This window comes from Drosophila suzukii, chromosome 3, assembly GCF_043229965.1.
Source record: "Drosophila suzukii chromosome 3, CBGP_Dsuzu_IsoJpt1.0, whole genome shotgun sequence".
Taxonomy (NCBI): Eukaryota; Metazoa; Arthropoda; class Insecta; order Diptera; family Drosophilidae; genus Drosophila; species Drosophila suzukii.
In genome coordinates this window covers 6,319,569-6,391,657 of record NC_092082.1, presented here as the reverse complement: position 1 = coordinate 6,391,657, position 72,089 = coordinate 6,319,569, and the positions used below count along the sequence as shown (strand labels likewise).

The 72,089-nt window shown below is 39.3% G+C and overlaps 4 protein-coding genes across 6 annotated transcripts; 1 reads left to right on the top strand and 3 right to left on the bottom strand.

Annotated features, from left to right (window-relative positions):
- Positions 1-9,782: 9,782 nt before the first annotated feature.
- On the bottom strand, positions 9,783-12,444 carry LOC108012783 (uncharacterized). The gene is made up of 2 exons (XM_017078217.4): positions 12,159-12,444; positions 9,783-10,053 (listed from the first exon to the last, which is right to left on the bottom strand). Exons 1-2 carry the CDS (start codon positions 12,368-12,370, stop codon positions 9,873-9,875), a joined length of 393 nt encoding a protein of 130 aa, XP_016933706.3. The 5' UTR covers positions 12,371-12,444; the 3' UTR covers positions 9,783-9,872.
- An 8,929-nt stretch (positions 12,445-21,373) lies between these two features.
- On the top strand, positions 21,374-66,090 carry DCX-EMAP (Doublecortin-domain-containing echinoderm-microtubule-associated protein). Of its 3 annotated transcripts, XM_036815884.3 has the most exons (12): positions 21,374-21,856; positions 23,853-24,983; positions 53,466-53,660; positions 60,986-61,102; positions 61,586-61,974; positions 62,032-62,181; positions 62,510-62,681; positions 62,743-62,838; positions 62,903-63,301; positions 63,804-64,221; positions 64,305-64,701; positions 65,179-66,090. In XM_036815884.3, the coding sequence occupies exons 2-12, from the start codon at positions 24,105-24,107 to the stop codon at positions 65,330-65,332; spliced, it is 3,366 nt and encodes a 1,121-aa protein (XP_036671779.3). In that variant the 5' UTR covers positions 21,374-21,856; positions 23,853-24,104; the 3' UTR covers positions 65,333-66,090. The 3 variants fall into 3 exon arrangements, with proteins under 3 accessions (XP_036671779.3, XP_070851738.1, XP_036671780.2); XM_070995637.1 differs by lacking the exons at positions 21,374-21,856; positions 23,853-24,983 and adding an exon at positions 43,231-43,248; XM_036815885.3 differs by lacking the exons at positions 21,374-21,856; positions 23,853-24,983 and adding an exon at positions 47,672-48,060.
- An 883-nt stretch (positions 66,091-66,973) lies between these two features.
- Positions 66,974-67,435, bottom strand: LOC108018325 (uncharacterized). The gene has a single exon (XM_017085866.4). The coding sequence runs from the start codon at positions 67,388-67,390 to the stop codon at positions 67,172-67,174; it is 219 nt and encodes a 72-aa protein (XP_016941355.4). The 5' UTR covers positions 67,391-67,435; the 3' UTR covers positions 66,974-67,171.
- Positions 67,436-68,895: 1,460 nt separating this feature from the next.
- Positions 68,896-69,521, bottom strand: LOC108012785 (uncharacterized). Its single transcript, XM_017078219.4, has one exon. The coding sequence runs from the start codon at positions 69,465-69,467 to the stop codon at positions 69,228-69,230; it is 240 nt and encodes a 79-aa protein (XP_016933708.4). The 5' UTR covers positions 69,468-69,521; the 3' UTR covers positions 68,896-69,227.
- Between the last annotated feature and the right edge of the window lie 2,568 nt (positions 69,522-72,089).

Here is a 72,089-nt window from a genome sequence, read left to right as displayed (position 1 = left end):
TATTAAATAATGGTTTAATGATTTTATTTGTTTATTTGTTTCCGGCATCCAAACAATTAACTCTAACGAACTGCAAACTACGCAAAATAAAAACGGGAAACGCAAACGAAAACAATAATGATCGTAAAAAATTCACAGACACGCTGCGTGTCAAAGTACAATGGGTGAGTGCCAGCGATATTAATTTTTTAATGCCCTTGTCCTACAAAATTTTATTGGGTTGGGGCTGGTTTCCGTTTCGGCATTATTCCCCGCTCGTTTTCTTTATGACTATGATTGCTTGATGTTCGCCTGGGTGGATGTGTAATTTTATGAATTTTTACAGCTTCCGAGGCAATCAGAAATCAGTTTACTTACACTTTCATTTCATTTTGCATATTTCTGTTGCCTACTTTCTGGGGTCGTGCGTTGCGAAGGCCTTCGAGTTTTAATTGCCAACGCGTGGACAGGCAGGTTGTCGCCTTCGTCCTGCCACAGGACTTGTGTGGAAATCGGCGACAGGAGCAGCACAAAATTTGGGTTTAATGGCATTGCGTGAGTTTAGCGCATTAGGGAAGAAATGCTGAACAGAACAGAAAAGAGCAGATCGCACACGTAAAAGTACTGCTCTAAAATTATACTTATATTTATGTCTGCCTGTTTGTTCGGCATTTTTTTTTTACACAACACAACACAAACACTATGGTACTTGTAATAACAATTAACAATTAACTTTTTATGGGGTCATGCATGTTGTTGGACATATAATAAATGTTTGTTAATGCCACCTATCGATTGTGTTATTTTTTATCCCACCGCCCCGCGTGCTAATTATATAATTTGCAGCCGCATATGGCTAGCGTTAATATTACTGTTGTAAATATGAGGCATTAATGTAAATAAATGTGGCAGTCATCAGTGGGTGGCCACTGACTTAAATCAGTCGCAAGGCATAAGCTCACATCCGCATTAATGTATGAATCGATGGGTCTGCCGTATGTGAATGCGGTAAGTATGCTTCAACATACAATACATTCTTGTTGATTTTATTGCCAGTGCTCCAGTAAATCCCGCTCATGTGTGAGAGTCTGTGGCCTCGGGGGATGCTTCACTTGGCCGGCGTTATGTTAATTGAGCCTGATTGACCCGTGCGCTCATCTGATGGAATCGTTAATCCGAAGTGTTCTGTAATGAAAGCGGAAGAATTTCCAGGAATTTAACCATATATTGTTCGGATAGCAATCATCTTTAGATTGCTATTGGAATTCATTTGATATCCCCAAGAGGCATCTAATAGATTTATCATTTTAAATGTAGAGGATATAAAATATTTATAATTTATAGCTCAGAAATAAACATTAAAAGTCCACTTTAATGAAATCTGCAGAACATGCCGGAACTTACACTTATCTTTTTGGATAAGAATCACTTTTAGATTGCTTTTTGAATTTATGAGATCTAATTAAAGATCTCTAATAGTAGATTACTCATAAACATACGTTTAAGTGTTCAATATTTTAGAAAACTCATTCCATCAACTTAGTAATTTATAGCAATTCCAAGAGTTGGCATTCAATCGTTTGATACCTAGAGGTTTTTGTTTATTTAATCACATTGCATTTCTATTAAACATATCAATTTCTGGTTATTTGTTTGAGCATTTCATAATTAAACCAAATTACAGAAAATTCCAGAAAATTCCGTAAGCAATTAAGAGCTGCCAAAGGAAATTCCTTAATTTAATGAAGACATTCTGACACACAATCGGAACAAAAACAGATGGCCAGACTAGGCCAGGAGACCATTTAAGCTCAACCACCTAATGAAAGACATCTGGCTGGTGACCACAAATGGCCCGGCTCGGCTCGGCCCAAGATGCATTAACCAAAGATGTGCCGAGGCATTTCCAAGCAAGCGCCACGCGGCGTATGCGTAATGTAACGCCCAACAGTCGGCAGATCTGAACATCTGCCTTTTACCCTTTTGGCAGTGCGATGTGTCAAAAGACAGAACGAGAACCGCAGGTGCGGTATTCCCTGCTCTCTGGTTTTTGTGTGTGAATGTTTTTGTGGATGGGGGTTGGGGGGTGGACGTGGATGGGGCTCAAGCGCTTTTGCATACTGTAACTGTACGAAGTAACAACATGCACACGGGGGCAAACATTTTTGTAAACACAGTTTACAGTGCGGTTAACAAATATTCATGGCGCACACGGCGTATGAGTGTTGCCCTCGTGGCACTTGATAAAACGCGAACACTTTGGTCCACGGGGAGGCGGTTCGCGGTGGAAAACAGCAAAAAGCCAACAGAGAGTTGGAGAGCAGATGTGGGGGTGGTGACCGGGCGATGAGACAAACAAAATATAAAAGAAAGCCCGAAACACTTCATTATACTTTCTAATTTTCCCTTTATCGTCGCTGCCTTGCCTCTTTCTGTCACATTTATGGACATCGTTGGAGTAAAAAATCCTTTACCTGCATCGTTAATATAAAAGTAGTAATAAAAAAAAATTTTTTTTAATCTAAGACATTTTTTAAAAAATGAATTGCTACCAAATATTCTAACTTTATTAGGTAAAATACAATTACAAAATTCGGTTGCTTTAAGAAATGAATAGAATTTAAAAATAGCCATATAATAATAATTAACTTTTATTAATTATATATATAAATACTGAAAAATTTTTGTTTAGTTTAGTTTAAGCACGTAAAAAAGTTAATACAAATATTTTAGTACTACAATAAAATTAAACATAAATAAAAAAGTTTACAAAGACAAAAATGCTACTATAGGAACTTTAAAATATTTCTTATTTTTATCAGCACTATTTAACAAAATATTTCGCCAGGATGACTATCAATGAGAAAAAGCCTCACTTAAGTAAATGATTTAACTCTACGAATCTGCATACCTTGACTGAAAATCCTTGACCACTTTCCGCAAAGCCAGGATACAGTGCCCACCGAAAATAATTGCAAAAGTGCGACTGTTGTGAAATTACTGAGAATTGTTAAACTTGCGTAAGCCGGGTAATGAGATATCATTCCGATGTCATGGGCAGGACTCTTTTTGGCCGGATTATATGCGAAAAGGACAGGGTTGAAATGCTTAAGCACGAGTGGAGCTTAACGCATTTTTACAACACACACACACGCAAATACGCTCGCACACAAACACAGACGCACACACACTCAACGAAAGGCAGGACATTCAGGCAGACAGTGAAAAATATGACACCCTATTTCCGTTTCCTGTACGCTGACAATAATGGCAGACAATATGGCGCAGCTTACGCTCAAAAGTGATTGCCACACCAGCCGACAGCTAACCAAAGTTTCGTTGAATGTAAAAACAAAAAAGCCGCTCTCTCGCACACACACACACACACACACACACACACTCTTACAGCGGCAGAAAAGCTGGCAAAAGATTATATGTCTGGGATTTTTGGGGTAATTTAAGCGGCTTTTTGCCAGGAACCAAAAAGGAAATCCCGAAAAAAATTATGTGTGTATATGTAAGGGCGACAGCCTAACCCTGTGCAAGTTTTAAATTAATTTTCATTAAATGTGGCGCACACGAAATTGTTTTAAAGTGATTATGGCCGTGGAAAATTATGCTCCTAATAGAGGAGCAGACGGGGGGATGAAAGTGGGGGGATTTCCGAGAGGATGGAGAGGCGCCTAAAAGCAGGCCACGGCTGTTGACAATGATGGCGCATTTAACGGTATTAGACAGGATGTCGCTGTGTGCGTGTATGTGAGCCCGGAAAACTGGGGAAAACCGAGAGAGAGTGTGCGGCAATATAGAGTGTCTCTGGTTTCCCCAATCAATATGCATTGCATTATTGTCATCCCTTTTTTAATAAATATCTTTTTAATTATGCATAAATTATAATTAACTACTCGGGGCAGCCACTACTGCCAGATCGGCAGCAGTCGAATCGCAGTCACTGCATAATAAATGCCTGGCGCACATAATTAGTGTTAATTATTGAATTAATGCACTCGCCATTGTAATTTCATATCCACGAGATGCACTCGGCCATCCCCTTTATCTCTGTTTTGTCGGCATATTTCAGTTTACTTTTTAAATTGCCTGTTATTAAATATAGCAAATATATAACACTCACACATTTCACATGTGAATATGTTTTAATTATGCCTTTAAGTGATTTACATTGATATTTTTCACCCAAGTGGGACCCGCGAGTGTACGCGAAAAATACCAAAGACTAATGAGCAGCACTTGAGGCTGAATGGGAATGTGCTAAATGAATTGATTATTCACGTGAGTACTTTAGTTGCATTAATTATTGGTAGAGCTTGTGAGCATAAATGTGAACATTTTATTGTGAGCTCAAATGAATGAGGAGCCATCTTTCTGGAGCTCTGTTTATTTGGACTTAAGCTAAGCATATCGATTATAATCTGACATGATGTTGTTTGTTCTGAAGTCATTAAAATGACAAACTCATTTGATGAAGCTAGTGGTTAAAATGTCTAAAATTGGTTTTGCTTGAAAGATAAACCAAGCTTTGATATACATTTCCGTTCGTGATTTATAAAATGAAAGACTATAATTGTGTATGCTTAGCATGTCCTGAATTTATGACACCTGTTTAAATATCTTGAGAAAATTTGCCTATCTTAAATTTCAGCAAATTTTAAACGAAGTATTGGTAAGCTTATAAATGTATTTTATCTTTTATAACAATCTAATTGTTTTATTATCTTTTATAACAATCTAATTATCTGAATTTCTTTAATATTATTAAATGGTTGCATAATTATTATTCAATATATGATCCTATAAATAGCTGTCCTATTAATCTGATGAGATATCGATTGAAAAATCAACAATGCCCATACGGAGCTCGACATATTCCCCGATTATTCAGCCAGAATGTCAATTCCAATTTTATTTCTTTCGAAATTACCTGCAGCAGCAATATAATAACCCCGACCATTAGAAGACAAACAAGTTCCCGAGCACCGCAATTGCCGGCGAGTGTCTGTCGCTGTCTGGGCTTGTTTGTGTTGACTGCTGTCGCCCCCGCACATCCGAGCAACCTTTCAACTTTATTTATTAAAAGTGCTTATTACTTTAACACTTGAGCGCGATTTAACACGATTTGCTCAAGTATTTTCGTACGACAACGAGGACACATTCCGGCTTTCCCGTTCGCCAAAGAGCAAGCGAGTGTCAAGGTATGTCTCTGTCTGGGCCAACTGTCTGTCTGTCTGGCTGACTGTGTCTCTGTGTCCCTGCTCGAGTGTCCTGTGCCGGGTCCTCGTCCACCCCCTTGGATCCTTGAGTATTTAGCTTACCTACCGAACACCAAAAGCAGTTTCATCTTTTTCATGTGCAGCGAGCAGCTCTGCCAAGATAGCAGCTTCATCATTTTTACTCTTTTTCCACTTGTACACTGAGAAAAATGTATCGGACCTAATAGACAATTCAATACAGCTTTGAAATCACTTTGTAATTTGATGTTTTCGGCGTCTAAAAGTATGCAACAATATATTTTAAACCTGAAATGCAATGAACTCATTTGGAAAGGGGAATATCCTTTATTCGCTGCATACTTTTAGGCATCTAAAATTACATTTAAGAGTTTTCTGTTGCAAGCCCTTTTATGTCTTATAAAACCTTTTGTATTTATACCTGCGAAATTCCCTAAAAGACATAGAAACAGTAATGCAAATAAAATTTACAGTTTTTAACTTAACAACCATATTAAAATGTTATTTCCTACGCCAATACACATGAATACAATTATTAAATTATAATTAAATTGAATTATTTATAAAAATATATATTTTTATAAGAAGAGTTATTAAACTTAAGAAATAATTAGGTATTTCATTCAAAAGCCAATATATATAATGCTTTGATTAATATAAATTTAACAAAAATGACTCATAACCTATGAAAGATGTGAAACTTAATGCAGTTTAAGAATATACGTATATATATATATGACCAATTGATGTAATATATTTCTCCGTGCACCCAGTTGTCCTTGGCTGCTGGCTCGGTGTGTGTGAGGTGGGTCCTTGCTTGCTCTTCAACGCCTGACTGTTGGCTGTAGATCGACTTGACTGCCTTTAGCTTCAGCTCCAGCCCCTGCCACGCCCCTTTCCCGGGGTGCTATCATTGCCAGCATTTTGCTGGGGTTTGCCAGGGGTTTTTCTGGGGTTCTGGGGCCTGCCCCTAATATTGCCCTTGACTGTTGTCAACATGTTCAGCGTATTTGTTGTTCGAGTTGTTCGTTGTCGTTGTCGTTGTTGGTGTTGTCGTTGTTGGTGTTGCTGTTGACTTTAAGTGTGTTGATTTCATACAATTAACTTTTTGTCTGTTTGTTTTGTGCGACTTCTGCTGGCGTTCGCTCTAATTTCCTGCTCAGCTTTCTGGGGGAAAGTCGGGAAAGTCACTGACATCGTTTGACAGCCACGTGAGCTTTAACAAGCTGGGGCAAAAACGGCATATCTAAATCCGACCGCAACGTGGCGTATACGCAACGTGAATTGTATTTTTATTCTTTTTTGGTTTTTTATTTTGCGGTGCTGCAGCCAAAGCAAGCTGGAAAATTTAATATTTATTTTTATGTTTTTGATTTAATTTTCCTCTTTTTCAACTTTACGATAACTGTGTGAGTGTGTTGTTCGCTCGGCCACAGTCATGAGGTTTTTGCCTTGTTGCTGCTTTGGGGATTTATGAAAAATTTAGTTTTCCTTGTTATTTTTACGGCCTTGAGGTGATTTTTATTTTTATTCTCATCGCGGTACGCGCGTTAAGTTCCCGTTTTATATTTTTATATTATTTCTCATTCGCGTTTTACGATTGTGTGTGACGCGAGTGACTGTGTGAAATGTCATTTGTTTTAATTTTCCAGACGTACGTGAAGCGGATTATTTTAATTTATTTTCCACCTATACACGTACGCACCTTTCATTCATCCTTCGGAAAATCTCCGCCCCAAGGTTATATTTAAATTAGCATTTTGACCAAGGCCCACAAATCTTTGCTAATTTATGGCACTTCCTTTATATATTTTGGGCCATAAAAAGCAGATATATAAACTGGCTGCTCGGTGATTAATGCGTCATAATTAGAATTGTTGGCTGGCTACATGCATAATTCCACGTGGCAACCCTATAAATCATGCCCCGGTGAGTGTGTGCCGTAATCTAGCCACCAAATTCGTTGTCTGTCTGTCAGAGACACTTAACTTTCGTGTTGGCAGGTTCATCGCCAAAGTGTCAGCACACACACAGATATCTACACAAGTCCATAACCCATAGACACCCACATCCCACCTGCACCCTCTCAGCCAAAATAAATGCGTTATGCGTGCGCTTAAGTGCTCATTAATTTGGAATGTCAAACTATGTTGACTAACGCAAACGTTCCACGTTTAATCGCTTTGAAGAGGGCCTCGTTGCGGTCTTGATGAGTTCCTGGCATGCTCTATTCTGCATCCCTGTCAAATTGATTTAGAAGAGCCCCATAAAAGCGGCCCGGTCAACATTTAGGCCCACGGACACACAACCACACCCGAAAATGGAGGCCGACATCAGGTGGAGGATTTCACGTAGCAAGGCATTTTCAATTGAGATATTTGCAAATGTTTCTGCTGCTTTTGGGGGCAGAGAAAGAAAACGGTTTACCAATTTTGAATATTTTTTAAAAGATATATTTTATAAGTAAAGAACCTGTCTATAAACTGTCTTAAGTTTGATATATCCCAAGGACAATTGTAATAATATTAATTTTTATTTAAGACTGTAATCTAAATATTATATCTCATTTATTAAGGACAAGACATATATATAGCTTTATATTAATATATAATTTCAATCCAATTTGTTTGTACATTTACCTATTTTATGTATATCAAATTTTGTATCATAATGGTACGAAAGACTATAACAGGCACAAATACAATCAATCTTCTGATATTTTCTCCAAGTGCTCCAGATTTCGAATCCGTCCATTGTTGCCCCGTGATCTCCTGACTGGAGTCTGGAAAAAATCCGTTTGGCCTAAAAGAGATGCGGGCCGACTGGCCAAAATGCAACTGGAGGCTGCCGACGTGCCTTCCTTGCGGTCAGTTGTTGCACGTTGCAGGGTCAGAAGTCATTCAGCCTCTATTAGGCTGCTAATTGAAATACCAGTACGAGGATTGGAGCAGCCAGGCCAAGGGTTAACTGCTGCCGGAGTGCTCGAATTTCGATGGGCAAGGCAAAGCGAGAGATACGGAAAGTATAAACTAATTAAGAGTTGCAAGCTCAAGCACAGCAAAGGTAATTGCAAGTTAATTAATTAAATAGTGCAGTGATTTGAGATACTCCGATTGATTTGCATTTTTTTAGGGATTTCTTTGATGGAGTTATTCAGTTGCAGTTTTTTCAGACTGTTAAAATGAAATGGTATACTAAGGAAATGAATTAAAGTTGTAGCTGAACAACTTTAACTTTCAAACATAATAAATAAGATATAATAATAAAGTCAGTTCAGCTAGCTTGAGTTAAAGCACAAGAAATTGTAAGCCCAATATGGATCACATCTTGCCATCCCATCTGCATAATTATCTCACGTTTATGAGGCAAACCTTTGGCTTCGCTGTTTTATTTTTACGCTTCTGTTTACGTGCTATGCAGTTGGGATTCCATCATTAGGAATTAAGCAAAAGTCAGTGGCGGAAGCCAAGTACTTGTCAAGTGATGATGATGCCGGAGTTCTTTGCAAGGCCAAAAGTTTTTAGAGTATGCGGGTTATTTCGCAACTCCCCGACCCCGGTGACTCCATTCAACTTGGGTTCGCTTCGCTTTTTTTTTCTTCTCATTTTTTATATTCATTCTTCTTCCTGCCGGTGCTGTTGCTACTGCTACTACTACTGCTACTGCCGCTGCATCCTTAAATATTTTCCCTTTAATTAAAATTTCAACAAGCCAGACTCCCGGGCGAAAGAGACAGGGATTGTGGGGGCAGAAAGAGAGAGAGAGAGAGAGTATGGCAGACATGCCCGCATAAATTAACTTTTGCGTAGGTGACTGTGCGCACGGTTTGTATGGAGTTACCCGGGTCTTTGGAATACGGAATACGAAATAGGGAGCGTGGTAAGCTGGGCGTAAGTGCCTTATCTTAATGCCCCGCCATATCTGGGTCCTAATGCATATAATAGGCCAGGCCTGCTATTTAAAGTCTAACAACCCTTTTTATATGCAAATTGTTGCGCCACACGTACACGCCCCAACGCCTACATCCGCCCTTTTTCCCCCCATTTTTTTTATTTTTTGTGACTTTACCAACCATCCATCCAGCCGGCAACTTGACATTTTTTTAGATACTCCACGGTGAGCCAGCCCCTGCAACCCCTTTTTAATTTCCCTCATTTAAACATTTTGTGAAAAGTCATATATACACTCGTACGGTTGGGTACGAGTGCTTCTTTTTGGTGGGCGGTATGCGTGAATTACGTTTCAACTTTTTACACGACTTCAGGTCGCCTGGTGTACGTGAGTGTGTGAAAAACGTTAAAATAATTTGCAATTTAAATAGTTTTAATTAACTTTCACTAATTTGCTGTCGCTCAACTTGCACAAGTTGGCAAACTAATTTTAAAGTGATTTATTATTTAAACAGCTTGATGATTGGCAGTGCCCCTCTCGAAAAAAAGAGCCAAGCTGCCAAAGGCCTAATTAGCTAAAGGTGAAAGGGGGACCCCCCTTTTTCATCTGTGTCGTCGACTCTTTGACAATGTAAAATTGGTGCAAATAACCTTTTGCCCTCGATCTAAAAAGGAACTTGGTGTACAGGTAACCCTTTATTAGCCACAATCAAACAAACATCAATGGGGTTGCACTCAAAAATAAAATGGATATAACTTAGGTCAGTATAATGCATTTCTCGTAGGTCCAAAGAAATGTTGACAAACAGCCGCCTGATCCGTAGACAAAGGTGTGATTATAATTTCTGGCCACTTTTAGTCCTAGTATAAGCAGCAGCAGGATCATCAGCAACAATATGATGGAGGCCACCTCTTGACAGCGAAAACTTTTACAGAAACTGTAAAAGATGTATTAGTTTTATTAACTGGGAGCTCAAAAGTAAAGTAAAATATTATATAATGTTAAAATTCTGTTTACGGTAAGTATTTGATTAACACATCTAAATTGGGATCTAATAACAAGTTATGGATTATAGAAGTTCAGTTTTGGGGCCCCAATCTGAAAGCCATTGGAAAAATGAAAAAATCGAATATGAAAATGGGTTAAAAATTGGACCCTCCTTTAAAGAATAATTTAAATGTAGATTATTCCAGATTTCTACCACAAACTCATAGAGGTATTCCACGTCTAAATCGGACATCAATAACTCAAGTTATGGAAACTTGAAGTGCAAATTTGGGGTCCTATTCTGAAAACCATTGGAAGCACGAAGAAATCAAACATGAAAATGGGTTAAAATTTCGAACCTCGCTAAGAAGAATAATTTAAATGCAGATTATTAGATAATTCAAACACAAATTCATAGAGGCATCCCACGTCTTAATCGGATTACAATAACTCAAGTTATGGAATCTTGAAGTGCAATTTTGGGGTGCCATTCTGAAAACCATTGGAAGTACGGAAAAATCGCACATGAACATGGGTTAAAATTTCGACCTTCGCTAAGAAAAATAATTTAAATGCAGATTATTAGATAATACAATCACAAATTCATAAAGGTATCCCACGTCTAAATCGGACTAGAAAAACTCAAGTTATGGAATCTTGAAGTGCTATTTTGGGGTCCCATTCTGAAAGCCATTGGAAATACGGAAAAATCGCAAATGAAAATGGGTTAAATTTTTGACCCTCGTTAAAAAGGATAATTTAAATGCAGATTTTTAGATAATTCAACCACAAACTCATAGAGGTATCCCACGTCTAAATCGGACTTCGATAACTCAAGTTATGGAATGCAGAAGTACAGTTTTAGGGTACCATTCTGAAAGCTATTGGAAATACGAAAAAATCGAACATAAAAATGGGTTAAAATTTCGACCCTCGCTGAGAAGAATAATTTAAAAGCAGATTATTAGATAATACAATTACAAATTCATAAAGGTATCCCACGTCTAAATCGGACTACAATAACTCAAGTTATGGAATCTTGAAGTGCAATTTTGGGGTCCCATTCTGAAAACGGTTGGAAATACGATAAAATCGAACATGAAAATGGGTTAAAATTTCAAACCTCGCCAAGGATAATAATTTAAATGCAGATTATTAGATAATACAATTACAAATTCATAAAGGTATCCCACGTCTAAATCGGACTACAATAACTTAAGTTATGGAATCTCGAAATGCAATTTTGGGGTCCCATTCTAAAAACGGTTGGAAATAAGATAAAATCGAACATGAAAATGGGTTCAAATTTCGACCCTCGCTAAGAAGAATAACTTAAATGCAGATTATAAGATAGTACAATTACAAATTCATAAAGGTATCCCACGTCTAAATCGGACTACAACAACTCAAGTTATGGAATATTGAATTGCAATTTTGGGGCCCCATTCTGAAAGCCATTGGAAATACGGAAAAATCGCACATGAAAATGGGTTAAATTTTCGACCCTCGCTAAGAAAAATAATTTAAATGCAGATTATTAGATAATACAATTACAAATTCATAAAGGTATCCCACGTCTAAATCGGACTACAACAACTCAAGTTATGGAATTTTGAATTGCAATTTTGGGGCCCCATTCTGAAAGCCATTGGAAATACGGAAAAATCGCACATGAAAATGGGTTAAAATTTCGACCAACGCTAAGAAAAATATTTTAAATGCAGATTATTAGATAATATAATCACAAATTCATAAAGGTATCCCACGTCTAAATCGGACTACAACAACTCAAGTTATGGAATCTTGAAGTGCAATTTTGGGGTCCCATTCTGAAAGCCATTGGAAATACGATAAAATCGGACATGAAAATGGGTCAAAATTTTGACCCTCGTTGAAAATAATAATTTAAATGCAGATTATTAGAGAATTAAATCACAAACTTATAGAGGTATCCCACGTGTAAGTCGGACTTCAAGAGCTCAAGTTACGGAATCTTGAAGTGAAGTTTTGGGGTTGCATTCTGGAAGCCATAGGAAATACGACAATATTACTTACCGGTATCCCTCAACTATGGATTGCGAACTAGTTTTCCTGATGAGACCAACGCGGTGACGGCTTCTGGCCCGCTGTACCGCCTGACGAGCCCCATCGCCCACTTTTCGGCGGTACTCACCAAAGATCTTAGATACACTTTCCCGGGTCCGTTCCATCATCACCTGAACAGATGTGGGATCCTTGAAGCAAACATCGCTAGATAGGGGAGGCATTTCTTTTCACTGGTGATTGTAGATGTAGTCAGCTACATAGGATATTTTCATTTTACATATGCAAGTTTCAATATATATTACCCAATTGTGACAAGGAATTCAAGACATAAAAATGTCAACGATCTATTCAAATAAAGACAGTGAATAAATTATAATATTTACCCTGTTCATGCTTTACAAAATTAATTAAATATAAGCTTTTCATTGAATCTTCAACAGATAAAGCACCAAGTAGGAAAATAAGTAAATTATGATTGTCTTTTTAGGTCGCAGCCTGCTTAACTTAAGCCATTCAAAGTCTGAGCCAAATTAATAACATTATGCAAATTTTAAAAGATCCCATAAATCAAGGCATTGATTGTGCCATGAAATAAATGTGCGCCCAAAAGGCAAATAATGGCAGAGTCATTAGATAAATTTATATCGAATTCCACACAAACAGTGGCAAATTGAAAAAAGACAACGATGGCAACAACAACGAGCTAAAAAAAGCAGATAAGGGGGAAATCGATAACAACGAGCAAATTGAAACCGAAAATTTACAGTAATCAGCATAATATAGAAAACCGCCATTAAAATCATTATGTACCAAGTTTAATGCCTATTTATGGCTGATTTCAATTTAAGTAGCAAACCATCCTCCCCCTCTTGACAAACAAATCGGAATACACACTGAAATACCGAAAACCTGCTGGCGTTAATTTCCAATAAAAAGCCGCTCTGCAAAAAGTAATTAACAACAAATTACGAAACCGTAGCAAACAAAAACGGCCTGAACAACCGCCGCAACCAACACACTTAAAGCTAATTAAATTTTACGCTGATTCCCCCCACAAAAACCCCCTTCCCCCCACGATCCATAACTGATTGTTGGCAATAACGACGACCGCAGAGAATCGAGAGCCACAACATCTGGCACGAGTAGAGCCAAAATAATAACACTATATGTATAAAATAAAAATGATCAAAAAGTTTTGGCATTCATTTAAAAGAAAGCCCGCCGGTCGCCCAATGAAATCAAATAAATTAAGCGCTGACCAGCAGCCAAACACAATTTGAAGCCACCTAATTGATTTGCCAATAAAGTTAAAATCAAAAAAAGAAAGGAAGGAAGGACTCGCCGCATGAAAGGCGAGACTCCATAGCCTGTAATTTGTAACCGGCCAACTGCAAGAGCCAAAGTAATTGACGCCCCACACACACACACGAACCCATACATATGTACATTAATTACCAGAAAGTAAAGGAAACCGAAAGGTGGAAGGACTCGGACTCTGGTCCAATGCCAACGGGGCTATGACGACACCGACGGCTGGCCAAAAACCATTTGGGCCCGGCCAAGCGAAACTAATGTCCAGCCGCCCAGTGGAAATGTCATTCGTGTGCAATTGTCGCCGCCGCTGTAATTTTCTTTGGCAATTCTTCTCTATTAAAGACAACGCATCTCCGGAAATGGGATGTATCTTTCAGGATAAGTGCATCCAGACAAATAAAAGAGATATTTGAGTTACTTTGGAGAACTTACTTATAAACATGGAAATGAAATCATGCCTATTTAAAAAGATGAAAAATATATAATAAGATACTAAAAGATCTGAGCAGGAGCCCCATTAGTAGTACATTATTATAATATCACACTTACTTCTACAAAAAATTAAAATTCCAAAAACAAAAAAAATAGTTTTCTTATAATATTTAAATCATATACCTGGCAGAAATGTTGTCATATTATTTTAATATTACAAACATTTTTATTTTTTAATTAATAAAATTATAATAAAATATAGCAAGAAATTATAAGATCTTAGTTTTTTCAAAATAAAAGGAAATATATGTGTATGTCTGTAGCTTAAAAACATTAAAATTCTATAATTTGCGAAGAGTTTAAACTAGTCCTGTTATTCTAAACTATTTTATAATATTGACAACACTTTATAGATGCATTTATACATCTTTTGATTCTATACTCTTTAAAAAGAGATAAGAGAGGTATCTTCTGAAGCTTTTCGGAAAAAATCATTTATTTGTAAAGGGGCCGCAAAAAAGGATGTACCGCCATGAGGCAACCACCAATGGTGCAATGCCGCGAAGTTGACCATCCAGCCATGTGAACGCGGTTTTGCCCCGCAGCGCGAATTGCAATCATATTAAAAGCAGAGCCCCAGTGCAAAACATTTGATGCCAGTGCAGAACAGCGCGAACATGTGGCATGTGGCGCGAAGGGGCGCAATGGCCGCGATCCTCCGACCTCCGACCTAAACTAATCATGGCTACCCATCAACTGAGCGGTGGCCAAAGCGAGAAAAAAATAGCCTCAGAAACCGTAACACTTTGGCCCGCCATTTGCATTTCCCCAGGAAAATGGTGGGGCATTGTGGGCAGACTGGCTCAAAGCGAATGCTGCCAAATGCTAATTTCCTGGCTGAAAACTTTTTGGTCATTTGCTTTATTAACGGCAAAAGATATAGAAAAAGGCAAGCCGTGCTTTAACCCATTTGAGGTAAGGTTTAAAATATTACTAAAAGATTTAAAATACCTTTCAAGTGCTCAGAGGTATATTTTCTTAACATTATGATATACATAAAAATATCAAGAAGAATCTAAATATTTTTAAAATGTTTATCTAGTATTTTTAGGCATGGTTTTTAGTTTGGCAATCCTAACGCTACTTTTGTATTGGTCATAATAATAAATAAGGTATTTTTTAAACAATTAGATTATCATTGAAGAATCACTTTTTAATGTTGATATAGAGGGTTAACTGCAGTGTCCAGGTTTGAATTAAATCTCTAAGATTTCCGGATGTGGCGCTAAGTGCACACCCGCATCCATTCGAGCTTTGCATAACTCATTAACGGCGAAAGTTTCTGGTGCTGACACTATCTGAGATGGAGATAAGGCCCCCGGCTGGCTGGCCGCAAAAGACAGGCCCCCAAATTCAGAATCCGAACGGAAAGAGCTGCAGATTTCTCCACTGGCACCGGGGTCAAGTGGGGCATTTATCAGGACAGGGATTGCACAATATGGCCGCATAAGGCATGGCCATCATCATCAGCATCTGCATCATCATTATCCCTACGATCACATGCTGCATGTACGCAACAAAAATTAATTGTGCCCACATGCAACAGGAAACGAGACCGAAACGGATCCAAGCCCTTGCCGCAAATGAGAAACTTGGACAATCGCATTCACACATTCTCGGCCAGAGACAATTGAAACTTTTTGTTCGAGGACGAGTACGAGTACGAGTAGGAGAATGAGAATGAGAATGAGGACGACTACAATTCTGGCTGCATTCACATTTGAGGACATAAGCTTTTCTTCTTGGCCGACCAGCTTGACATGCGTTGGCAGGAGCTCCGTTCCCACTTTTCAACTTCTCCACTCTCATGTGCCAAAGCATGTGTTTGGGCACTGCAAAAATGTGAACAATCAGAGCATTGCAATTAGTTGTCTGGCAAGAACTATGATAGGGTGCATTTTAACGAACTTGTATTGCTCTGTGATATATCAAATTATTAAAGATAAAGGGCTTTGAACACAAAAATGCAGTGTTACCAATATCAGTGTTAAAAAGATATTCATAAGAAAATTGTTTCTAATAATTCCTATTTATTTAATTGCTTTATCCCAATAAAATTCCTAGACTGGCTTACCATTTTCTCCGAGTGCCTGTGCGTACACATAAGTTGGCCAAGCTGTTGGCCTGCTTGTGGTCGGTTTGCCTTCCAGCCATATAGCCATCCATTCATTCAGTTTGACATGGCAGCTGCCTGGTCAGCCACCCGACTCCCCTCTATATAGCACCATCCACCAATCCCTCCTCGATTCCTTTCCTTTCCCATTCAAAGAACTCTTGTTATGCTCGCCCTGCTTGCGGTTTTGTCCATGGCCAAATGCAACAGCGTCTAAGGGAACACCGCGGTGGGTGGTATGTAGCTGACTGGCAAGACAAACCTCGAGCCGCAGTCTACACGGGGAGAAAATGTCGGCAAACTAGTTAATAAACATATAACTCTGTTGTTTTGAGTTCTGAACTATTAGCGCATCTTTAAACATTTTTTTTTTAAATATTTATTCTTTTTTAAAAATGTTTTTAAAAATTAAAACCATCTCAAGATATGTAGATCTTGTATTTGCCTCATAGTTTACAATAAATAACATTGGTTATAATTTAAAATTAAAAGGAAAAACTTTATTTTTCGTTGGAAATTAAAAATTTCATCTTAAATTTACTGTATTCTTTCATTATTTAGTAATTTTTTACTGAGTCCTCTGTAGAAAAATTGTAGGAACTCCAACTTTTCGTTGGCATACTATTTTTTTGACTATAGGAACATACTAAAGTATTGAAAATACCTGATAGCAACCGATTTTCAATTCTAGTATTGTTTTTTTTCCACTGCACAGTCATTGACGAAGTCTTGTGGCCGTACTAGTTGCCGGAGTCGCAATCGGAGTCAGTTGAGTGCCTTTGTTGCGGTTCATTCAGTTGTATATATGGCTCGCCGAATGTCCTTACCGTGGCTCTTTACTTGGCTTGCAGCTCTTGGCCTGCTCCCGGGCCCTCTGTTCTGTCGCCTCATCGGGGCTGTCGCATTCTTCAATGTCTCCTTTTAGTAGCGTCATGGGCTTCATACTTTGTATTGAAAAGTTTTCGCGCTCGACTGACAGCAGCTGAATGCGAAGACTGTCTTTTCTCTTCGCACATACATATAGACCTATACATTGACCGTCTTGGGAAACTTTAACTTGTGGCGGATATCCCAATGAGCCAGTTGATTGCAATCGGATGTTGCTAATTAGATCAGTATTTTGCGTTTAAAATATTAAGGAATACTTATAAGTAGAGGCGCAGTTTTAGATAATATCATTTTTCAAAGAAGATTTCTTGTCAAATTTGAGTTGTTAAGAAATGTTTTGATAAAATCTAAATAAGACATAAACCAAATCTAATTTTGGTTTGATAAAAAAAATTGATTGCCATTCAGGGATCGTTAAAAAAGGAACCGGAAAGAAAAGATTTCACAAGAAATCCGACTTCTATTTAAGAAACACTTTGAGAAAACAGATAGATCTTATTTTTCCTATATTTTTTAAGCTGAAAATATTTAAATTTTTAGCTTTTTAAAATTTTGCTTGTTGGGTAAACTTTTTGTTTCTGCCGTCCACTGCAGTCAATGTGTTTCTTTCCCCCTCCTCGGCCTGAATTTGTGTGTGTGTGCATTGTCCTCGTTGCCATTGTTTAATGGTCACATTAAAAATGCCTCATTGTTGGCTCTGTTGTCGTTGTCAACTTCTGACCGCGCCCTTTGCACAATATTTTCCACTGCATTTTCTCCAGCCCACCGCCCCTCCTACTACCCCCCACCCCCTCCCTTTTCCCATTTCCCAACCATTTTCTTTTTCTTTCGGCCACGGCGCAGCAAAGTATGCAATACAAAATGCATGCCGGCGGCATTGGACTTTTTAGTGGCTTGCATTGCACTTTCTGTTTACTCGTTCTCTGCATCGGTGTGTGTGTGAGATGTTCGTGTGTGTGTGTGTGGGTGTTTGCACGTGAGTACATTAGCTGGAAATTTAAGGTGGCCACGTGTATGTGCATGCTGCCTCTGCACAGTGGGCATTTACGGCAAACAAAACATCCTTTGTGGCCATCGACTTTTCGTGGATTCTGGCGCAGCTGCCGCAGCAGCAGAGTCCTTCATGTGAGCACAATGCCCAATGGCAACAAGGTGCTGCAGCCTGCACTTTTCCACCAACCCCACCACCTCCCCCATTTGACCCCCTCTCAGGGGCATTGAAAGAGCTTATTATGGCTGATGGCGCTCCACCCAGTGATGCTGGAAAACTAATTCAAAAGCAGGCCAAGATGTCTACGAAGAAATTAACAAAAACCCATCTGATGAATAGGATTATTCGCCTTTATAAACAATATCATTTTTGTTCATTAAAAGGTGTAACGAGATTCTAAAATAAAAGTATAAAATTTAGTGAAAAGTGATCTTTAAATTATTAAATAAATTAAAATGGTTTTTTTAGAGATGGCATTTTGGGATACTTGGTATATTTTATATACCTAACTAAAACTAATTTAAATAAAATTGAAACAACTATATATTGTTTTTAGGGTTTTATAAGATGCCAGAAATATTTATATATTTTTATTATTTTTTAAGGATTTCATAGTGGCATACCAAATATTTAAAAAACATTTGTTTTCTACTTTTAAAATCGAGCAGAAACTTAGTATTCTACAATGCATATATATATATATAGTTAGAATAACTAACTAACTAATAAAACTATTCGAGTTGCCATCACAGTTCTTAAGTACTCTAATGTTACGTACTTGGAGGGGTGGCTAAAAGGGGGCGGTGAAACGGAGTCGAATTGGCAACAGAAAGGAAGCTTATTTGAGTTGTTAACTGATGTGGGCGTGGCTCTGTTGGCTCCACTAATAGTTTGTTGTTTGCCAGCTTCTTCTTTGTGTGTGTGTGAGAACTTGGGTCCCTTGGGAGAAATTAGATAATTGAAAATGAAACTGGATATAATGGTGCTTCTGATCGAAGTTAAGTAAGCTTAAAAGCTTACCTCTGCGGGGCAGGAGAAAATTACTTCGAAATTGCCAATAAGAAAAAAATCCGATTTATCGAAGCAAAGATAATCCGCAGCAACTATGTGCTGATGATTCAATTGTGTGGCAATTTGAAAAGTTACTGAAATAATTATACCGAAATATGGATGAAAATCCACAAATCACGCAGCCAGCCGGAAATGGCATTAAAATAATACATTAACTACACCAAACGTTGCGTCGCCCCCACAAAAAATGTGATTAATTTAAAGGAATGCGAGGACGTTGTGGGTGGGAGGCCCACAAAGTTATTAACGTAGAGTTCCCGCCCCAATACCATTCACGAGTAATAGCATTGTAATAAAAACAAATTTCCACAAACGTTTGGCCTAATTGTACGATGGAAAAAAAGAGACGAAGAAAAGAATTACCCCCTCCTTAGCCCCGAGAATTTTTCCTGCGGTTTTTGGTGGGTGCGGACTATTTGCGGGGACTGTTGCTCGTGCGACCAGCGTGACACAGAAAATTTCACAGCACTGCCAAAAGCAGCGAAAATCCCCCACAAATTGTTTTGGCCAAGTAGTTGCATGTGAGTGGCGCATAAGCAGCCCCCTGAAGACCCCCCTTTTCCGACTCGATAGCACCTTCTCTATAAGGTGCTGCTGGATCGTGAGGTTGACGTTGACGTTGCTGACTAAGGCGACGACAAAACACACGAACATAAACCCCAAGTACACACAACGACGACAATATAAACACGATAAGCAAAAAACTGCGATTTCCCCTCAGAGGAACGGGCCCCCAACTAAGGATTTGAGAGCGAAGTGGTGGGGTTAATGGCGGCGGTGGGCGGCGGTGGGTTAAGGTACTGGTACTGTGGTGCAGTGTCTCGAAATTTAGAAAATATCACTATGAAGTTTGAATTACGTACCATAAATCCAGCTGCCATAAGCAGTCAAACGATTATGAAAGTTATTCGTAGGAAAAGGGTTTCAGCCAGCTGAAGGCTAAACAATAAAATACAAATAAGTTTGGGTACGTCAACATAGTTTCGAAAGCAATGGAGCTCTAAGTATGCATTTATAACTTTAGGACATTCTTTTTTAATGTATATATGTTATGTCGAATTTGAAGTCTCCGATTTAGGCTTAAGACCATTTTAAAGAGAAGATAACTTCCTATTTTAGTAATAAATTGTTAAGCAAAAAACATGTTTTTAATATTTTAACTTATCTTTATGTTTAACCTTGTGTTTTATAATTTTGAAAACAAAGTAACTTTTTAATAATTGATCAAAAGAAAAGTAAGTATATGGTCAATGATGGTAATATTTTATTTTATTTTAAATAATAAAATATGATAAAGTTTTTTTTGAGAATCCGACATATTAAAATTAAAGTTGATTATAGTTTGAGAAAATCATAAATGTAAATAAAGAAACGTTTATTTTTATGTAATTCCCTAAACTTTTGTATTTTTATAACTTCAAAATAAGAAACAAATTCAATAAGATTTTTAGAATATAAGTAACGATAAAATATTAAACATTTTTGTGACAGCTGCTTATAATTCTACCCTTAAAAGCTACAATTTTCCGTTACGTTTTGAGCACTAACAGTTTTACGTTTAGGGGAATACCCAAATTGCTTTGTTTCTCCTCAACCTTCCTTAACTTGAAATCTTCTTAGGGTTTTAGAAGTATCCAGCTGGCCTATTAAAGCCAGGAATGCCTGACCACAGTGCCATGGAGCGACTCAGCAGCAGGGGGTAAAGCTTCCTGTAGTCCTGTAGCTACAATGTCGTGGCAAACATTTCCTTGGCCCGAGGCTCTCACCTGGAAATCAGTTTAAAGACCAAAGCTACGCCGCGGGCCAAGACAAAATCCCACAATCAATCGGTCAAAGCCAGGAATGGGAATCTCTAGGATATTCCGGATCCCATGCGAACATAATAATTAGAGAGGATAAGGAATCCCCTGGCTACGCCACTGGTCGACAGGTAATAGTGCAATGAGAAAGGTGAAAAAGCCAAGCGGTTGAGAGAAAACCAGGCAAATGGCCCCCTGGATTTTCCCCCCTCCCCCTTTGTATGAGTGTGTGTTTGTATGTGCTTGCGGTTTTCCTAAGCAGGGCACAATTAGTGGTGGAGAAGGGGGGCGGGCAATTGGTGGGCAGTTAGCCCCATAAGTCAGTCACTCACACAGGCGAACGTGTAATTCGATTCGCGGTGAAAGCGGGAGAAAGAGAAAGGCACTCTCTAAGAAAATTGGCTGCGTCGCCGAGGAAATTTAGAGTGGACAAAAGGCGGCAGCAGCAGAGGCAGCAGCAGCAGCAGCAGCAGCAGCAGAGGCAAAAGGAAAACCAGCGGGAAAGCTCGAAGGCAGCGCAGCTCGAAACACAATTCAAAAACACTTTGACCGGCAAAGTTGCCACACGGAATTTCTTCTTGTGCATCGGTAAACGCCAGAAAGTAAGCAAAAGTTTCGCACTTTTGTTTTGGCCAACTTTGCAGCCAGCGAGAGATGTTTTAATAAACTCACCATCGGGTTCATTAAATTTGATTCAAGTAAATGTGTTTGTGCCTCAACTTCCCCCCTCGATAAGTGAGTGTTTTCCCCCCGATTTCCGACGATTCGCAAAGTGGAGACAATTGCGGCTGATTGATAGGCAATTAGTGGAAGTGGATGCTGCTGATGTTACTGATGTTGCAAGCGGAGAGCAACAACTGTTTGTGCATAAATAACCCAAAGCAACAACCGCCGGCCCAAGTGTCATTAACCTAATTGCCGCAAAAGAAGCCACCGCACCACTTTTGCCCAACCCGAAAAAAATCTACGGCCATAAATACAAGGAGCAAAGGAAGCAACGTGCAACGTGTTGCAATAAAAACAAATTTGCATAAAACAGGTAAAACCCAGGCCCAAAGCGGCCACCCCAAACCAAAAAAAAAGAAGGTGAAACCATAAAAAAAAGTAAAGGAAAAGGGCCCTACAGTGAAAATTCTCGCTTGGCCAACAAATATTTATTTTTTGTTGCAATTGTAAAATACACGAAATTCCAATGCAGTGAGAAGGACTTGGATCCCGGACTGTGTGTGTGTGTTTGTGTGTATCTGAATGGTTGTAAGTGAGCTGTGTGTGTGCCTGTGTAAGTGCGGAGTGGTCAAAGACACAAGAGACCGATGCCACTTAAGCCAGGAGTCGTCGGCTTGTTCCTGCCGTCTGCAATTTTTCGGTGCTTACCACTCGATGCACTGCGGGAAAAAGCTAGAAAATCAGAAATAATAAATTATATTATTCAACTGAAAATACTTGGTTATGTAAGTTAAGGAAAAATCAAAGTTAGTACTAAAATATTCTTCTTTTGCATGAAGTCACGTCTTCTTATAAATGGAGTTCCGATCCCCAATGATAATGTTTTGACCAACATTGTTTTTTAAAAAATCCCAAGGCGGTCAACTCAATCTTAAACCTTCAGTTTACTTTTCTTATGTTTCAAAACGAATTTAAAATTGAACGTATTTTTAATTTTCTTATCCAAAAATTTTTCTAGAAATTATTAGCCAAATTTGCTCTTCAAAATCCTAATCCTTAAATCCACATAGCTAAAAAGCCTTAGCCAAGATAAATTCAAACGTTACAAATACTATAATTATATAACCTTTATGTTCTTGTTCTTAATCTTGAACATTTTTCAATAATTAGTTGACCGAAAATGGTTTTTAAAAAATAATTGGATTCTAAACACCGTAAGACCCTTTTTTAAAAAAATGTCAAAACGAATTTTAAACTAAAATATTTATTATGGAAGTTGAGTGTCCTGTTGTAGTTGTTTTAGGACATTTTTTGTATTTCTTATTTTATTAAATGTTTTTCTTTTTGGTAAATATCTTTGTATCTTTTCTTATTTTCAGCCCTCTTCTTTTCCTTAGAGTGTATTTTTCGGTTCAATGTGTGAGGTGGCCGAATGCAAGGCAAGGCAGGGCAAATAATACGCGATATTTTCGGCCTCTCCAGTGGGCGAGGAGGAGCATTGTGAACTGTGACCCCTGAACCCTGTCCCCCGGCCCGCAGAAGTGTGAATGTTTGTAGTGCCCACGCCGAATGGTTGAGTGGGGCTCTTTGGTCTGTTTACTGGGACAAAGGCAGTGGGCAAGTGCTCGCCGTACAGCCCATTGAATCCTGTGGAGTCCTGTGCAGCGGGGGAGTTGGGTTCAGTTGGGTGGGACTCTCAAGAGCCCGAGGCAATGGGCGCATTGGACACATTGCATCGAGGACCCGTGGCATATCGATTGCACAGAGGGTGAGGACATGGTTAACAGTTGATATTTCTAAGTGCAGTCCTTGAGTGGAAACAAGGACCAGGACACATGTATGCTGTGCAGAAGGATTATGAATGAAGACTTTGGTTGGGAAATGTGCACACAAGGGGATGTCAGCAATATAATTAATTCGGTTATTATAATCAATTGGCATGTTAAATGTTATGGAAACTGTCCATTTGATTTCTTTTGTTTTCTAATTTCTATTGGGCAGTATTTAAAGGTTTAATAATATATATATTACACAATAATACGTTTACAATGGTGTAATTATTTACATATTTAGTTCCTTTCTTTCTTTTGTGCTCTGAAAACATTTAATAAAGGTGTTTATATCATTTTTGTTATTTTAATTTAGAATTGCTCACTTTTTTGCAGTTGAATTGCTAAGCTTTTCAGTTTAATCGCATTTGAATTTGAAAATAATTAATCAGAATTAACAAAAGAGGCTTTGAAAGGCTTTAAAAGTTGATTCGATTTCTTAGGCTCCTGTGAATAGTGAATAATCGCTAGTCATTTTTAGATATTTAAAATTTAACCCAAATTGAGCTCTTTTTTCTAATTTAATAATTTTCATTTCAGCTAAGCCCTCAAACTTAGTTCCTTGGTGGGCAACCATCGACTGCGTGCTTGAGAAAAACCCCAAGAAGTTGCTCCCCTTCTTGGAGCTCCAAGTTTTTCTCTGCGTCGACGCGACGCTACCCTTAGCGATTCCTCCGCAATTCCTTAGCGACTTGACCACAACAAACCGAGCACGCAAGGAGGTCTCCAGTTCTTAAGAGAAAGCTGACGTGATTCCGCCGTACATATTACCATTACACCAACACCAGGACGATGTCCAACGAAGAGAACGACGACTACATGGCCAGCTTGAGCCAGGCCCAGACCGCCGAGGATGAGGTCGATGGTGGAGGTGGAGGAAGAGAGGCGGCTGGCAGTAACGAGTCCGTTCTGGGCGGCCAAACAATGCCACAAATTAGTCCGAACGCACCGCTCGAGGGAAACGTTTCGCCGCCACCGACGCAGCCCCATTTGGATGATAATCTACACAACGGCAACGGCAACATCAGCAACAGCAGCAACATCAACAAGCACGGCAGCAACATCAACGGGAACGGGAACGGGAACATCGGCAACGACAGCAACCGCAGCAGTCCTGCCAAGAGTCCTGTCAAGCGTCCGGTGTCCTCCAGCTTCCGGATCCAGAACGCCCAGTTCGACAATGACGAGGAGCACTTAGCAGCAGGCGAGCAGGTGGCTGGTGGAGATCGCCAGGTGCCGGATTATTGGCAGCAGCGGAACGGTGGCACAGGTGCAACCAGTGGGCGGCAGAGTCGCGCCCTCAGTCCCGGTTATCTGGACAACATGAGCGAGAACTCGGAGCAGCCGCCGGTGGTGCCGCTGGTACGGTCGAAATCCCGTCCAGAAATCTCGAGTGCAGCGGCGGCTCGCTATAATAACCTATCGTATTGGAAGGCCCGTCGGGTGGTGTTCTATCGCAATGGGGATCCCTTCTTTCCCGGCGTGGAGCTGCGATATCGTCCTGGTAGGGATGTCACCTCGCTGGACAATCTACTCGATAAGATCTCACCCAAGATGGATTTGCCCAGGGGGGCCAGATATGTCTTCTCGATGGATGGGGATCGAAAGTATCATCTGGATGAACTGGAGGATGGAGCCTTCTATGTGGTATCCTCGTTCAAGGCCTTCAAGGTGAGTACCCAGATTATTTGCATGCATTTCTGCACTGAGCCTTTTTTTCCATAATTTTGAAGTTTAAGTGAGCGTTTTCACGTCAGGCGCAAAATCAATATAAATTTGAATATTTTGGTATAATTTTAGTGAGTGTGCCTGGGTATGTGTGTGTGTGTTTGAGTGTGCATAACATACATAAAACTATATACGAGGTTTTGGCGTTTTTTTGCGGTCAGCGTCTCACTCCAGAATGGGTGAGAAAACTTGGTCACTTGGCCTAAAAAATCAGAAGGCGGCGCTCGCCTTTTGGCTTCTTTGTTTTGCTCCCTCTTCCTTGGCAGCGGGCGTCCTTGGGGGCGGAGTGGGTGGTAGGTGGTAGTCGGTGGGGTGGTTGGAGCTACATTTTTGCATGCAAGCACTTTCGCTTTCTCTCGCCTTTATACACTTTCACCCACTCTCGGCGTTGTGGGAGTCTAGCCCTAGAAACAATGCCAACAATTAGCACGCCTTTCGGCCTGCGAATTAGGTCTTAGCTTTTATGGTCGAATGAGAGTGGGCTTACTCGAGAGTTGAGAGGGCTAAGAGAACAGTTGGTTTTAAGAGCAACTGGGTTGGCTAGAAGGAACCTTAACTCTTCGGGGCAAAAGGGTCAGCTGGCAGCCTATCGATATAAGCCATATGCTATCGAAGGCTGTCGATGGGATCATACTGGAGGTACAAGTTATAATACGACTTCTTTTATTAGGTTTCTATTTTGTCACGCTTTAAGTGATTCACTAATGTTTTTGTTTGAAGAAAAGAGTTTTAACAAACCATTGTTATTTAAAAAAGTTGCTAAAGCAAAATATTATTTATTGGAATTTTTTTAAGTACAATTTTTATTAGCATCACTCAGAAAAAAGCACTTGATTTTAGTCCATAGTCCCTAATTTTAGGATTGTCTATTATTGCCGAATTAAAATTTATAATTTCTTGATTTATATTCACATAAATTATATTTTTTTAGCAAATAAAAAACCATTAAATTCTATTGATTTATTTTAATACAATATTTTCAAGTCAAAAGCTATAATCTGGAGTCACCATAAAATTTAAATTTATTTTAACCCCATGAAATCAAACAGAACTTAACCACTCGTTTATTAAAGCTCCTCGTTTTTTTGGGCAGCCTGGTTATGTGTTGACTTTTGCATAAATTTCAAACAGATGTGCTCTGCAAACAGTTGGCTTTAAAGCCCGTTTTCGACATCTGGCCAAGGCAGTTGGCCAAAAAGAAATCCACACAAATCACAGACATCATGCGGGCGCAGCAATCAAGCGTCCGCACATCCTACATGTCCCGGAACAACTATTGAAAAAGTTTCCACCTTCCGTTTGACAAACGTTGTGGGCGGTCGAAGGCGGAGTGGGAGTGGCAGTAGGGGAAATCAGAAGAGGCTGCAGTGAAACCATAATCGATAAAGACCCAGTCAAAAGCCATCCCCAGCTATGCGTCTAATGCAGTCGAAGCGTGAGCCAAAGTCAGGATGTGCCAGTGCTCAAGACAAAGAGTGGTGGCTGTTAAAAAAGCAGCCATTCCGCCCAGGATGCCCCCAAGTACGTTGGGGTTCCCCTCAAGTTGGGGCTTCTCCTTCGGGCTCCACTACGGGATACCGACTCCGTGCTCAACTTCAACTGCAACTCGCTCGGCAAAAGGCAATTGCGCGCCTGGCCCGCGGCTAGCAAACAAAAGCACAGCATGGAGCATGCAGAGTGCACTTGGGAAAATACTGGTTCGATGAGAAGGTATTATTGGTCTGGGTTGACATGGAAATCCCACACATCTAGAGCAAAATGTGTTTAAAATCACACAAGAGCCACAGAATCTTTTGTGGTTGTTGGGCACAGTAGAACGACTTCTCAGGATTTAGGCAAGTCTTTATTTTGTTTTATAACTTACCAAAAACGTTAAAGGAATTTCTATAAAAAAATTTCCTGGTTCTCAATTAAAATGAAATACATTTTTTGTCTTGTACCTAAATTCTGAGAATAAGATTGAAAGTTACTCAATGTCTGGTTAATTTAATAACAATTGTTAAAGAATACAATACTTTGTACTTTAGGAACTGTATTCTACATTAATCTATACTCCCAATAACTGTATATTCCTGTACATTGTTTTTATTTCTATTGCAAACTTAAAGTTGGGAGTAACTTAGAATCTTCATGCTAGAGTACGTATTCTTGGGGATAAAATACCTCTTAATTTTCTACCTTTTTTATATTTTAAGGCATCTAATTCTAGTACATACATTTAATACAAAACTGAGTTTAATATAGATTGAATGACTGAGATTTAAGATTAAATTCACTGTAGGTCTGATTACAGGAATGTTTTATATGAGATGGAAGCTGAGGAGTTTTCAATAGTTTGGACTTGTATATTAGCCTCAATTTTAGCTCCTACAAGTATACAATAATCCCAATTTCCTTGATGGAAATCCCCTACTTTTCTCCCACTGTAACTCCTCGCTCCATTCGCTGCACCGCCTGAAATCAAAACTTATGATGAGCCAGCGGCGCCCTCTTCGGCAACCAAGGGGGATCGGGACCCCTATCCGCTGTTCGAGGTCCTGGGCTCGGGCACCGTGCTCCGTGGACGCCGTGGTACAAAAGGCTACAAAGAACAATGGAGCAGCGGGCACATATATACTCATCAAATGAGAAAATGCATAGAAAATCTGCCGGCACTTCGGGCGCTCTCACGCGAAAAAGGCCAATTTGAGAACTTGTGGCGTTTCACTTAGGGAAATTAAAAATGTATGCAAAGTACATACGCGGAAAGGGAGGGGCCAAGAAACCAAGACCAAGACCAAGAAATCGGAGCAGACCAGGCGCAAAGTGCAGTTGAGTTGGCTAATAATATAAATTCATTTTGTGGCCAAGACGAGCGGGTGAAAACTGTTTACAAAATCATTTATGATAATTTATTCAGCCAGGCATGCGTGACGACACTGCGAAATTTGAATGATTTTTGGGTGCAGCAAATTGCATTAACCTTGTCAAGCCCGCCAAATAATTGCTCAGCTGGGCGCCCGGGAACACCGAGTGGGTGGGTCGTGCTCACAGTTTGTAATCAAAATTTAAATTTCTAACCATGTTGCGAAGGTCGGTGGAAAACAGTGGGTTGGGCCACAGGAATTTTCCAGACAATGGAGCGAAAGTCTCTCGTTGTTCCAAGGAGCCGAGGGAAAATAATGGGGAAGGGATTAACGAGCATTAATGGAATTTGTTAGCTGGCCCTGAAAGGAATTCAAGTTGCTGTCGCCTTAACAATTTTTCATTTCCATATTCTTCTTATAATTTGTTTAGATTTTGCATCTTCTCTGTGGCGCTGAAGGATAATAGTCTTTAAATAAATTTAATACGATTTGAAAGAATGCGAACTATATTATTTGATCATATCATTATAGCTTTAGGCTTTAGAAAAATATTTCATTAATAAACTCCAGGCTGCAGAAACTTAATAAAAATTGCACTTAAAATCCAAGTGACAAGAAATTTTCTGCGGAATTAAGCAATTCACTTTCTCCAAATTGAATAAGTGAAAGTGCCGCCCGGCTTTCTGCATTTTTATTTAATTTATTTAATTTATTTTGTTCATCTGACACCACACCCCCGAAAATAGCTGCAATGCCATTTATACATTTTTCTTCTTGACCCCATTATGAAATTCCATTTGAATTCCCCTTGCCGACCAATTTTGCTGTGAAATTAGATATATATCGTCGTGCAATTTAGCAGCCGGCCCCGGAATTCTGCTGACCGATAATGCCACTGTGCCATAAATACGCCTTAAAGGTGCAGCACGCCAATTATGAATGATGGCCAGGACTTTTGCTGCACCTCGAAAACTGTTGGCCAAGAAAAATGGACACGCAGAGCCGCAGAGAAATTAAGATTTTTGGCACAAACGTGAGCGGCATGCCAAGAGAACAAAAGCCAATATGCGGGGCATGCAGCACGCAAGGTCAGCGCCGTCGTAATTAACTGCATATAAAGTGGGTAGTGGGTGGCAATCGGCGGTGAAAGCGGGTGAAAGCCGAATGGAGAGCGACCAGATTTCACGTCAATTATTTTTTCTGAGTCGGCCAACTTATGACCAAACAAGCTGCAGTGACATGTGAACAAGATTAAAACCAACAAACCCAAAAGACCCAAGACCCCCTCCCCGCCCCCTTTTTCTGTCTACGTTATTTCCCCAGCTTTTCCGCCCTCATAGCTTTTCCACACCGCAGAAAGCCAAAAACTTCGGAACTTGCCTTTGGGCTATAAAGCGTTTGATAAATTTCGCTGCCATTTACGTGTTGCACGCGCCAGGGATGTGAAATGTGGATGAACCAGCTGGGTGGATGGCGATGGTGTGGGTTCAGATAGTTGACTATGGGGTGGTAAAAACGAGCTAAAAGGGGGTTAAATGGGGGGCCGGGGACAGCTGCGTCCGTTGACTGCACCTGACGACATAAATTGCGCATTTGCGTGGTCGTGATCCTTTTCACTTACAACGCCACGACAAAATCTCAGTTGCCTCCAGAGCTGCTATTTTGCCCGGCCGAACCCTTTTTCCCATCTACGCCCCTGTGATAGCCCCCACCCCCCGTGCTCTCGACAATTTTAACAAAAGGTGCAGGCCACCAGGGCGTATGAGTAATGCGCGTTTGTGTGTGTATCACGCGTCTGCTTCACAATTACAAGAGCATTTTATTCTCAATACCCATTGAAGGTGAGGGCAGAAGGGGAATATATATTAATTATAAAAAAATATATGGGATATATATTTATAATTAAACAAAACAAGAGACATCATTTAATGATATATTTAAATTTTAATTTTAAAGCGATTCATAAAATTGTACAACATATACTTGTTTTAGTTATAGGGAGACATATAATATCATAAAATAATTTCTTTTTTAGCTAAAGATCTATTTAATATTTAAAAATTAAATTATTCATTATTATATATATTTTGTTAGCTAAAATAGATATTATTATTAAATACATTTTGATAAAACCCACTTACTTCATAGTCTAAAACCCCCTGTACATTTAAACTTATTTATCCCCTTGTTTGCTGCTGCTGCAATGATTTTTTAATTGCTCGACACAAATATAAACACAGACTGGTCCTTTTTATTTTATCTTTTGCTTTTTTTGCTGTCCTGTGCTGTTGACCGCTGCTGACTCTTCTCGGACGGATCTACTGGTGCCATTGTGGGCTCATTTTAATGATTTTCTGACTACGTCATCAGAGCCATGCTTGATTTACATTTCTGAGTTGTCCGCCCGGTGCAGCATTACGGCTACTGATTGCATTGACAGTTGGCACACGTAACTGCTGCAGCATCGGGATATTCAGGGGATTCCCGGGTTCTGGGTTCTGTGTTCTGGGTTCAGGCAAGAAAAGGTCGGGGTAAATCGCATCCCGGGGAAATCGCATCCCGGCCACTGGATTTTTACCGTTTAATTGCCGCCTTTCATCGCATTCTTAATTTGTTGTTCAGTGCCACTTTTTTTTGTGTTCGCTGCGCGTTGTTGCTGCACTTTTTCATTTAAAACTGTTTGCCAATCAGGTCGTCTGAAAAGGCCCCGAAATAATTGATCCGGTCTGTGGATAGATTCGATTATTGAAAAATTGCATTACTATAATTAAATGGCTCTCAGGCCAGAAACAATAATAAATAATTTGTGTCACGGCTTCGTAACTAATTGGAGTCAAGTTCAAATTAAGTCGCCAAATTGTCGAACAATATGTTTGCATGAATGGGAATATGTATTACGTAGCACATATGTGTTTATTTCGGTGCGCACATAATGAAGGTGCAGTAGACGGAAATGTTATCTCTAATGAAGGGAGGTGGGTCCTTGAAGTTTACTTGACATATAGGTTTTCTTCCCAAAAAACTTAAAAAAAGTCCTGGAAATTATTTTTAAATCTTTAAAATTCATAATCAAATTGTATTATTAAGTTACAATATATTATATGAAACGACTGATGATATTTTTTTTAGAAACCTTTCTTTTTTTTATTGGATTATTAATTAAAATATTCATAAAAATTCGTAATACCATTTAAAGACAAATATTTATGGGATACGCAGTTACAGTTTTATTATAATGATTTCTATGGCAATGACTTATAATAAAAATCTACATTAATCCCCATTATCAAGGATCACTGATTCCGTAAGAGTCTTGAATCAACCCTCCGAAGTCATAATTATGTGTTTACATATGTACAGACACACGTAGCGAATATAGCCTTAAGACGTTTTGCAATTATGGCAAAAGCTACAGCAACAACGTCCATGGAAACGTGGAGCGGGCGCCCAGAGATTTTGCTTACGTAGACGCCTATTAATATTACGCATACGCCGTGTTGCAGGCGCATTGGGTCGGAAAATGTGACCCAGACCGCCATTGTTGCTGGCCTGCTGTTGTTTTCCTTCGGGCAGGACTCACAATTAGGAACATCCAGATGCCCCGGCGCAGCTTCTGGCTTCTAGCTTTTGGCTGGCATTTCGCATTTCGTAAGGGCATTAATAAAGCACTTTAATAAATTAGTCCAACCAAAGCACTTAAGCGTCTTATCAAATCAGAGCAGTTGCATGCCATGGCTTAACGCACACATATGCCCAGATGCGGTGCATTAATATGCGCATATCCATATGTATATGTTCACTTGATCCTCATTGTGGTTGACATTTAAATGGCTAGTTGTTGTAGTTTGCGGCCATTGAAATTGCATTAGCGATTCGGGGTGGCGGGTGCCGGCGACCGCATGTGCAAATTCCTATGAAAATATGTAGGTGTTGAGTTCGAAAAACAGCCCCGGACAATAATAACAATTATTAAAAACAATGAAACACAAATGAAAGCCAATATTACCAGTCAGCCGACATCCTTCTGCCCATAAACATTGAATCGAGTAAATGGGCTACAATGGGTTAATTTCGCTATTGAGTTATTAAATGTGGCTGCCATGTGGCTGCCATGGGATGAAAATTGAAATAAAGAAAATATTTAAGTGTCATTTGTGGTTTTTATTAGGCTACAGATGGCTAAATAAAATGTGGAGGGAATTTGATTAAAAATTGGGATGATAAAATATCCAAATTAAATATTATGGCAGGGATACCTTTATTTAAATAAAGACTTTAATTTTATCTAAAATTTTGTTGATATATTTTTGTAATTATTAAAATATCCTTGGCCAAAAAAAAGGTTTTTTCAGAGGTGATGTGTGTACAAAATCTAGAGTTATTTTTTTTTTTTAAGAGCAAAATCAAATACAATACATTAAAAATGTTTGGGTTTTTTAAATTAGTTTATTTAGTATGGTGACTTTTAACTTCTGACTTTTATAAAATATGTAAAGGTACATATGTAGCTCCCCCGTACACTGAAAATATAATGGTGTGGCCTTATCGTTTGCAATTTCCCCACTGTCCCACAATCAGGCATTAAGCCACCCACACACTGGCAATAAAAGGACACGCTGTGAGCTGTTGTCCTACCGCTCGCCCACAAACAGAAAGGACATGCTGGACCAATACACAGGGCCTCGCAGCATTTTTCTGTATAAACATGACAATTTAAAACGCATTACAGTGCGGCAATTAATTAAACTGTCATTGGTTTGCAAGATTCTGAATCGTTTCGCCGCGCCACAGAGTCAAAATAAATTGTATACAAAAAGCGCGCGCTGGCGAACACAAATATTGCATTAAAAGCGAGGCAGAGGTTCGCCGGGTTGACTGGCAACAGTAAAGCATTGCGTAAATTTATTGAATTGTAAAAAGAACATATATCAGCGTTTTTAATTGCAACGGCAGCGGCGGCAACAACAAGGAGCCAACTTGAATAAATAGCCGAGGACAGTTTAAACTGCGGAAGGTTTCAGAGTGCCATCAGCGGCAGTAACGTAGAAACTATAAAAGTTTATCGAGTGAGCTACATAAAAAGGGTTGAACTTATTTGATAACCCCCCTGCGAAAAGGGGGAATTAGAATTGGCAATTTAAATCATCGAAGTTACACTCTCATTTCTCCATTTGCCCCTATTGAAATGTCCGCCGGAGTGCTCCACTTTAACTGGTCCATAAATGGCAAACGACTTTTGTTTTGCCCAAGATGAGCTGTAATAATTTCACTCGCTTTACTACTTCCCGTTGCCATAAAACAAAATTAAAATATATTAAGTTAATCAGTGAAAGAGAGAGAGAAATGGAGAAAGCGTAGAAGTTTTTGGCTGTTTGGAAGCCAATTTATGCTGGCCCAAAGCACAAGTTGCCAAGACCCAAGCCGCAGACTCCGAGAAAAACTTCGACCAGAGCCAAATGACAGTAATTAGAATTTGTTGGGATTTTTTTTTCGGTTATTTGGCTATTTGTTTATTCGCTCTACGTTTGGCAACACGGACTCGGATGTTGCCAAAAAAGCAAGTGGCCAACTGGCAGCAACTGTAATAAATGACAACAAATTCCCCGCAGCCAGGGAAGTCGTCTAAACGGTTTAGGCAGAATAAATAAATTATTTACAGGCACCCCCAACCCCCTTTGAATTTGGTAATTTTCTGGGGTTACAAATGCAGGGCATACTCAGTAATATTTTCATAATTCTGCGACTGACGTCACTCGCTTTAAACTATGCTAAACAACTCAATCCATCGGACCGTGGTGCTGTAAAGCACTCGGCAAACATTCTTGTCGCCCTCAAAGCGCACAGAGCAATAAAACACAGGCCTCCAGAAAGGGGGTTTATAGGGGGGGTTTGCAAAGGGGGTTTATAGGGGGGTTTATAAGGGGGGTTCTGCGTTTAGGGAAAAGCGGCTGGGGAATGTCTTCAACTCGAATTGATGGCGCTGACTACAAATTCGACTTGTGTGTGCCATATTGTGAGTGAGTGTGAGTGTCCGTTGTTCCGCTAATGGTGAAAGTTGTCAAGCGGCTCAAGTGGTAAAGTGGAAGTACCAGGACAGTCGAGGGGGTTACGAGCCTCGGGTCGAGGGGCAGACTTCCGTTGTTTTTCCCTTAGACAACAACTTTCACTCGGGCGAACTGGCCCGCTGCACAAGGGAACTAAAGTGCGGTTGGTCCGATAAAAAGCGGTATTGCGTCGACATTACTCTGAAACTTTTTATAGCACACTTTTTGGGATACTAAAACATTGCCTAAAAAGTATCGCTGCCTAAAATGTGGCTATTTTACATGAAAAGGACGGAAATTAATCCCAAAAACAATTTTTTACTTACTCAAAAAATCAAATTAGTTTCTTTATGTTAATATATTACTCCAAAATTGAATAACCAATTAAATTTTGATTTATGGTTTCGTTTACTTGGCAGCTTGTCAAGATAATTTATGAACGGTATAAATCATTTTTAATTATTACATCATTTTTTATATCTAGTTTAAAGAGCCATAAATGTTATCAATAAAAACTAGATTGATTTTAACTATTAATTATATTTTTGGAATGCATTTAGTTGTATGATCGATTCTTATTTATTTTAAAAATGATTTATTTGGTATAACGGAATCTAAAAAATGTTGTAAAATATTGGTTATTAACATATATTTTTTCTTGAGCAAACTTTTTTATCTAAATGGTATAAAAGATAATACTCAACTTTTTAAAAGTACTTAAAATTAATATAATCAAGGATTCTAAAAGAGTACTGCTTAAATTATTTTACTTTCACATAAATACCAAGCATAGTGCGTGGCATTTCATAATAGTTGTTCTTATCCATTCATTATTTTTGCAAGAAAACTTTCTCGTTTTTCTGCAAATATAACCTGCACCATTTTCCACCTTCGCTTAAATAAGCAAAAAGTGTTTTCCACCCATTGTGTGTGGTACACGTCGTCAAACATATTGAAAAGTTTTTAGAATTTGCAAACTGTTGTCCCGCGCTGCCAACCACACCGTTTTTCCTTCAATACACTTAAAATAATTGAAGGGAACTTACAAATTGGGACTTTATATTTAGTGACAATATGGAATTGGAAAACTTTTGAGTCATTTATTTAGTTCTAAGATACCAAAGAAAAATTGTTTGTTTAAAGACTCATTTCGAGCAATAATCTCTCTGTTCAAATCAAAAAGTTGGGTTTTCTGGGATCTTTAAAAGATATAACTCTTAAAAATAAATCTTTTTTTATCTAAAGATAATATTCAAACATGTTTGATAGTAGATACATAACGATCAAAATCTTCCCTTTAAAATGTTTACAGCTTAAGAAGTAGAATCACAAAGTTACGTTTCGTATAAATATTTAGAAAGTGTATTGAATTTATTCCAGTGTAGGAAGAAGAAGTGCTGGCTGAAAGAAGAAGAGCCCGCTGGTCACGTTCTCGTCGTTGATGTCGTCTGAAACTTATGAGTTTTGAAATGAAAACTGGTACAAACGGAAATGCAATTGAAACGTCGCCATTGTAGTTGTTGTAAGCGCTCGTTGTTGTTGTCGTTGTTGATGGCCTGACAAGTTGAGAGAGTGTGAGTGAGCCTTTGTGAGAGTGGCCGTGCGCCTGTGTGAGTGACTGTCGTATGAAGTTTTTGCGCTAAGCTATTTGGAAATGCCATTAGACCATGTCACACATACAGGCTCAATGTGACAAGACGCTGCTTCCTCTTTCTTGGCCATCTCCTAGCAGTTTTCCACCATTTTCGCGCCCATTTCCCCCACCCCCTTTGTTTATGTTTATGTATGCGGTGCAATATTTTGCGTCATATTGTGTTGTGCTGGCCTGCGGTTTGGAAAACGCGCCTGACCAAACTTTTCAGCACGACTGTAGGCACAGTTTGGTGTCTAGCAGCGGCTAATGCGGTTACATGGAAAACTCTCTCTCATTTCCCGGGCAAAGGACTTTTCTTCTTCCCACGCACCAAAAATCCAGCCAGCGAGCAATTTAATTTCCGAAAATATTTCCTTGACGCAGACGAGGCCAAAATTTGTATTAAACATTTGTTGTGCAAGTGACATTAATTATATCAACTGTGATAAATGCTTTCTTATACGGACGTATTATTCAAATTACGGCCGAAAATAAACATAGCATAAATAAGCGACGGAGAAAACCTTGGCGCATAAATCAAGGCGCAAATTGTCACGTGCTCTAAATTCATTTATTTCCAAATTCAAGTCAAGGCGTGGTGGTAGTTGATCAAAAAACACAGCGACATATAGTCCAAAAAACTAGGCTAAGTAGCCAGTGAGAGTGTGTGTGTGTGTAGGTGCGTGTGTGCGTGTCGGTGTAATTGGCATTGTAATAGTAATCACAATCGACATCGATGTACGCCGAATCGACCACAACGGAGATGACCGCTTATCCGCACAGGGAACCGCCGGAGAAGGCGACCCTACGTGATTTCTGGGCCAAGGAGTCGGCTGTGAATGCATTCCTGCAGACTTCACATGTAAATATACACTGCCAATCGCCTCCCTCGCAAATCGATTGTTGATCGAGGGGAAAAACTTGTGGGCCCCTGGGTGGGGAAACTATTATACTGCGTAATCAAAAGTGTCAACATTTTCTCTCGGCTACCCCAAAAGCAATCTAAAATCGAATGGCGTACACGCAATCCAGCCAATACACTGGTCAGCAAAAAAAAGAGAGTGAATTAAACTAAGACAATGGAAATAGATTGTATTAAAAAGGGAAACGGGTTTTTAATAAAATAAATCCATAATGCATAGCAAAACTGTTTCAGGTCACCAATTAAAAAAGAAATCTTAGCAATCTTTGTTTGCAAAACATGCTCTATTTCCCAACTAAGAAAACAATGCAAATTGTGTTCTAGTAAAAAAATGATTTATTTTGAATTATATGCTAGCATATTAAAATTGACTTATTAAAAGACTATCAAATTTGCTTAAATAATAGTAACAACAATTAATTAAATATATTTAAAAAATTTTTCAGAATTATTATTATATGTTTGTTCATCATTTATAACGCTTCTTAATGTTTAATGTTAAACACAAACTTAAATATTTCTTAAAAATATTTAAGACATTTACAACAGCCCTTTTCAGTCTCAGGCTATCTTTATTAATTTAGCTTTCTAGTTTCCAGTAATCCTTGAAGTAGTTACTTCTTCATTAGGTGAATAATTTGCCTCTTCAAATCGGCTCCTTAGGATGTAAGCCCTGTCCCGAAAATGTTGTTAACAAGTGCCTGCGAACGGATTGCAAATCTCTTGCCATAGCTTCTGTCAGAGTGTCTCTGCTGTGGCACTTCTCTTGCATTTTAAGTGCACTGATTAAGTGCATAAGTGATTTAAATGCTGGGGGAATTTTCATCTAAAGTCATAAATTGAATATGTTTCAACTTTTGGCTTTGCCTGGGATTCAGTTACAATTTCGAATGGAAAATGGAGGGGGATAGGGGGACCATAAGACCACTTGCCTTTTGTTGCCCCAACTGGGCGTGGCTGAAATTGCTTAAAATTTTGCTGGCGCACTCAAAAAACTTTTCAGTTATAATTTATCAGATTTTCGAGCTCAGACATTTTACAACAATTATGCATAGTTATGCGCATTGCTACAGATAGTTTCCTTTTCCCATTCCGATTGTGTGCGTGTGTGTGTGTGTGTGGTTGTTCACTGCGTATACGTAATATTTGAAATGAAGGCCATCACAGTTCACAGCTTCACAGCATCTATGTGCATTTGCCATCAACTGACAGCATTTTAGTTTTGAAGATTGCACAAGCGATTCTGTTGCATAAATGAATTCAAGTAATCCGTATTTTTATGCTCTGTGAATTGACAAGTTCCGCTTGTGCTATTACAACATGAGCCAGGTGATCCGGGTGAATGTGAAGCCAGCGAGCAACAGGAGACCCTGAGCTCGGTTCGGTTAACAAATTTGCATTTACAACTTTTGGCAGCTAATAAAAATTTCATATTCATCTTATGGCCAAGCTGAAAACAGAAAGAGAAACTGAAGCCGAAAAGGCGAACGGAGAAACGGAAGTCAAATAATTCCGACACGTATGTCCACGCCACTTTGAAGGAGTGGAGCGCATACAAAACGAAAGAAAGAAATATGACTCCGTACGGAATATTTATGCGAGAACTCCTCCGCACACAGATACACACTCACACACACACATACCCTTGAAGCCCTTTACAGATACACACACGGACACACTGTGACACATTCACAAGGCAAAATATTCGAAACTTTGCATATGCATGAGGGCTGAGGGGGTGACTGAGGGGGCGGAAGCAGGATCGGTGGCATAGTGTGGCGCATTACATTTGTAAAATCTGGCACACGAATGCAATAAATCACAACACAGCACAAAATACCCACCACCAATACCAGCACACACACACACACGCATGCACACTCGTACAATGGCATTATTATTAGTAATGCAGCCTGCTCTCTCTCGGAACCTAAGAACTCGGGGAAATTATTAGGGTCACATGTGTAAAAGGATATTTCCTTATTAACTCACACACACACACACTTACATGCTGGCATCAACTGAAATGTGCCACTGGCATTTTGCCCGGCACAGAATTATTATTATGGCGTCAAATAATGAGGCAAAAAGTGTCAAATTTGCATGCAAAATATGTCTAGATGGCATTTACAATATTCCATCTCTGTATATTATTTTCGATGGCATGCAATTGCTCCAAATTAATTGCATGGCAAGTGGCGGAGCCAAAATGGCACGCCAAACCAAATGAAGCTCTTAAAATGCACAAGGACAAATAGTACTCAAAAGAGTTTAGGAAGTAAAATTAATACATGCCATGTTTCTTGAAAAATTAAGGATAAATGATCCATAAAAATTATACAGAAAATAAAAAAGGGGTTACCATATCAGCCATTTTCATTTGTTGCCTTATTACTTAAATATGTGAAGTTAATTTTACTAATTTTATAAAGAGTTTTCAATTGTAGTAGCTTTATTTTGTTATCTTTAAATCAAAGGTAGATAAAAGTATTATTACAAGTTTGCTTATGAAGACTTTTCAATTCTATCTTTGTTTTGGTATCTAAAAAACATAAATATAAATAAATATATAATTTTCACAGGTAAAAAGGGTGACGTAAAAGTCAGTTTAAATACTCATACATATTTAATTAACATGGGGTATTATTTTGTAGAGTTTTATAAGGTTTGTAACTTTGTTAAGGTAACCTCACTGGACTGCCTGCTCACTTGAATCTCAGCCTGATTTTGCATTCCAAAATCGGACAGTCAGAGCCAGCCTTATAAGCACACACATAAAACTCAACCTAAGTAGGGTATAAATATTTGCAATGCAAAATGCTGACTCGACCTAAGCGAATGAGATGGGCTGCATGCGTACGAAGGAGTCGGAAGGACGAAGGACCTCCGAGAGTTGTGAAATCTGCTAGGTGGGCGGGATAAGAGGGTAGGGGTACCCATAGAGGTACCACTGAGGGTATCTGGTATTGCACACTGATGCAAGGCACATGCAACAGGGAACTGCCACTCACTCGCACACACACACCGCAGACAGACACACGCGCACGCACACCATGACAATAGCATAATATATTGGTGTCTAAAGCAGACACGACGAAATGGCCGACTTGAGCAGAAGGAGCAAGAGTGCGGCGAGCCAACTTGGCAGCACTTTGCAGAAGCTCTGCACTGAGAAGTTCTCGAAACATGATTGCATTCTAAGTTTGAAGATGCCAAAGTCAAAATTGAATCTTAAACATAGATTCTCATACCTTAATTAAACCTGCTCGGCATAGTTTCTACAAAACTTACACCTGTATCACCTTATACACCTAATATTATCTTTTCTTAAGATTACTAGAATTTAGTTGTGCCAGTTCTCTTATCAAGCCAGGATTTAAGTGCTATTCCCATACCTTAAATAAACCTGCTCGGCATTATTCCAAAAAAAATTAAACCTTTATATTATCTTATGTTAAAATTTCTAGAATTTAGTTGTGTTAATTCCATTTTCAAGCCAGGTTTGATATGACACTTTAAAACACAGTAAACAAGTAATATTTATTAGTTTATATTCAGTTAGTAATTAATTATTATCAAACTGTTATAGTAATTAATTTGCTTTTGAAATCTTTAAAATACTGCAGGCTTTTTAAAAGTTCTCTTTAATGATAAACAGTCAAATACATATATTAAATATATTTTTATGGCTTAAAGAATATTGGCAATGCGATATATTCATTATTTATCTGTTCAAGTGTACATTTTTGTAATATTTTAAATTATGATTTCATTGTTAGGATAAATTTGATCCTTGAAAAAATGTTCATAATGATATATATAAAAAGATTCTTTGTTTTAAGAAAGAAACTTTAAAATACAATTATCTGGCAGAAATGATTTTATTCGAAGACAATTAATTTACTCCCCGATTTTTCTCTCTGTGTGCATTTCGCAGTTCGAGTTACACTTACCATACGTGTTACTGTGGGGGCGAGCTGTGTAAAATGGGAAATGCGAGCTGGAGGGGCGGGCAGTGCTAGATGCCCCCGTTAGTTGCTAGTTGCATGTTGAAATGTCGTCTGTCAGACATGATGAAAATAATGGAGCAGAAAATGTCACTGGCTGTGCTAAGGACACATGTGATATGCATGTGAGTGTGGGGGAACCACACCCTGCTGCATACAGCCTCACCATATCTGTGACCATGTCCACATCCGCCCGTTTGCCATTTGCCACCCACTAACCAACCACCCCCCCATCACCTTCCTTTGGGAAAGCGTCAAGGCTGGCCGTTGCTTTTGGCATGATGATTTAGTAAGGCTGACATTCCAGCGCGTTTCGGTGGCGCTCATTAACGTCTCCCGCTCCCCGGCACGCAAATGCAATTACGGATACGATACACACCTCCCAAACCGCCTAAGCCACCCACCCACTTCCTAGAACCACCCACTCCTAAAACCCCCCCCCCACAAGAAAAGAAAATATATGTATATTCAACGTTCATCAACAATTTGTCAGCGAGTGGCAGCCGAAAAGAAACATTTTCTTCTATTGTAAGTCAAAGCAATTTGCATAACGTTTAACGGTCTACGGAAAAAATAACAAAATATGCCAAGCAAGTAATTAAATTCAAATCAGTTTGTGTGCTCCTGTAACGGTATTTCCACCTGTACAACGGTTTACGCCCCGATGCCGCCCCCTTGAGTGGGCGTGGCTTGGGCGGAAAAACTGCTGCGTTGTCCAAATGATTGAAAAATTTATGGGATGCAGTCTGGCAAGTGACATTTATATTAATTTATTGACACTGCGTGACTTCGGTGGCCAAGGACACACATGTCTCAGGATATTGAATATTAAGCTGATAAAATAAGGCGAACCTCCCCCATCTACTTGTACAGGCAGGAAAAATATCAGTTAAAAGAAAATTCAGTTTCAAAAATTATTAATAAAAAGAAATTAGAACTTTATGTACAGATACTTTTCCTCTCACACTTCTCAATTTTATATATTGTATATATTAAAAATTCCAAATCAGAAAATTTTGATGGTTTTAAAATATAATATTAATAAGTTTCTAAGTACAGTTTAACAACTCCAAAGTAAGTTAAAACATTTTTAAAACCAATATAATTAAAGAGCAAGAGCTTGATCATTTTAACATAAAAGGTTAGGTGAAGATTGTTATATTGCCCACATTTCTAGTTCTCATAATATTTGTAAATAATACCATATAGTTTAGCAATCGATTTCTAAGTTGAAACATTTTTGAAACAAATATAATTAAAGAACAAGGTTTTCATAGTTTTATGTCTTTAATATTTGCAATAACACATCTGAAAAACTCATAATTTTATATTTATATATTTCACCATAATATTTAGCTCTATTAAAATTTTAATGTGAACTATAATAATACAATTTTTGCCCTGTGTAGCACACAAACTATATCCTTGAAAGGTTATTGCCTCCCCACCAGGGGATTGTAAATTAAAGTGGAAAAGGGGTCGCCAAACCTTGGCAAAAACAGCGACCATAGCACGTGCCATAATCATTAACAAAAACTTGTCAAATGCAATAAATCTTTATGCATTTTTTTTGTCCACTAAAGTTGACCTCCATTAAAAAGCGAGGGGATAGGAAAACCCGAACCAAACCAAGCCAAAGAAGTGTAAGCCGAGCTGAGCTGACGTGGCCATTAATAAACCCCGCACATGTAGGAAATAATTAAAATTATACCTTTCTTCCCCTGCCCATGCAGACGTACAAACATTTTATAAATCATAAAAAATTATGTATTATATGCGTGTGCCGGGGAGAAATAAAAAAGAGCCAGAATGCCGTACAAAAGGGGTTACCGAACAATGGCAGGAAGAAAATTCCTTCCTTCTGGGGAAACGGAGGCTCAAAGGAGGCTCGTTTCATGCATGGGAATAATTAAGCTATAAACCTCGACCTCTTTTTCTTCTTCGTCAGGCCGCTTCACTTGTGAGCTTGAAATATTTACACCTAAAACAAATAATAAATGCCCAACAAATTATTTATGCACGAAGACTCGTCGCTGAAAATGGCGACGATAAGTCAGCGCAGGCTGGCCAACTTCCGCTGGAGGAGGCGACCTCATGACCTAACCTTGTCCATAATGTTTACTAATAATAATCCGCCCCTGGCAGCCAAGGAATCCGCACAAGGAAACACAATAAAAATAATATGGACTTGTAGGAGTCGATGGCAGCTAAAAAATGCCAGCCAAGCAGTAAAATGCCAGGCCAAACTATTTAAATCAAAAACTTCTCAACGTCCAGCATCGGGAGAAGAGCAATGGAATTTCCACACAGCAGAGAGGAAAAGCTGGAAAAGCCAAGGAAAATATATATATATATATATATATAATACATATGTATATGTTGAATAAAAAAAAAATTATGCAAAAGGCAGGGGAAACAAAGGCAGGGGAAAATGCGCGATGGCAGGGCGGCGCTGAAAGGAAATTGCGAGTATTATTACGACTTTTATTAATTTTACCGCCGACCAGACCCGCCACCACCGCCGTGGCACACTTTGTACCATTTTGCGTTTTGGCCAAGTTCAGTTTCGGCCGTGTCCAGTTGAAGTTTCTCACTAAACAACTTTGCACGCATCGGAGCGGCCAACTTTCGCGGACAATATTTTTTGTCGTGCGGTCTTGAGGAGGATTTTCCTTTCGCTGATTTATGTATGAGCGGCGAAAACTTTAAATTGTGTGCAGTGTGGCAGTAATCATTCTTGCGACGTCCGAAAATCGGTAAACTTTTATTAACAAGTTGAGCTCCGAGCTAAAGGCGTAGGTGTGGGCGGAGTGGAGTGGAGTGCAGCAGACGTGACACCAACAATAGATATTGAAAATATGACCCCCAGCCGTGTGGCTTCAGCAGCAGCAACAAAAAACAATTCCCAGCAAACAGAGAAAAACACACACTTATGGAAAATTCGGGCTGGGAAAAGTGCAAGCGATGTCAACGCATGGCCAAAATGTGAATTATTCTGGCCGTTTTTGTGGCTTTTATGAAAATAACTCGAATTCCCATAAACTCAACGGCAATGAAAATGGGAGACACGAAAGTGCATAGACTTTTCACCTCGTTTGTGGTACAGTGAAACAAATGAGCAAAGTGCTTTTTAAGTTCTTAAATGAGTAAACTTATTAGTGGTATTCAAAAATTTAGAAGAAATACTTTAGCAAATAACTAACCTAAACAAATAATGTAGAATTCTAAGGAATGTCTTTAAGCTTCTCTTGAAGACTTAATTCAATAATATGATCAATGTTCACTATCTATTTTATATCATTTTTGTTGAAAAACTCAAAAAGTTTTCCAATCTTTCCCCACTGTTTAGAGGTTTGAAACTGCCCCACAATTGCTCACCTCAGCAGCACCGTCCGCAAATATGGCAGTCGTTAAACTTGAACAAACTTTTCCCACCGTGGCCACAAGTCAAATAGAGTGAGCAATCGAGTTTCCACTTAAAAGTTGTGTGCGCAGTCAATCACATTTGTGCCACTGTCCAAACAATCACTGACCGACCCTCGCACAATGGCTGTAAATTGCAGTTTCATATGCCATGGATCCCACTATTCGGCCATCCGCACTTGTATCTACGTATCTATGTATCTATGTATCTATCAATTTCGGCGAGTTTTCATTTTCATTTTCGGTTCATTGTCCACGTTGAACACGCTTTTGTTATTGTTTTATGCCAGAGAATGGCCATCAAATGTATCTGTATCGCAGTCTTTGTGTGTGCCTGTGTGTGTTTATCCGTTCGGGGCACAACAGTAACAGAATGTCCTGGCTGGGTGGTTTGGGTTGTATTTATTTTCATAGCCATGTTTGTGACACAATTGATTGGAAAAACATAAACATTCGATCGCTGCGAGGGTGTGTGCGTACGAGTGTGTCTGTGTTTGCTTCTAATACGTGTCCAAGTTGAGTTGATTGTCATGTCAAATTTGCGGTGCGAGGGGTCTAGATTAGAAAATTCTATTTATAAACATCAAGTGCGAGGGCAGCTGGAGCACCTCATTCAGGTGAGCCTGACCCCACCTGGCAATTGATGACTGCCGGCTGGCAAGTGGAGCAAAATCAATTTAATTCAATTAAAGTCAAAGCAAGCCAACAGAACTAAGACGATTTATTCCGACACGCTCCGGGAAACGAGAGCCAACAAGCACAAATGGCCAAAAAGGTCGAGCTAACAAAATTAATCTTGACGCTAACCTTCAAGATAAATGTGAGGTAAACTGAGCTGGCATTAAATGCTGGGTTTATGCTACGAATTTTGGGAAATCTTGCAAATATAACTCTATTCATTAGATAAACTTTAAAAAAACAGACGCAAGAAATATTTATTATAAATATATCTTAATATCAGAGCTTTAAAATCAGATCGTTTCTGGAAATTATTTTAAAAATAATAAATTGATCCTTACTTTTATTATTTATTCCGAATTATAAAGAAGGCAATAAAATCTCTGAAAAAATTTTGGAACTATCTAGCTTTATGCGAGATTTTTCCTAAAATAACACAGCATCACATTTTTCATTTTAATTTCCGCAATAATCACTTCGCATAAACACATCGTAGAAAGCAACAGCTCTTTGACACTCATACGCCCCATGTGCCAACCCCATAAGTAGGCAGCACATAATTGCGGTGTCGCATATTCAGCATTTTCCCGGCCGAGCCGAGCTGAATTTTCCGCCCAAACTTGTTTGAACAACCGCATTAAATGCCGGACCAAGTGACAATGGCAGACAAACACCCAGAAGGCAAACAAAAGAGCATAAAATATTTAATAAGCAGCCCCAAATCAGAGTCCCCAGACCCTTTTTTCGAGGGCCACTCATTTGTGCAGCTGTCGTGGCCACAAACAAATATGACAACGAACCTGACCGCAGGCCGAAATCGCAATATGCAATATTTTAGCCAGGCCTTTTTTTCTCCCGGTGCATGCTAATTATTACCATAATTTTTCGCTAGCTGAAAAACGGAGCAAAAGCCAGCCTAACAATGAACAATAACTGAAGGCCTGAAAGAAAGCCACGTATTTCATGCATTTTCATTCACAAACCAAACAGAGAGGAAAAGCTGGGGGAAAATCGAAAAAGGCAGAGTGGTCGTTGATGTATTACCCCTAGGCCAGCGTATCAAAGGCAAATACTGGTGCAAAAAGGCACACTATATAAGAAAGGAAGAGAGAAAAGTGGTAAGACTCAGAGAGCTGGCGCGTGACTCGTGCCAGTGAAATTCAAATACAACCGACATGGTAATAAATATCCATATAAGCCACTTCAAAGTGAAAAGCAATAAGCTAAACTACCACATCAAGTTGCCCAAGAACGGACCCCCAACCATCCTCACCTGCCGCAAAACTATACATCAACACAAAGCCAAAAGCGGGCCAACACCAATAGAGCCACCAATACCAATGCCAGTGCCAATACCAATGCAAACAGCAACTCAAACACCAATGCAAATGGCGAATGTGAGTGTGGTGGTGAGTGTAAGCCGAAGGCGGAGAGCGAAAGTGGCCGTCTCAGAGGGAAAAGGCAAAAACAACACAGTACAACACAGCACAACACGGCAAAACACAAAACAAAGCAGGGAAAAGCGGGGAAAACCCAGGCGCGCTCCATTTCTTCCTCTTCCAGCAGAACGCTTTCCTTTGAGACTCTTTCGCAAGTGAAAGTTATACGGCTCTTTTGGCACGCACACAAACACTCCTCGAGGAATACGTGTATATGTTCATATGGGCATGCATACTTCATTCCGTGATTTATCCGTCAGAGCTGACCGATTCGCTGGGCTATAGTTCTTGAATCTCATGGATAAAGATTGTCTTACTCTGAGGAATTCTTGATAAACATATTTTGAGATTGAGTTTCCTTTTAAAAACGATCTAAACAATCTTTTTCCCTTTTCTCGTCTGCTTGTTAAACTTAAAGTAGATTTTTAATATACAATGTTTAAAACTTACTTTTAGTTTATCTTGCGTGGATGAAACTCAATCATTCAGATCAATCATTGAGTAAAAATTGTATAAAAGTTCCCTAGAAGATAATCCACATACCAATGGTAACATAATGGTTTCTTCCAAAACAACATTCAAAGGTCCAGACGACAAATTTAAATTGCTGCCAGCCTATTTTTTAATATCTTATAAATATTTCAGCATTGAAATATCTCATCTATTCTCTTCTTTAAAAAATATTTTAAACATTTAAACAACCCTAAAACCCCAAACCATTATACAAATCAAATGACACCAATGTTTATTGCATTTTCTTTGAATTCTAAAAATCTTTAACTATATTTCTGTCTAAGATAGTGGCTTGCAAAGCTTAATAAATTAGTTATGACATAAGTGCTGTTAAAATTCCCACCTTAAGTACCTACTCGTACTTCAACAGAACCACACCCAAAACAAGTTCTTCGAGTGCTATAATTCGCCACATCTCTGCTCGACATGGTCAGGATATATGCCGTTCCCATCGATGCATATCCAATATGGGCCTGGCCATAACTCTTGTATTGGCGCACAGCCTAAGCGTTGGCCAATAGCTCATGAGGCAAATGTTTCTCTTAAGGCAAACAAATCAGCGGCACACGGACAGGCACAGGACTCGTAGGCAAATACCCGTCAAAATGCATATGTGTGTAAGCGTTTCGAGGGAATTTTGGCGCGCAATTTCAGCGACGCCTTGTTGATTCAGAACAGCAGCGCCCCCATGCGGCGAGTGGCGGAAGCAGCGGCACACATACACTGAAATAAAAAAAGGGGGGGCTGTGAGTGAGGGAAACGGCTAATGGCCGCGAAGTTTTCGAGATTGACGGCCCTGATTTTGGCCAAACAATAAATAAATACAAGTATACAAGAAATATGAGCACATGAGTGTGTGTGAGTGAAGTGTGAGTGTGACGAGTACATTGAGTACACTTCATGCCTGAATGCGCCAAAAGTGGGAGCTCAGGTGCCGAGTTGCCAATTTGAATATTCTTTATGTACACGCTATATAGAAGTTTTATGGCCTGGCTGTGTGCGTGGTCACTTGGCCAACAGAGGACAGCGTAACGTATACGTATATCGCCTATATCGCGTATACGTACCGTTGCCGCCGCCTTTCATTCCATTTGATTCCGTCTTTCATTCAGTTGCTCAGCGAACGCCAACGAAACCAAAACGAAATGTGAACCCAGTGCCGCCAATAATTATAGCCATACAAAAACACATCCTGAACGCCGCTCCGCATAAATCAACCTTAGCGAATTAACTAATTTAAAGTGCAATTAAATGTAAATGATTTCAATTAACTCATTTCGCGAGCAGAAAATTACATTTATTTTGCACTCTCCTACGTTTCTCCCGCGGAACTTAATGCTGTGCGGCGGATAAAACTGCAACTGAATTAAAAGTGCCTCGAACACTCTACACCCACACACACACACACACTCGTACACGGGAAACGGAAAAGAAACTTTCGCTTAAATGTACATCGACGAGGATAGCGAGGAAAGTTCGCCCTTTGTGATGCTCACATCCCCCACGAAGTCTTGGGTCAGTTCAGTCGGCACAATGTAAACAAAGAGACCGGACTGTGGAGTCCCGAGTCCGGAGACCAGAGTCCGGCACATCACATCACACATCTCCGGGCTCCCAGTGCCCAGTTTCCATTTCCCCAAGCCCCCTTTCCCTCTGCACACACATCTCTTAATTTCACATTTCATTTTTTGCCTTCCCAGAGAAATTGAGAAGCAGCACAGTGTGCGGGCGGGAAAAAAGTTGGCAAAAAGTTTAAATGACTTTTGTTGTTTTTCTAAGTGTTTTTTAATGGTCTACGTGTGCTGGCCGCCGAATCCTGGCCTGTCCTGTACTGTCCCGTCCTACTGCCCTCCGTTGATGTATGCTCAATTTTAAATATTTCCCTTCGACTTCGACATCCTGGTGGACAGCAGGCAGTGGGATGCGAACTCAGGAATATTCAGCCACTGAGATTTACTTTGCAAAATAAGTTCAAATGTAGTCATAATTAACCTTAAAACGAAACTACTTTTGCTATGAACTTTTAATTCAATTAAATCTTATTATAACATTGCGGGGTAATATTGATTTAAATTATTATGCTCAGTTAAGAATGCTATAAAAACTTTTTAATATTTGTTATTTGATTTAATTCGACAAAATACCTTTATTGTTTAAATCCTCATGGAATTTTTACGTACTTTCTGTTTATAAAACAATAATATTCATTTATTATTTAAACTTACTCCGTAAAGCTTATACATATTTATTAAAATATTTATGTTCGTTAAAACATTATTTGTGGTAATTTCTTTCAATATATATATAAAAATTCTCTGTTCAATACAAAAAATAAAATAGAACTACTATTAAAAGACATTCAATATATGTTAAAAAAATATTATTTCTCATTTATTTACGTCTTTTGCTATTAAAAATTTTTTTTTTATTGTCAAGTTATTTGTCTTTGTGTAGGAATGTATGTGTGCACGACATGTGGCATGTGCCATGTCAGCGCAAATTTATGCTATGCCCAAAAAGTTCACACAACGTTGAGTAGATGATATTTACATTAGCCACTAACTTGCTCTTAACTGCTGATTAAGTGAAATGCGTGTTTGCAAGAGTGTTCAGCTCAAAATTGGCAAGGGAATCTAAAATAAATGGAAATGAAAACAATTCTCAGAGAGGAAGCTACTATGTTGTATATGATAGAATAAAAGAAACTTATAAATTCACAAGTTCTTACTATTAAGTTCTTATTTATGTATTCCCTTGTCATAAATTCCCAAAATATCCCTTTAAAGCCGCATTCATCATGTTCACTGGCATTTTCCAAATAATTTTTCATTACTGCCAAATCCCAATCTAATCCAAACAAACCCAGCAAAGGTGTGAAACAGTAAACATTACGTATACGCCAGGCATAACACATAAAATTGACCGTAAATTTTAAAACCCATTTAGCATTAGCCCAGCGCGAGAATCTCTGGGGTTCCAGGCCAGGCATAAATGTCAATATGTATTTATATGTTTACCAGTTTATTGAGCAAACTATTTTATTTGTTTACGCCAAAACAAAAACCAATCTTACCTCCTTTCCCCCAAGCCGAAAACCGATAATAATCATAAAGATTACCAAGGGAGAAGGAGGATTGAGACTTGGAATGTGGCTTAAATATGCGTAAAATGCGGCATCTTGAGCTGCCACTTAGGACATGCCACGCCCCCGAAAATCTCCGCCCCCTTTTTTAGGTCCTGGCTTTGGCTTCACCGAATTTTCTGCGAGGCTGCACGTCAAACGTAGAAAGGGCTTTGAAGTTGCGCTTAGATTTTGCTGGCCCCTTTGTATTGAATTGGAGGTCTCTGCCAACTTGCTTAAAGTTTAATTGAGCGCGTAATTTAAGCTTTTGCCGAGCAGCCCCGCTCGGCACTTTGGTGCTTATATTAGTTGCTAAGTGGCAGGACCAACCCCCCAAAATCCACTCCCCTATCCCCAAAAGGAATTCCCTTTTTCCCACTGGTGAGAACCAAATTTAAAGCCCTACAGTTCAAACAAAATGTAAAATATATCTCTTATGCTGAAATAAATAAAACATTATTTGGTCAATCCCGGGTTTTCGGTTTAATGAATTTTTTGATGTGTACACAGGCCAACAAAGTGCTGAATGCACAAATCTGTGACGTTACAAAAAAGCATTTTTAATTAAAAGCAAGACTAAGTAAATGTCATGTTTACCATGTCGAGTTTGCAAACACCCTAGAATATTATCATATTTTTTTAATGGCCTTAAATAGAGCATAAGTTAAAGCTTCTACTAATAGATATCCCAGCTTATTTAATGGATTTTAATCTATTTAACTTGCAACTGCTAGGCAAACTTAAAACGCCCGTATTTGTTACACTTACTTTTCAAATTTGCAATAACATTGACGCTTTGAAGTTCCTAACAAAAGCTCGTTCAATTGGATAAGCTTTAAATAATTAAAAGTTAGTGGCAAAATCCTGGAAGCGATAATCGCATTACCATGAATAATTATAAAATTTGATTAAATCTACGGCATTAGCAGGGAAGCCATAGCCGAAAATTGTGGGATAAATGTGTGTGTGTAGGTACTTTGGAATTTATTTACTCGCATTTCATTTAAATCACCGCAGGAGACTTTTTGCCTGCAATAAAAATGTATTCATTCGCGATTTTAATAGGCGGCAAAAACGGTTCGTATTTATTATTATGTTTTGGCGGAATTTTAATTGATTTCCGCCAAGGGAGGCGGAAGTGTCCATCCGCCGGCAGCAACAACAATCATTGACACGTGCACTGAGTTTTCCGGCTTTGGTTTTCCATTTGCACGATAGCCAAATCTCGACAAAACACACACACAGATACGCACCAACACACTGCGAGCGGGGCATATTTGAATTTCTGCATTTTTGTTGAATTTCAATTAAAAGCCTTGATTTTGATGGTAACCTTGTGCACATGCTGGGCCCGAAAACCAGACCAGACCAGAATTCTATATGTTCCAAGTGTGCTGGCCCCGAAAAACATTATTGGGGTCAGTTTGGGGGTTTGAGGTCGGTTCCTCCCACAAAGCAAATGTGAAATTGCCGGCTGAGGAATTGTGTTAAAAACGAATTTACATTAATTTCAGTCTCCACTTTTTGTTTCGTCCTTTGGCCCCTGTTTTCGGTCTACAATAATTGTATATCCCAGCCACCTTTGCCGAGCTGCAAAGGAATGGAAAGGAAGCAATGGAATTGCGGAGAAAAGGAAAATTAAATTGAAAATCCATCGAAGCCGAATGTGGAATTAAAATTGAATTTTCACCTACGGATCAAACGAAACGAATTGAGACGAGACGATGCTATACGATACGATACCATGCAGAAAGACGAAAAACAATTAAAATTAAACAATTTATTTATTTTGAATTATGGCCCCGACTTCTGTTTGTGCCAGAAAGCTGAAAAAATATACGGCAGACCGAAAAATAGGAAAACTGCATTTGTCAAATTGAATGCAACGAGTGAGAAACTCAATTTAAAGGCTTCCTGCACACAGCAAAGTGCAAAAATGCCACAAATATTTGTCAAAGCACTGCAAGACTTTGAAGGAAAGTGGCATTTTCCCCCGGGGGCAACTCTTGATGATTAGGCAAATGGAAAGCTTAGGGAAACTACATATAAATAGTCGAGCTCCACCTCGAGCATTAAACTCGTTGAGTTCCGAGTGCCAGGAGCCTGGGCGAGAGATTAGGCTGATAATTTATTCAGGCTGTGGGCCAACTAATCTCGCACTGTCAGTGGCTCTAATCATTCAATGGGATGAAAGCAAATGCCAATACACACGCAGTCTGCGGCGGACTTCTTTCCAATTTACGGATTGGCTCAAAGAGCCAGCGGAACAGGGATGGAATCGTGACTATAATCTCGTCTACGGAAGAGGAATAGATCATGAAATGGGATAGTTAGGACCAGAAATATCTGGGGAAAATAAAATATTTTGGTAGTAAATGGTTTACGTAGATATTTACATTTAAATTCTTACTTACCGACTTAAGATTACTCTTTTTCCTAGTAAGCAAGTACAGTTTAACTCACTCTCAGTAAAAGGAGTAAATCTACTTATTATAAGCCACTTAATCCGAATATTTAAAATTTTATACACACTCTTCATACATATTTTTGATAATTTGCAGCATGTAACCTTGCCTAAGTTCATTAAGTTTTTAATCATAGTTAAGACCCTGCAAAGCCGTTCACATTTGTGTATAATCCCCAAGCTTACACGTCTAATACCAGCTCATCGCATCCATCTCAATCTTCAAAAATTCTCACGCTGCCATCCAAAAGTCAAGCATTTTTGATGCCCCCAGGGATGGTTGCAAGGATGAGGGGGTCTTAGTTCAAGAGGGCAAAAAGAAAACCAAATTCCCACCACACAGACAAGTTTTGGTTGGGGTTTCTGAATCTGGCAGTGCGTGAATCCGAGTGGGTGGGTTGAGATTTGCTTGATTTAGCCAGTCGAGTGTGACGTGTGTGGGTGCGTGTCCATGTCCATGTCCACGTCCTCAACCACGTCCAAATCCACATCCACATCCGCAACCATTTCCATGGTCAAGCCAGGTCGGTGCGTGCTGCAAAACAATTTAATTAATTCCAGATTTGCGCGGAATTTTTCACGAAAGCCGCGATGCCAGCAATCTGTAAATGGCATATACATACGCACAAAATATATTGGCGGAGGAAAGGGATGTGCAGGGTAGTGATGGGAAGTACAGTCGTAGTTTTACTATTGGTATTAATATTGGGAAGCCCAAAAAATAGATCTTACAAACTATAAAGGAGTAAGGAACTATCATACTGCGAAAAACAGCGTCAAGCCTTTGAAAAATATTATAGGTTCTTAAGTTCGATATATGATATTTCGTAAAAATAAACTGTCCATTAAAAAAACTAAGAAGCCAATTTATTTTATTAATGTTCTGTTTAAAATATAATATCTAAACTCATCTTAAAATAATTTTAAATTCTAGCAACTTAAATAAATCAATTACCATGACATTAAATAAATTATTAAAATTAATTAAATTTCTAAGGTACCATGTACCTTATATACCATATCTAATTATTCTAATTATAATAATGAGGCAAGCACAACTTTTAGTATTATTAGTATAATGTGGAAAAGTCTCCAACCCCCAGTTTGATTTTATAACTTTTTTATTACCATACCTAGTTTCCTAGGTATAAAACCTTCCACCATAACTAAGAATTAGAGTCTGAAACTTTGTACGTACTTCACATCTATGAGTTACGCGCCCATCTCTGGTGATGGGATACTAGTCAATGCCGAAAATTCAACCATTCGCACGTACTTTTACTATTTATTTGTTCTCACTTCCACTTTCCCATTCTCCGTGTATTTTCCGGACAGCCCGCCAGCTACGGCAAGAAGAACGGGATGTGGTATGCATCGCCTGGAAACCAGGGATGGGGCTCCAAGCCCGCCAGTCGGAAGCCCTCAATAATGGAAGCGGATTTGGGCACATTATCGACCACATCAGGCTCGATAAAGCGCAGCGCCGGCCGTGTGATACGCATCATCAATAATTTGGATCATTCGGTGCAGGTGAGTCCTGAAAGTCGTGGGGCATTTTCCGCCCATTTCCATTTCTCCATGCCGTATTTATTGTTTCGGCCAGCCCACGTCATCAACAATGCACAAAAATATTTTTGGCCAAAAGAGGGAGGCAGAGGATTTCGGGGGAAAATTGCACCTCGTGCCTTGCATTTTCCCAACGATTGCGGCATTTTCGCTATTTTCGCAATTTCGTTTGTATTTGTGCCTGGGCAGCGATGCGTTGTGCAAATGTTTTAATTGCCGCGATTAAAGCGCGCATCGGCCTGCAATATTTATGTAAATTTATGTTTGACTATTGCATTAGAGTGCCGGAACGGCCGGAGAGGCCGGGAGGCCTATAAAGTTTATTAAAATTTATGCAAAGTGCTCGATGAAATGCGCCAAAGCTGGGCAAATATTTTGAGCAAATATAAAAAATGAGCTTAAATATTTAAGGCAGGAATGCGGAGAGCTCAGTGCACATGAAGTGGGTAAATATATGAATATATCTATGGGGATGCAGCACCTGTCCTCGCGAATGGTGAAATGCATTTTGCGGGACGTTTACTTTTCCGCTTCGCCAGTGCAGTGGGTGGTGCACAAAAAAATGCAGGCCAACTCGGAGTTGAGAGCCAAACCGACTCGCTTTTATTTGTATAAATATTTGCCATCAATATTTTATGGTCAGCGGAGTGTATTTATTTTTTTCCAGCAATCCATGACCCCACTGACTTAACTGTCATTAAAGGATTCTGCACATAAATAATTTGACATTTTATTTTAACCAATCCACAGTTGGGGAAACCACTTTGATGTGTTTTCAACGCTTCAATTCTTCGATTGCCCCTCGGGGACATCATTAGTTGTGGTTGTCGGTTTTCAAATGCAATTCCTCTCTTTTTTTTCCCATTCGGCTTTTGACTGCAATATGATAATTTTCATTTTATTTATGCATTTCATATTAAAAAGGTCCCGAGTGCAATGATTAAATTTTTATGGATCCTCTAAAAAAATCAGGCGCCCACTTTGGCATTCAGTTTCAGTACGCCCGAAGTCTGCAATTAACCTTTGCCTACTTTTGGGGGCTCCACTCCGCGGCAATCATATGGAAAATCAATTGTCTGTAATTTGTATTTTATTGTATGCAGCCAGAGAGTCGGGCCAACAGCCAAGAGCCAACAGCAACAAAATTGAAGCCACGGTCAATTTGGTAATTTCCGCTGACATACAAAAACAGGGAAAGCCAAAAAAGAGTAGGTAAAAGGAGAACTGGAAAGAAAGTATCGAATCGGGATTCGAGACTCTAATCACACTTTTCCTAAGAACAAAAAAACCCTAAAATGCTGAACAAATGTTTATAAAAATAATGATATATGTGGGATATACTTTGACCTCAAAAAAAAAAACAATATGTATTTATAAGGAGTATAGTTTATATACCAATGTATATGCCCTTGAATTCAAATGAGTAATAATTATTATTCATACATTATAACTTATCTAACATACTTAAAATAAATTTAAACACTATTTTTTACTACCCTTTGAAAGGGAATTACTAGGGAAAGCCTGGCAAAAACTTTGCAGTCAGGTGTACGGCCCCATAACTCTTTCGCTCTCGCTCCGCCACACCCGTACTCGTAATTTATGTTATTATTACGAAAATGCCTTTAAAATATGAATTGGCTTCGGCCCTATAAAGGTGGCCGCAACATCTTCCCCCACCATCTCCCCCAACCGTTGTCGTAGTAACGTCCTATGGTAATTTTGCTAAGTGCAAGTAACATTTCTGAAGCTCCTTGTTTTCGTGCAGTTTTATGAATCAAAAGTACATTTTACGTTGTGGGCGTTTCGGCAGCTTTCAGCACGTGGGCTGCAACCTTGGCGAAGGCCGCACCTGATCGGGCCAATTAAATGGGGTCCGGGGTCTAAGCCGTGACAGGTACTTTGGGTACTTTGGGCCTGGCCCGGCTGAACGTCTGCCAGAGATGTTGGCCAGACCCAAATCGAATCTCATTAATGGCCAAGACAAAGGGCGAAGTGCTAGAGGGGTGGGACGGAAAACAAAGGCGGTCGACGCTTTTCCAATTTTCCGATTTTCCCCACCACTTACCAGACACCCCTAATGGAGTTTGCAATGCAAATTCGACCAAAGTACAAGCGACAACAAAAGCGAAAGAGGAAATTGTAGTAGTCATAGTGTTTGTAGCCGCGTTTGAACCCAACTCAGCACGCTCTCATTGACCAAGGCCAAGGACATGTCGACCGACAGCCGAGTCCTGGCGAAAATATATACAAATATATGTGTAAGCCGGGGCATTGTGCACTCCGCGGCAAAACACCAAAAGCACGGAGTGCTGACGCCGATTGCATTACACGTACATTACCATCCAAGTCCCTAAAACCCAAAAAGCACAGTAGAGTGGGAAGTATTGGGAATGTGAGTATGCCAGGGCACTATACCATTTTTCATCATCAGCAAATGCAAATAGTTTTTGGCATTTATCATAAAATTTACCATTTCCCTAAAAGGGGTCTTTATTATACTAACATTTTGTTATTAACAATTCCATATTTCATTTACAGAACTTTTTTATAATACAATAAATTTATCGAAGCGATTCGGTTTTATTAATTTGATATATGTTTTAATACAACATTAGTTTAACTACTCAATAATTTAATATTAGTTTTCCAATATTTTATTTCATCTTAATACCCTATTTGAGAGTTCTTAGCTTATCATTTTCAAATATATCTTCTGAACCGTTTTAGCACTAAATGAACATTATTTATTGAAACTGAGATAATTTTAACAGAAAATAATATATTATTATTTGGCTTTCAACTGATTTTTGGTGACGTGGAATTTATTTGTTGTACTTTGTGTTGGCAGCACTCGTTTAAAAGTAGCTTATATAGTAAGATGTCTCCAAATTGAATATATATTTTATTCCACTTTGTTCACACTGTTCCCTCTTGCCACCGCCACCCTTTTTGTCTGAGACCCTGTCTGTATTTTGTGTCCCTGTCTGCCACGACTCCCATGTTTGTGTTTATTTGTGTTGTTTGTGTCTGGGGCTGCACATCTACATCAGCATCGACATCTATATCTGTAGCTACATCAAGTGTTCGCCGGGGTAATGCAATTGAAAGCCGCAATAAATGGCTATGCATAATGGCAGGCTACTCAATATTGGCGGTCCCTCGACTGCACAATGTACACACTTATATATCACCCGATCGTAGAGCATAGTGCTCGGGTATTTGGCAAACTAAAGTGCAACGTGTCGCATTGCACTTTGTTGTTTGACTTTTTCAACTTGCAGCTTACGTGTTTGACGTACTAGGAGAAACTTTGAGTTTTCGGGTATTATGTGTTTATAAACACATTGAAATGGACTGCCCTGTGCAGAGAGAAAAATTAGGTAAACAATTCAAAAAAATAAGAGATTATAAATAAGTTAAATGTTGAATAAAAGTAGTAACAGACATATTTAAAACAACATAAACTATTTCTTAACTAAATATTAAAGAGTATCAGTTTAAGGCCCGTTCAGAACAAGATAAAACCTTCAGAAAGATGTGTTCAATAATTCTTCTGAAAACCCTTTCATTTACTTTTTGAATAACTAGCAGGACTATAAATAGTAATAAAATTTCTATCTTTTTTTGTTCAGTGTATGACTTTTTGAGCATGCACAGGGTTTCAATTTTTTCATAACGTATACGCCACAGGGGCATTGAACAGTGGCAAGCAGGTGGGAAAGGGGAACAAAGACAGCAGGCTCACCTGACATTCTCCCTTTCGTGTGTGCTTTTATTGAAAGCAAACAGAAAAAGGCAGGGAATATGCAAGTGAGCTCGAAGGCCAAAAAACCGCTCAAAGAATGGTTTCAATTTCCACATCCCAGAAATACGCTCTACGAACTGAGTATTTAGATTCGAATGGCCAGGCCTGTAAGGGAATTTTCAATAAATGGAAAAGCTACTTTCCAATTGGCCAAGAAGCTAGGAGATGATAGACTCTAGCTTCAAATCAGCAGAAGATGATATACATATATTTTTTCTTTTATACAAAACTAAAGATGGTATAGGGAAATTTAACACACTTTTGCATTCAAAGATATTTTCTTTTACTTTATATAATGCCCTGGTTTTATTTCCGCGTGCCGCACAACAATCGCTTTCGGTTCTTAACTCTTTGGTCTTGTGTTTTTCATTTAAATTACTTGTGTTCCCTTTATGCAACTCTACGAAAGTTGACAACAATAAGGACGTCAGCAGCGCTGCAGTTTAATGTCTTTTGTTTTATGCATGTTTGTATTTTATTGGAATTCCTTTGTGTGTATGGAGATGGGAAAAAGGCAAGGAAGGAGGAGAAATGGCCGCAAACGAAAATATTTGGAAAATTTGCATGGTTTTGACGTCACCAAGATTAAATCAACCGTGCAACGGCCGAGCGATTGAATTCCTGAAAAACCAGCACAATTTCCCAGACGAGGAGAAATGCTGACAATTTAAATCACATACACCACACACATACGAACAGGACGAAGGGAAAACGGAGGTCCTGGCCATTTCCTTCCGGCAGCCGTTTGGCAGCTTCTCCTCAACCGTTTTCCACCTGCTACCGCATACGAAAAGTGCACGTAATTGGCTTAACAAACGCCATTTGTTTGGGGTCACGTGATTGCAGCTGGCGACGTAGCCGATAATGTAATTATTTGCTCACATAATTATATTTGTTTATAGTCCATGTTGGAGCCCATATGCCTCATCAGGGCGTCTTCATCTCCAGAATGGCTCCCAAGTGCCCATATGTGTGTGTGGGGAGGGGGGGGTTTGCGATGGAGACACATTCATGCATAATTTATGGCATACACACATCGACAGTTTGCAGCCTTTCGGGCCCGAAATGCATTGCACTAAATTATTAAAAGCATCTTTTCAGCTTCTGTCCTGTCAATTAATTTTCCAGTAAATTAAGTGACAGTCGATTGGGCTGCCAAAAGAAAAGTTTAGCAAAACTTTACCCATGTGCAGCAGCAATTTAATGCCAAATGGGTCAATAATTTGCCTAATGGACATTGGCTTTATAGGCTTTCGAAATTCAAGGATGTTTTAAGTTGACCAAAAATTATGTACACATTAAGAGCTAGTATTAAATTCACAAAATAATATTAGACTATCTACATTATAATAGTATTCAATGAAACTTGAAACAGAATCACAATTTTAAGGTAAGCCTATAATAACCTTGAATATTCCCCCATTTATTTGATGAAAGGCCCAACTCTTCCATCACCATTTGAATGCCAAAACATTTTTGCCGGACAATTGTGTCGCAGGTGCTACGCCTTGATAAACCATAAATAAATTGTGATAAATAGAGGCGAAATCCAAGGGGTCCGGTGAGTCCAGCTCGATTTGGCTGGAATACACCTGAACCAGTCCACCTAACGACCCATAAAAGACATGCGTTTCGGCAGACGAAATGGTCGTCACTGTAAATCAAATTGCTAACCGTAAAAAAGGGCTAGAAGGTAAAAATAAAAATAATAACATTTTCGATGAAGTTGAAAGCGTAACGGGTTTGAAAAATTAATGTTTGCTCTTGGCCAAAATAGATTAGAATGGTTGAAAGCACCACAAAAAATATATATAAGAGATCCAAAAATTACCAAAAAAGAAATGATATAAGTTGCAAAATATTATAAAGTTTTAAGCATGCAAACATGAACTGTCACCAAAACTTTTACTGCAACTGATAGTTCTCGGCCTACTTCGATGATAATTATAATTGATTCACAAATTCACCGAAAAAGTTATAATACCCGGACAGGCCTAGCAAAAAGTCAAATTTCCAACTTTTTCACCAAAAACTTCGAAATGAGCTGGATAAATGCGTGATTTTCGGGGAACAGGAGGGCGAAAAGTTAGAACCCGGGGTTTTATACTTCGTTTTTCTGTTTGCCGACAATCAGTCCGACCTGAGTGGGAGAAATTAAGTGGCAGCGATGTGCGGGGAAAGCCACTCAACAAGGACATAAAACCATTAAACGGACGCCTTTTTCGAAGCCAAACTAAATACATAAATTAAACCAAGCTCGGCCAGACAACGGCGAAAGTTTATCGTTGTCTCTGGTGTGGAACAGGTTCTCATTATTTTTTTTACCAAATAAAAACTTCCTTGGCAGCTGGTTTAATTCTACGCGAGTCCCTCCAAATAGGAAAACGATGATCGAGATGCTCTGCCAGCAGAAGTGGAGAGACAAATTCTTCTTTAACACGCGTGAATAACTGTTATCAAGGCCCTGAAGGTCATTAAAACTCAAGTGTTCCACTTGAAAAATAAGCAGCGAAAGCAGAAAAGCCAAAGTCAAGCGCCAGTCAACAAATGCAACAAAGCGTGGCCTTCATTGTGGGGGCTGTGGGCGCTTTATGTGGGGTGCACCCAATTATGAGCGCAAAAGCTCGAGTGCAACAACAATAGCCGTAACTACAATGATGCTACACAGAGAAAAAATCTTTGAAATTGGTCAACAAATAACAATTTTATATTACATACAAAAAAATATAATTTGTTGAGGTCCTTAGTGTGAAGATGATTATATTGCGTACGTACATATTCGAGGATCCCTAACCTCTCTAGATAAATATAAGAACCATTATTAACCAATCCCAAAACATTTTTTAAAATTATTTTTAAAAGTTATCCTATGTTTAAATAGTGTCAGATGTTCATGAAATTTTTTCGATCCCCTATATCTTTGAATAAATTAAGGAACAACTATTTTTCTTCAGAAGATATTTTTTATATCTTCAAAAATATATCTTTAAAAAGTCATGACATGTCACAAGTGAAATTTCCTAAGAACCAAAATTTCTTGAAGTTTCATATCACTTCTCTAACTTAAACTTTTTCCTGCGAGTGTTCTTGGCAACAAATAAAATGTATTAAGCATTAAAAGAAAACGCAAACTGGGTCACAGACTCGATTTGTGGGACGCGCGTGAAGGAAAAGTGGATGTGGATGTGGCCGAGGATGCGACGAGGACGCGAGTCGACGACAACATATAATTATAAGCATTACTAAAACCGGGTGGAAATTGGGAAAGGAGGGTTCTATGAGGGGCCATAAGCCCCTAAACGGAAGTTGCGTGCCATGACTAAATTTTTGACCGCAGGTCAAGTAAAATGTGTTGAAAGACCCTCTAGTACATATGTAGCTACTTGCCAGACTAATTACCCGTCCAGATTTAACACGTGATTTTACACATATACAAATCTATATACTCATGCTATACCATCCACCTCTTTTCCCCTTTCAGTGCCGCGTTTTGTTGAACCTACGCACCTCGCAGCCGTTCGAGGAAGTGCTCGAGGATTTGGGTCAAGTGCTGAAAATTAACGGAGCAAAGAAAATGTACACAGGCACTGGCCAGGAGGTATGTGTACTTCCGGGGGGTGGGCTGCCAACCGCTCGACCTTGACACGGCCTAATAACTTAATGCTGACCCGAACTTAGCCGACTTGCAAAATGATTTGACAAATTACTCTCTCCGTACGCACAGTAAACCAAAAAACCCAAATTGGTCATCCATCGTGTGTTTTCTTACACTAAAGCAGGGCCTGAGAATAATGAATATACGATTTAGAACTTTGCTACTTCGTTTTTTTCTTACAACAATTTAAAAAATATCATTTCAGCTTTAGAACATCTTTTAAAAATATACCATATAACCTTATAAACAGATGATAGACGATAGATGAAACCTACAAAATGTTGGATATACATAGACATAATATCCATCTAAGATGTATTAATTGTAGATTCCTATATATAATTTTGATTTTATTACTATAACTGGAGGGGTTCTTCCATTTAAGGTTATTTCATAAGATAATAATGTTCATTGTTGACTGTTTAGGTCCGCAGTTTCTCCCAGCTGCGGAATGAGTTCGCCGACGTGGACACTTTTTACCTGGCCACGGGAACAGCCTTGATCGCTGGTAGCCCCATCCGGCGCTCCCGATCCCGCCCTTCGGTGGTGGCCGCTGCACCCATTTTACCCACGGACGAGCTGCCCAAGGTTCCGCTGCGCGGAGCCCGTCCCAGAAGCAAGAGCCGACCTCGGATCCTCTACGCTCCGGAGAGCGAGATCCTCCGGCCGAACGGCGAGTACACGATGCTGGACATCATGAAGGAGGAGCCCACCAAGGTCACAATCCGCGGCCTGCGGCGCACCTTCTATCCGCCCGTCCACCATGCGCCGGCGGACAACTCCCCGCCGGACAAAAAGCTGCAGCTCCAATGGGTGTAAGTATATCTATGAAATGGAGGATTGGAAATCTCTAATGAGATACGTTTTTTTAGCCATGGCTACCGCGGCATCGATGCTAGGCGCAATCTTTGGGTCCTGCCATCCGGAGAGCTTCTTTACTACGTGGCCGCTGTGGCCGTGCTATTCGATCGTGATGAGGATGCCCAGAGGCACTACACGGGACACACAGAGGATATCATGTGGTAATGTATAATTTAAACACATAGTACCATTCAAGTCCATGAAAATAATTTTAAAGTCGAATTCTAGAGATAGTTTAAATTTTAGTTAATGCCTTATTTGTTTATAAGAAGAGCTCTGGTTATACATTAAATCCCGTCTTCAACATCAGTTTTTTCGCGTTCCCTTACTAGCAAAATCGTTTTTTTAACACTAACATACTACACTACTAGACATTTTTATATGAATTATCTTTAAAGTTCCTAAGACAGCTCTGTTTTAAAGATATGAAAATAATAGTTTATCCTCAAAATATGCACTTTCCATTTAATAAACATCCGCTTCTTCCAGCATGGATGTGCATCCCTCCAGAGAGCTGGTGGCCTCCGGACAGAAAGCAGGACGGGATCGCAAGTCGCAGGCGCACGTTCGCATCTGGAGCACCGAGTCCCTGCAGACGCTCTACGTCTTTGGCATGGGCGAGCTCGATAGCGGCGTAACCGCCGTGGCCTTCTCCCAGCTGGTATGTAACACCCCCAAGAAGTACATGCAATTAGGGACTAACCCCAGAGATTCCCTTGCAGAACGGAGGCAGCTACATACTGGCGGTAGACAGCGGACGCGAGAGCATCCTGTCCGTGTGGCAGTGGCAGTGGGGTCACCTGCTGGGCAAAGTGGCCGTAAGTCCGCCTAAGCCGGCCCACTTAAGACGCCCATTCACTCCGGTTCTCAACTTAATTACAGACGCTGCAGGAGGGACTGTCGGGGGCGGCCTTCCACCCGCTGGACGATAATCTAATCATCACCCATGGACGCGGCCACCTGGCCTTCTGGCACCGGCGAAAGGATGGCTTCTTCGAGCGCACGGACATCGTGAAGCAGCCGTCGCGTTCCCATGTCACCAGTGTCCAGTTCGAGCCGGATGGCGATGTCATCACAGCGGACTCGGACGGCTTCATCACCATCTACTCAGTGGACTCGGATGGAGCCTACTTCGTTCGCACGGAGTTCGAGGCCCACAACAAGGGCATCGGCTGCCTGATCATGCTGGGCGAGGGCACTCTGCTCTCCGGCGGCGAGAAGGATCGCAAGATCGCCGCCTGGGACTCCCTGCAGAACTACAAGAAGATCGCCGATACCAAGGTGAGATTTTGAGAGGGTATGGAAACCATTGGGATAGTCTAATTGTTACAAATGTTTTAATTATCAGACTGACTTATACTTATGGCATAGTTCTTTAAGTTAAATGAATACTATATTCCAAGTGCGTTATAGTATCACCAGATACATATTATATATTTTTTGATAAATATAATTAAACATTAGGCTTACATTTAAATATTTTTAGAACGAAACTAAAATTATTCTGAAATTATTTTGTATCATACTTTATAGATCTATTTGTAATGCCAAGTTTGGAAAATAATATTAACAATTTCTACAACTTAGTTTGCTTTAAAAGTGGAGTTCCACATAATCTAAATAATTTTAAATATCAAAACTTTAGATCAGGGAAAAAAACAATATGATCTTATAATTGGAATTTTATAATATAAAAATTAAAATAACATGTTCGATAGGGACAAAATAAGACAGTGCTTCCTCAAAAAGGCCTTATATTTAATTGACCTTTTTGGATCCGCAGCTCCCCGAGGCCGCTGGCGGCGTGCGAACCATCTATCCGCAGCGCCCCGGGCGGAACGACGGGAACATCTACGTGGGCACCACGCGGAACAACATCCTGGAGGGCTCGCTGCAGCGCCGCTTCACCCAGGTGGTGTTCGGCCACGGGCGGCAGCTGTGGGGCCTGGCCGCCCATCCGGATGACGAGCTGTACGCCACCGCCGGGCACGACAAGCACGTGGCCCTCTGGCGCAAGAACAAGCTCATCTGGACCATTCAGACGGGCTACGAGTGCGTTGCCCTGGCCTTCCACCCCTTCGGCACCCTGGCCGCCGGCAGCACCGAAGGTCACCTGCTGGTCATCAACTGCGAGAATGGGGCCGTCATGCTGACCCTGAGGGTCTGCGGGTCGCCCCTCAACTGCGTGGCCTACAACCAGGGTAAGATCAGGGGCCCACTTAACTACACATTCCTCTAAAAATTCCACATAACTTTTATTTATATAAACTCCAATCCTTTTCAGTTGGCGACATGATCGCCATGGGCTCGCAGAACGGCAGCATTTACCTCTTCCGCGTTTCGCGCGACGGTTTCTCCTACAAGAAGGTGAACAAGATCCGGGGATCGCAGCCGCTGACCCATCTGGACTGGAGCATGGACGGCAACTTTGTGCAGACGGTGACCATCGACTTCGACCTGCTGTTCTGGGACGCCAAGTCCCTGTCCCCGGAGCGCAGTCCCATTGCCATGAAGGACGTCAAGTGGCTGACCAACAACTGCACCGTGGGCTTCCTGGTGGCGGGCCAGTGGAGCAACCGCTACTACAGCACCACCAACACCATAGTCGCCACCTGCAGTCGCTCCGCCGCCCACGACATGCTCGCCTCTGGCGATGCCGAGGGCTATCTGCGATTATTCAGGTAAATGAAGATACAATATCTTTAAAATAAATGGATTTACTCTAGCCTTGTTATGCACAAAATTGTAGAAAATCAAGAATGAATGCTTTAATTTTGAGAAGGCTGTACAAATTTCAACCAATAGAACTGTTCATAACTATTTTTTGGGGTTTACATGTTAAATATTATAAACCACTAATGCGTAATAAATTGATTAAAATTACTGAGAATGATCACCAAATTACTTTAAAAACTATAAATTATTTTTAAATAAAATTTTAAAATATTTTATGCCTATAAAGCAACTTTGAATTTACTAAATTCGTAGTTCTTTCACCGAATATGTATTAGGATCTTTTTAAAATTAGAAGTCCTTTTAAGGTATTATAAAAGGGGAAAATAGCCCTGACCATTAAATAAGACTTTTTAATTGCTTTATTATAAAGAAACCCATGGCATATTTCCACTTACATGATATCTTTCCAATCCCTCTTTTAGGTACCCCTGTATCTCGCCCCGCGCCGAGTTCCACGAGTCGAAGGTGTACTCCGGGATGCTGGCCTGTGTCCGCTTCCTGTGCGGCGACCACACGCTCATCACCGTGGGCGGCACAGACGCGTCCCTGATGGTGTGGGACATTGTCGAGGAATAGCTGAAATGGCCACCGTGGCACCGCACCGCCGCCCAGTACGAGGCCAGCTACTCGGACTACTGGCACCGGCGCGCCTCGAGGGTCTCCTCGACCATCCTCGATAGCGACTCGGTGGACTACCAGTAGTCCGGTCCCAGGGAACTCGGAGATGGGAGGCGAACTGCTTGCTAGACTCAGACGAACTACCAATTGGCCAGCGTTCCGTTTTTGGTTTTTAGACGAACAAAATATTGATATTAGATAATTGCACGTATTACGAAAGAGAAATTCAAACATTTTCGAGACGTTTTTGTGAAAAGAGAAAAAGCGCACCAGCAATTAGCTACACCTGCAGTCCAGCAATCCAAAAGTCGGCTTCCACACAGAAATTGAATCTTCCGTTCCGGTCTTGCCATCTGCATTTGTCCCCTACGCTAATCCACGTTTGTTTGAGCCCCTCCTCGAACCAGCTATCCATGCCACTGGTGGATCTAAAAACTATAACCCTAACCGACGAAACGACGAGCATATAAATACTTCATCTTCCAGAAAGTTGTCAGAACTCTTCCGAACAAATGCAGCAAACCAGACAGCAAGTGACAAACAGACATACATATCACCCGAATCACCGAATCACGGATAACGAACAACCCAAGTGCACTTCCAACATATATACTTATATATACATATATCGAATGTGTATTGTTATAGCAACTTTTATTATAAGCGTTGAAATAAATAAACAGTTTGAAACGGATCAAAAAGTGCGGGCAACTGTCCATTTATCGATTATTTCTAAAAGGTTTTGGGTCAGATATCGTAGTTCTGGGAACAAACGCGATAAATTTAAAATAACGGCGCCACTGAGCTGAGATGAGAAACCAACCTTTTGAAAATATGGGGTGGAATGCAGGTCACTTCCTTAGAATGTGATTTACTTTCAGTTTATAAGTCGCACTTCTATACATTGGAAACGTTCTTCATATAAATTATCAAATTTAACAAAAGACTGGCCCTTTCTGTAAGTCCAATTTCCTTGTCTTTGTGATAAACCGAAAGTAAGTTTGAATCTAAAAAAAGGTTTGGAATATTTCAGTTTAAAATATTACTTAAACGGGACTGAGTATTCATATTAAACTAATATAAATATTTGAATTATTAACAAAATGAATACGATTTTCTGTTCATCATTTTAAACAATGATTTTGTGTATGAACCGAAAATATTGTTTACATTCCTGATTAAGTCAAATAAGCACATATATAGACAGTTAAAAAGAGATACAAAAGGTGATACTAAAAATTTAAAAAAAATTCTTTGTTTTTAAAGGGTTATTGTTTTTGAATTATTTGTTCAATTGTTATGTTATGACAACGATTGAGAGATAAGGTAAGATAATGGTATTAGTTCCTAAATATTTTAAGCACCATAGAAATACTTTACAAAATATATGGCGGTATCAAAAAACTCTTTGATCGGAACTCGCAGTCACCTTTCTTTCTAAAAATAATGTAGAAACAACAACAAAGAAATTTGTTTTTCCTCGAGGGATTTTTATTCTTAGACTAATTTTTGACCCTAAACAAACAAACATGGAAGACAATGATTCGCTTAAATCTAATGGAAGACAATGATTACAGCTACGAACTTATTCTCGGTTAAAGCATTATTGAAGATATTTTAGCAGCTAGTTTTATATGTACAGTTGGCGGAAGCGACGAAGTTGGCGCTTCCAAGGCACACAAGCCAGTCTCGTGTTCTCGTCATCACAGTTGGAGTTTAAAGCCGAAGTGCAGATTTATAGACCTTTCATGGGGTCACATCACAGTTACTCGATGGAGGAGAATGCCCCAGAAGAACTCAGCAGAGAAGTTGTTCGTTGAGCCAATTCTGGTGCTCCTCCTCGGTGGCGCAGGAGTAAAGGACGTTGGAGATCGGGATCTCCTTTGAAGGTTTAGAGTTCTTGAAGATCTTCTTGAAGGTTTTCAGCAGCTTCTTCATGTTGGTGGAGGCGCCGGTGAGAGAAGGCTTCTCCGACACTCCGTTCGAGTTGGAAATAAGAGCTGTTTCGGCGAACATTTTGCTGGATGATTGCTGGTGATCTGCTCGGATGGAGAACTGTAATTCGAATGATGCTGTAGGTCTAGCTGCCCGGTCTTTTATACCGCATTCTGCAACCCCCCTGTGGGTTTCTCCCTACCTGCTAAATTCTAGGGGATGAAATCTATTCTGCAGGTAGACCTTGCAATTCCTTAAATGACGTACACACATGGGGTGGGTAAAGCAAACACAATAAATCAAGAAAGAAAGTTAAAGTCTAGGACTTCCACTACTCGCTGTTCTTTTACACAATATTTTTTTGTCTGCATACAGGGCTAATTCAAGAGTCTTATTAAAAACAAGTACATCAAGTTTGACTTTCGGAACATTTTCGGTATGTATGTTAATACAACAAATTAAAATATATTTCTCATTTAATAAAGAAGAAAGGAAACAAAGACAAGGTCGAGGGCAAACTTCGATTACATAGCCATTTTAAAAGACTTTAACATACCCTTTACTCAAATTGCACTTATAATTGCACGATCCCAATTACTTTGAGGAAAATTTATTTGTTGACCAATTTTCGCATTTTTTGTAAGGGGGTGCATCGTCTTTTTTTGGAAAAATGCGAAAAGTTAAAAATTTCCATGTTTTAATGCCAATGGATTGGAAATTAAGCAACTAACAACTTTAGCAGCCAAAAAATGAATTTTAAGGGCGAAAAAATAGGGTTCCGATTTTAGTCAAAAATACGATTTTCCCTTCCAGTTTTTCAAGTGTAGTTTGGTCAAATCAAGGCGTACAGCTAAAAGACCGACAGTTTTGAACAGCTTGCTTCCTATGCTAACGATCCCAATCACTTTATTATAATTAATCTAAATTGTTTGCTTCTTTCCTACCTTTAAAAACCCTTCGGTCAAATTGTACAATATAACACTTAATGGGTCGACCCTTGAAATTGTTAATGTGACCAGTAAAGTAGTTACTCTCATAACAAGAAAATGTACACTTGTACTATTTTATAGTAGTAATAGTTGAAATAGCGAATTTTATCTGTATGCTCTATAAATATTTGCCTGGGAATCGGTGTAGCTAACCTTTAGTTTTGATTATAGAAGAACTTCATGAGACTCGCCGACTTGTAAAATAAATTTACCTGATTCATTGAAGTTTTTGGCTTCTTTCCTGTATTAGAAAACACTTTGATCAAATAAGCCAAAGCCTAAAAATTGTTAATGTGACCATTTCATGTGAATTTCAAAACAGTTACATTTTATGCGTGAAAATCTTTTAAATGTAACTGTAAAAATATGTTCAGTAAAGTTGGAAATCTAAGTCACCCCTTCAAAGCAATGAATCCAAAATGTAAACTTAAAAATCAAAAAAAAAATGTAAAGTGGTAAGCAAAATATGCTGTTTAAAAATGTATCATTTTTATTAATTTTTTTCTCGTTAAAATTTTAAACAGACATTAAGTCTATTAATCCGAAAAATCAACTATTTAAACCAATAAAAGGTACAAAAAATGACACAGTGAAAAATTGTTTTTTTTCCTCGAGGGATTTTTATTCTTAGACTAATTTTTTGACCCTAAACAAACAAACATGGAAGACAATGATTCGCTTAACTCTAATGGAAGACAATGATTACAGCTAGGAACTTATTCTAGGTTAAAGCATTATTGAAGACATTTTAGCAGCTAGTTTGATATGTACAGTTGGCGGAAGCGACGAAGTTGGGCGCTTCCAAGGCACACAGCCAGTCTCGTGTTCTCGTCATCACAGTTGGAGTTTAAAGCCGAAGTGCAGATTTATTGACCTTTCAGTGGGGTCACATCACAGTTACTCGATGGAGGAGAATGCTCCAGAAGAACTCAGCACAGAAGGCTGATTGTCTTGGCCTCCAGTTGTTCGTTGAGCCAATTCTGGTGCTCCTCCTCGGTGGCGCAGGAGTAAAGGACGTTGGAGATCGGGATCTCCTTTGAGAGTTTAGAGTTCTTGAAGATCTTCTTGATGGTCTTCAACAGCTTCTTCATGTTGGTGGAGGCGCCGGTGAGAGATGGCTTCTCCGACACTTCGTTCGAGTTGGGAATAAGAGCTGTTTCGGCGAACATTTTGCTGGATGGTTGTTGATCTGATCGGATGAAGAACTGTAGTTCGAATGATGATGTGGGTCTAGCTGCTCGGTCTTTTATACCCACTCGGAGAGTCCTTCCCTTCCCTACCTGTTCTCAAAAATCCGAAGGAATAGGGGGATGAAATGCGTCATCAATTCGGCCGGCAGGTAGTTACACTTTATCTGCTCGGGTGCGTCGCAACGGATTTTCTCACATGAAATGCTTTTTGATTGTAGCAATTTATCTAGGAGCACTCTAAATTAATTGCAATTACTGCGGGTACTTCTTCGGTTGGTTGAAACTGATTATTTTGAAACCAAACAAGATTAGTTCTGAAAATAAGGGGTATAGGCATGAGGCGGCTCAGATCAATTATGGATTAGAGCCCGAATACATGTTTGACCTCAGAGCGTAATTCAAAATGTGTCCTGTACGACTGATTATTGGATTAAAAAAAACCTTCAAATGCATATACCTGTGTTTGTTACTTTAAAATTACTTTTTTAAACTGTCTTGCATCCTAATCCTTGTTTAAAAAAATGTTTAGCAAAAGTTTCATAAATGGTGCTTATGATTTATAAAATGACTTATAACATTTACTTCATTCACTTCACATTTTATTTTAATAGCTTAAAATATTACATTTAAAATAATAATTGCAAAAGTAATTCTAAAAATTCGACGACTATGTTACCGTGACAACCGACATCGATACTTTAAATTACCTAATTCCAGCTTTATCTTGGCTCTTATTATTGGAAAATATCTAAGATATTCACGAGATATCCGTATCTTATCCCTTACTTATCATACTTATAAGGCGGTCAAACCTTTACAGAACAATCAAACAAAAGCCGATCCTTAATTTAACCCAGCACATATCTTATCCTGTTTTCATTAAAATACCCACCCAGGAGAACTGATATCGAAATCAATTTCGTTCCAGCAATCCATAATATACACCTTCAGTCCAGCCTTTTGCGACATACCACACTGGAATAGTCTTCTAATTAAGCAATTAAGTTCAAAGGATAATTAGGATTAACGTGAAAATTGCGATTTCCACCGTATCATTTCGTAGGAGTATTTCGATTTACTCCGATTTACGCATAACCAAAACTCTCCACATTCCGAGGTTAAAACTTTGTTCGGCCCGAAATGAGCGTAAAACACCAAATAGATCGTGTCGAACAGCTGAAACGAAATGGTAACAGGATGCCAAAAAGCCGAAAGGCAACTCGCAATTGAATTGCAACGATTTGGAACCAATCGATTCGGATCGATACGGCCGAGGTTTATTTCTAAGAAATAAAACGAAAAATGAATAATTGTCAAATGTCAAATGGGTTCCTTCGGTAAAACCCGTGACGTGACCCGAACAACAAGTTCGGATCCCCGAAGAACAGAAGAAGTGTGCAGGATCTTTTTTGTGTCCCGAAAAGGGCTCAGCATGAGTTTTTGTCTATAAGGAATTTTTAGGGATGTAGAGTCAGACTAAACGTTGCATGTCCACAAATACACCCCCGATCCTTTTGCATCCTATAGTGCATATTCCAATTTGCAACGCTTGAACATTCCAGTTCACAATTACTTCACTGCCGAATGTCCTTTATTTTTCGTTCTCTATTATTTTTGGGTGAAAAGTCAGTTACGTGCCCGATGAATAATTGTATTTTGGCGACATTGCCGCCAACTTCTAAGGCGAATCAATTCGTTCCAAACGTTTGCCGAAATATAACCGAAGCAAAAGTTCTATTCAACATAAAACAAAATAAGAGTTCTTAGAACCAAGCACGTTCTCTGTGCAAATTGAAATTATTACGCCAATCTAAATTTGTCCTCAAATTCTTGAGAAATACTTAACGAATTAATAATAAGGACGAAGATTTTAGAAAGAAGTCAATTATGCTTACTTTTTCATGGTACTAGAAAGTAAGTCTAAGAAATTAAAAAACAAAGACAACAAAAAAACATTTGGTGTATATCATTTATGTACTCCTATTAGTATATTAGTATTCCTACAAATGTAAATGTAAAAAATGTATAATTTTGTATATATATGGGTTTTTATAAATTATGGATAAATACATTTTGAACAATATTCTTGGGTTTATTTACAGAAGTAATTAGACTACCATTTTTTTAAAGACTCGACAGTTCAACTATTGCTTAAAAGCCAATATTAAGAATATATAAATTGTTTAGTCAAATGTACTTAATTTATTCTCTTTAAATCTTTAAATTTAGGGCTTAGCACCAATAACAATAAACTATACCTTTCAATAGATTTATGTATGAAAAGGACATTTTTAATTTTCTGGATTTACTATTTAAATTATTTTTGATGGTTTTGTGCTCTGCACCGGAACAATGAGCAGTCCCGTGAAAATGTTTTGTCGGTGGCTTAGTACGGAACAATACTCTAGTAATTATTAAAAATATGAAACCCGAGGGATTATGCTCTTTTCAGTGTAGGCACCCAAGTCAAATGCAGATTTTTGGTAAATGGGAAATTATTGTTATTAATATTGTTATAATGAAAGACCATAAATATCAAGTCAAATTGTAAAGCGATTTATATTTGTAGGTACATTAGGCCAAAACGACCGTTTTGGTATT

Bases quoted from the DNA above. Each gene is read 5' to 3' on its own strand.
- LOC108012783 (XM_017078217.4), bottom strand. From the start codon at position 12,370: ATGCCTCCCCTATCTAGCGATGTTTGCTTCAAGGATCCCACATCTGTT. The intron at 10,054-12,158 runs GTAAGTAATATT...CATCTTTTACAG, and splicing joins TCCATAGTTGAGGGATACCG to TTTCTGTAAAAGTTTTCGCT.
- LOC108018325 (XM_017085866.4), bottom strand. From the start codon at position 67,390: ATGTTCGCCGAAACAGCTCTTATTTCCAACTCGAACGGAGTGTCGGAG.
- DCX-EMAP (XM_036815884.3), top strand. From the start codon at position 24,105: ATGTCCAACGAAGAGAACGACGACTACATGGCCAGCTTGAGCCAGGCC. The intron at 62,182-62,509 runs GTAATGTATAAT...CGCTTCTTCCAG, and splicing joins CACACAGAGGATATCATGTG to CATGGATGTGCATCCCTCCA. The intron at 64,702-65,178 runs GTAAATGAAGAT...TCCCTCTTTTAG, and splicing joins GGCTATCTGCGATTATTCAG to GTACCCCTGTATCTCGCCCC.
- LOC108012785 (XM_017078219.4), bottom strand. From the start codon at position 69,467: ATGTTCGCCGAAACAGCTCTTATTCCCAACTCGAACGAAGTGTCGGAG.